Source organism: Rattus norvegicus, chromosome 6 (assembly GCF_021556685.1).
Source record: "Rattus norvegicus strain SHRSP/BbbUtx chromosome 6, alternate assembly SHRSP_T2T, whole genome shotgun sequence".
NCBI lineage: Eukaryota > Metazoa > Chordata > Mammalia > Rodentia > Muridae > Rattus > Rattus norvegicus.
In genome coordinates this window covers 102,875,489-102,947,577 of record NC_141539.1, presented here as the reverse complement: position 1 = coordinate 102,947,577, position 72,089 = coordinate 102,875,489, and the positions used below count along the sequence as shown (strand labels likewise).

At 42.1% G+C, this 72,089-nt stretch overlaps 1 long non-coding RNA gene across 1 annotated transcript; it reads right to left on the bottom strand.

The window, feature by feature from the left end:
- Positions 1-34,380: 34,380 nt before the first annotated feature.
- LOC148005331 (uncharacterized) lies at positions 34,381-43,978 on the bottom strand. Its single transcript, XR_015623489.1, has 3 exons — positions 43,889-43,978; positions 37,647-37,764; positions 34,381-35,593 (listed from the first exon to the last, which is right to left on the bottom strand). It is a non-coding gene; the product is annotated as an uncharacterized LOC148005331 (long non-coding RNA).
- Positions 43,979-72,089: the final 28,111 nt, after the last annotated feature.

Below are 72,089 nucleotides of genomic sequence, written 5' to 3'. Positions count from 1 at the left end.
GATTGCAAATAAAGCAAGCCTGGTAAGTAATGTATACTCTCTCACCACATGCTGCCCTCTGCTGTGCGCATGTGACTAGATCCTCCCAGGCCTGTGGACCTCCGTGCCTCCGGAACTGTGAGTCAACACACCACTGCTTACAGTTTACTTGAACTGCGGTGCTACAGCAGCACAGAACAGACTAAGACACCCGCGAAGGAATTTTCTGGTTTGAAAAGTTAAGATTAAGGAAGAAAACCCTATTTATAGTGAGACTTCTTTTTTCTGGAACAAAAAATGAAGGAAAATAATGCAAAAAAACCTTCAGCACAGACATTGTTATCTCTTCTTTTTTTTTTTTATTAACTTGAGTATTTCTTATATACATTTCGACTGTTATTCCCTTTCCCGGTTTCCGGGCAAACATCCCCCTCCCCCCTCCCCTTCCTTATGGGTATTCCCCTCCCAACCCTCTCCCCATTGCCGCCCTCCCCCCAACAGTCTAGTTCACTGGGGGTTCAGTCTTAGCAGGACCCAGGGCTTCCACTTCCACTGGTGCTCTTACTAGGATATGCTACCTATGAGGTCAGAGTCCAGGGTCAGTCCATGTATAGTCTTTAGGTAGTGGCTTAGTCCCTGGAAGCTCTGGTTGCTTGGCATTGTTGTCCATATGGGGTCTCGAGCCCCTTCAAGCTCTTCCAGTTCTTTCTCTGATTCCTTCAACGGGGGTTCTATTCTCAGTTCAGTGGTTTGCTGCTGGCATTCGCCTCTGTATTTACTGTATTCTGGCTGTGTCTCTCAGGAGCGATCTACATCTGGCTCCTGTCGGCCTGCACTTCTTTGCTTCATCCATCTTGTCTAATTGGGTGGCTGTATATGTATGGGCCGCATGTGGAGCAGGCTCTGAATGGGTGCTACTTCAGTCTTTGTTTTAATCTTTGCCTCTCTCTTCCCTGCCAAGGGTATTCTTGTTCCCCTTTTAAAGAAGGCATGAAACATTCACATTTTGATCATCCGTTTTGAGTTTCATTTGTTCTAGGCATCTAGGGTAATTCAAGCATTTGGGCTAATAGCCACTTATCAATGAGTGCATACCATGTATGTCTTTCTGTGATTGGGTTAGCTCACTCAGAATGATATTTTCCAGTTCCAACCATTTGCCTACGAATTTCATAAAGTCGTTGTTTTTGATAGCTGAGTAATACTCCATTGTGTAGATGTACCACATTTTCTGTATCCATTCCTCTGTTGAAGGGCATCTGGGTTCTTTCCAGCTTCTGGCTATTATAAATAAGGCTGCTATGAACATAGAGGAGCACGTGTCTTTTTTATATGTTGGGGCATCTTTTGGGTATATGCCCAAGAGAGGTATAGCTGGATCCTCAGGCAGTTCAATGTCCAATTTTCTGAGGAACCTCCAGACTGATTTCCAGAATGGTTGTACCAGTCTGCAATCCCACCAACAATGGAGGAGTGTTCCTCTTTCTCCGCATCCTCGCCAGCATCTGCTGTCACCTGAGTTTTTGATCTTAGCCATTCTCACTGGTGTGAGGTGAAATCTCAGGGTTGTTTTGATTTGCATTTCCCTTATGCCTAAAGATGTTGAACATTTCTTTAGGTGTTTCTCAGCCATTCGGCATTCCTCAGCTGTGAATTCTTTGTTTAGCTCTGAACCCCATCTTTTAATAGGGTTATTTGTCTCCCTGCGGTCTAACTTCTTGAGTTCTTTGTATATTTTGGATATAAGGCCTCTATCTGTTGTAGGATTGGTAAAGATCTTTTCCCAATCTGTTGGTTGCCGTTTTGTCCTAACCACAGTGTCCTTTGCCTTACAGAAGCTTTGCAGTTTTATGAGATCCCATTTGTTGAATCTTGATCTTAGAGCATAAGCCATTGGTGTTTTGTTCAGGAAATTTTTTCCAGTGCCCATGTGTTCCAGATGCTTCCCTAGTTTTTCTTCTATTAGTTTGAGTGTGTCTGGTTTGATGTGGAGGTCCTTGATCCGCTTGGACTTAAGCTTTGTACAGGGTGATAAGCATGGATCAATCTGCATTCTTCTACATATTGACCTCCAGTTGAACCAGCACCATTTGCTGAAAATGCTATCTTTTTTCCATTGGATGGTTTTGGCTCCTTTGTCAAAAATCAAGTGACCATAGGTGTGTGGGTTCATTTCTGGGTCTTCAATTCTATTCCATTGGTCTATCTGTCTATCTCTGTACCAATACCATGCAGTTTTTATCACTATTGCTCTGTAATACTGCTTGAGTTCAGGGATAGTGATTCCCCCTGAAGTCCTTTTATTGTTGAGGATAGCTTTAGCTATCCTGGGTTTTTTGTTATTCCAGATGAACTTGCAAATTGTTCTGTCTAACTCTTTGAAGAATTGGATTGGTATTTTGATGGGGATTGCATTGAATCTGTAGATCGCTTTTGGTAAAATGGCCATTTTTACTATATTAATCCTGCCAATCCATGAGCATGGGAGATTTTCCATCTTCTGAGGTCTTCTTCAATTTCTTTCTTCAGTGTCTTGAAGTTCTTATTGTACAGATCTTTTACTTGCTTGGTTAAAGTCACACCGAGGTACTTTATATTATTTGGGTCTATTATGAAGGGTGTCGTTTCCCTAATTTCTCTCTCGGCTTGTTTCTCTTTTGTATAGAGGAAGGCAACTGATTTATTTGAGTTAATTTTATACCCAGCCACTTTGCTGAAGTTGTTTATCAGCTTTAGTAGTTCTCTGGTGGAACTTTTGGGATCACTTAAATATACTATCATATCATCTGCAAATAGTGATATTTTGACTTCTTCTTTTCCGATCTGTATGCCCTTGACCTCCTTTTGTTGTCTGATTGCTCTGGCTAGAACTTCAAGAACTATATTGAATAAGTAGGGAGAGAGTGGGCAGCCTTGTCTCGTCCCGGATTTTAGTGGGATTGCTTCAAGTTTCTCTCCATTTAGTTTAATGTTAGCAACTGGTTTGCTGTATATGGCTTTTACTATGTTTAGGTATGGGCCTTGAATTCCTATTCTTTCCAGGACTTTTATCATGAAGAGGTGTTGAATTTTGTCAAATGCTTTCTCAGCATCTAATGAAATGATCATGTGGTTTTGTTCTTTCAGTTTGTTAATATAATGGATCACGTTGATGGTTTTCCGTATATTAAACCATCCCTGCATGCCTGGGATGAAGCCTACTTGTTCACGGTGGATGATTGTTTTGTTGTGCTCTTGGATTCGGTTTGCCAGAATTTTATTGAGCATTTTTGCATCGACATTCATAAGGGAAATTGGTCTGAAGTTCTCTTTCTTTGTTGGGTCTTTGTGTGGTTTAGGTATAAGAGTAATTGTGGCTTCATAGAAGGAATTCGGTAGTGATCCATCTGTTTCAATTTTGTGGAATATTTTGGATAATATTGGTATGAGGTCTTCTATGAAGGTCTGATAGAATTCTGCACTAAACCTGTCTGGACCTGGGCTCTTTTTGGTTGGGAGACCTTTAATGACTGCTTCTATTTCCTTAGGAGTTATGGGGTTGTTTAACTGGTTTATCTGTTCCTGATTTAACTTTGGTACCTGGTATCTGTCTAGGAAATTGTCCATTTCCTGCAGATTTCAAGTTTTGTTGAATATAGGCTTTTATAGTAAGATCTGATGATTTTTTGAATTTCCTCTGAATCTGTAGTTATGTCTCCCTTTTCATTTCTGATTTTGTTAATTTGGACACACTCTCTGTGTCCTCTCGTTACTCTGGCTAAGGATTTATCTATCTTGTTGATTTTCTCAAAGAACCAACTTTTGGTTCTGTTGATTCTTTCTATGGTCCTTTTTGTTTCTACTTGGTTAATTTCAGCTCTGAGTTTGATTATTTCCTGCCTCCTACTCCTCCTGGGCGTATTTGCTTCTTTTTGTTCTAGAGCTTTTAGGTGTGCTGTCAAGCTGCTGACATATGCTCTTTCCTGTTTCTTTCTGCAGGCACTCAGAGCTATGAATTTTCCTCTTAGCACAGCTTTCATTGTGTCCCATAAGTTTGGGTATGTTGTACCTTCATTTTCATTAAATTCTAAAAAGTCTTTAATTTCTTTCTTTATTTCTTCCTTTACCAGGTTATCATTGAGTAGAGCATTGTTCAATTTCCACGTATATGTGGGCATTCTTCCCTTATTGTCATTGAAGACCAGTTTTAGGCCGTGGTGGTCCGATAGCACGCATGGGATTATTTCTATCTTTCTGTACCTGTTGAGGCCCGTTATTTGACCAATTATATGGTCAATTTTGGAGAAAGTACCATGAGGAGCTGAGAAGAAGGTATATCCTTTTGCTTTAGGATAGAATGTTCTATAAATATCCGTTAAGTCCATTTGGCTCATGACTTCTCTTAGTCTGTCTACGTCTCTGTTTAATTTCTGTTTCCATGATCTGTCCATTGATGAGAGTGGGGTGTTGAAATCTCTTACTATTATTGTGTGAGGTGCAATGTGTGTTTTGAGCTTTAGTAAGGTTTCTTTTACGTATGTAGGTGCCCTTGTATTTGGGGCATAGCTATTTAGGATTGAGAGTTCATCTTGGTGGATTTTTCCTTTGATGAATATGAAGTGTCCTTCCTTATCTTTTTTGATGACTTTTAGTTGAAAATTGATTTTATCTGATATTAGAATGGCTACTCCAGCTTGCTTCTTCCGACCATTTGCTTGGAAAGTTGTTTTCCAGCCTTTCACTCTGAGGTAGTGTCTGTCTTTGTCTCTGAGGTGTGTTTCCTCTAGGCAGCAGAATGCAGGGTCCTCGTTGCGTATCCAGTTTGTTAATCTATGTCTTTTTATTGGGGAGTTGAGGCCATTGATGTTGAGAGATATTAAGGAATAGTGATTATTGCTTCCTGTTGTATTCATCTTTGGATGTGAGGTTATGTTTTTGTGCTTTTCTTCTCTTTGTTTTGTTGCCAAGACGATTAGTTTCTTGCTTCTTCTAGGGTATAGCTTGCCTCCTTATGTTGGGCTTTACCATTTATTACCCTTTGTAGTGCTGGATTTGTTGAAAGATATTGTGTAAATTTGGTTTTGTCATGGAATATCTTGGTTTCTCCATGTACGTTAATTGAGAGTTTTGCAGGATACAGTAACCTGGGCTGGCATTTGTGTTCTCTTAGGGTCTGTATGACATCAGTCCAGGATCTTCTGGCCTTCATACTTTCTGGCGAAAAGTCTGGTGTGATTCAGATAGGTCTGCCTTTATATGTTACTTGACCTTTTTCCCTTACTGCTTTTAATATTCTTTCTTTATTTTGTGCGTTTGGTGTTTTTACTAATTATGTGACGGGAGGTGTTTCTTTTCTGGTCCAATCTATTTGGACTTCTGTAGGCTTCTTGTATGCCTGTGGGTATCTCTTTTTTTAGGTTAGGGAAGTTTTCTTCTATGATTTTGTTGAAGATATTTTCTGGTCCTTTGAGCTGGGAGTCTTCACTCTCTTCTATACCTATTATCCTTAGGTTTGATCTTCTCATTGAGTCCTGGATTTCCTGTATGTTTTGGACCAGTAGCTTTTTCTGCTTTACATTATCTTTGACAGTTGAGTCAATGATTTCTATGGAATCTTCTGCTCCTGAGATTCTCTCTTCCATGTCCTGTATTCTTTTGGTGAAGCTTGTATCTACATCTCCTTGTCTCTACTTTTGGTTTTCTATATCCAGGGTCATTTCCATGTGTTCTTTCTTGATTGCTTCTATTTCCATTTTTAATTCCTTCAACTGTTTGTGTTTTCCTGGAATTCTTTCAGGAATTTTTGTGACTCCTCTGTATGAGCTTCTACTTGTTTATTTATGATTTCCTGGAATTCTTTCAGGGATTTTTGTGTCTCCTCTCTATGGGCTTCTACTTGTTTAATTATATTTTCCTGGACTTATTTCAGGGATTTTTGTGATTCCTCTCTGTAGGCTTCTACTTGTTCTCTAAAGGAGTTCTTCACGTCTTTCTTGAAGTCCTCCAGCATCATGATCAAATATGATTTTGAAACTAGATCTTGCTTTTCTGGTGTGTTTGGATATTCCATGTTTGTTTTGGTGGGAGAATTGGGCTCCGATGGTGCCATGTAGTCTTGGTTTCTGTTGCTTGGGTTCCTGCGCTTGCCTCTCGCCATCAGATTATCTCTAGTGTTACTTTGTTCTGCTATTTCTGACAGTGGCTAGACTGCCCTATAAGCCTGTGTGTCAGGAGTGCTGTAGACCTGTTTTCCTGTTTTCTTTCAGCCTGTTATGGCGACAGAGTGTTCTGCTTTCGGGCGTGTAGTTTTTCCTCTCTACAGGTCTTCAGCTGTTCCTGTGGGCCTGTGTCTTGAGTTCACCAGACAGGTCACTTGCAGCAGAAAAGTTGGTCTTACCTGTGGTCCCGAGGCTCAAGTTCGCTCGCAGGGTGCTGCCCAAGAGCTCTCCTCGGCGGCAGCAACCAGGAAGATCTGTGCCGCCATTTCCGGGAGCTTCAGTGCACCAGGGTTCCAGATGGCGTTTGGTGTTTTCCTCTGGCATCTGAGATGTGTGTGCAGAGTGCAGTCTCTTCTGGTTTCCCAGGCGTGTCTGCCTCTCTGAGGGTTTAGCTCTCCCTCCCACAGGATTTGGGTGCAGAGAACTGTTTATCCGGTCTGTTTCCTTCAGGTTCCGGCGGTGTCTCAGACACAGTGGTCCTGCCGCTCCTGGGCCCTCCCCCACGGGAACCCAGAGGCCTTATATAGTTTCCTCTTGGGCCAGGGATGTTGGCAGGGGTGGCAGTGTTGGTGGTCTCTTCCGCTCTGCAGCCTCAGGAGTGCCCACCTGACCAGGCGGTGGGGTCTCTCTCCCACGGTGTCTGGGAGCAGAGAGCTGCTGCGGGCTGGGATCCGCGGGTGTGGCTTGTTATCTCTTCTTAATGAATGTGAATAACAGATGCTCTTAGGAATGACCGAAATCCTTGTCTACAGGCACTGTCAGCAAGCTAAAATGTTAATTTAAGGCATCTCTAACGGTACTTAGAAATAAAACAGGAAACCACTGCCTCGTCATTGTGCCCACAAGGTAACTAAAGCAGGCTAAAAGCCCAGCACCTCTGCCTTCCTTCTGTGTCCATCTTCTTTACTTTGGGTCCGTTATTTGCTTGACTCTGCTCATAGGTGCATTGGTCACTCAGGCAGTGTTGATCTGGGAACTAGTGGTGCCCAACCTATCTCAACTCCCTTCAAAGCTGAAGGCACCAAGAGACGAGGAACTGGACACCTCACTGTCAGCTTTCACAAAATCCCACTCTGGACCTTCAAAGGGCAACATAGTCAACGACCGTTGTTGTAAACTTTCAGTCCCCTTGAACCCCAGGAACAGCAATACTTTGCAGACCACCCTCTCCCAAGCAGGAACAATCATCTTCTGAGAACCAGCTTACATCCTGCAATAACAGCTTTGTAGAACCGGAACTGAGGTAATGGTCAACCAGACCAAGCTGGAGCAAGACGGTTTAATCATGGATTCCTCTTGCCCTATCCCAGATTTCCTCTATCCGATGCTAAAGTCATGTCAATGACCCTGATGATGGACTTGAGATCTCAAGACCCTTTATCTGTTCCTTTTTTAAGGTGGTGACACTGGTCAAATCTCTTTCCCTGCCTTTCGCTATTACTCAGCTCTGAGATTGGTCTACTGGAATGGGTCACAGTAGTCTGATGGGCATTTGCCCTAAAACCCAGCATTATATCTAATAGGCTCCTTACTCTGAATACTAAGAATGAGACATATGGTTTTAAATAATATCATTTTTCCCATTATTCTCCACCTAAACAACCATGAAACAAGTACTTAAGACATATTTGTTTCCTCAGAACCCATGTAAGTTAGGTGGGAGTGACAGCCTATCTTTAATTTCAGGACTCAGAAGACAGAAACAGGGAAATCGCAGGAAGAAGTGGACTAGTCAGAGCAACTAGATTAGTGAAATCAGTGAGCTCTGGGTTTGATTGAGAGTCCCTGCCTTAGTGAGAGCTATCAAAGAAGACTCCCAATGTCAACTTTGGACTTCCATGTGCATGTGCACCTGCATTCTCATATGTGAACATATCTCATACCTATATGTGAGGTCTCCACATGCATGTCCACTTACGTATACTTTGGCAGGCATGCATGCATGCATAGATGAAAAAGATGAAGAAAGGAAATGTGCGAGGATGGCTGTTTCTGTTTCTGGTTGCCACAGTCCTGTGTCCTGGAATCAGAATGCAGTGCAGTGATGGTAGTAATCTGCTGCTGCTGCTGCTGCTGCTGCTGCTGCTGCTGCTGCTGCTGCCGCCACTGCTGTTAGCTTAGTTGTTAGGAAGAGATAAACAAAGTGGGAAATACAGCCATTTTCTCGGGTCAGCTCTCTGTAGTTAGTAAAAATGCCTCCTGTGTTGACAATACTTTTTCTTGTCAGTGTTTGGAAGCTGTAGGTGTAAGTGTCTTAGATAAGCTTTAGGGGGGATTGCATAGGATGCTATTCAAAGTCCATCTCTTTTACATAGGAAAGAATGTACTACCCAGTATAGAGTTTTGACTATGAAAGATCCTGGCACTATAGAGCTCAACATGCTCACAGTCCAGTGTGCAGGAGAAGGTGGGGCAGGTAGGTGGTCTTAGGTTAGTGGAAACCCTTGGCATCACTAGGGGATGAAGGAAAGGTGAACAGCACCAGCTCTCATACTGGGATGCAGACTGGGCAGGGCAAAGGGACTAAGGAAGGCTGATAATCAGCCTAAGCTCCAGGCTCAAGTATTGGCTTACATCAGGGACATTGTTGATACTTGGTTCCCCAGAGGAAGTAACTTTTATAAATCTGTGAGCTCCTACAGACTGTGAGAGGGAACTGTGTTGTATGTTCGTGTACTTGAACACACACATACGATTATGCATATTTGTATGTGTATATTAAGATATGGGTGGTGAATACAGGTAAAGGTGAGTTCTTGCAGCTAGCGGTTACCTTCTGATGTATTGGGAAGGCTGGTCTCACTCAGTTGCCTTAGCTGGGCAGAGCTACATAGAGTTGAATGTTACTCGTAACCACATGGTTTCTGCTCATTTCTACGTCCACACTTGCCTTTATGTTCCTTCGATCTCCCCACCCCCTCCTGCCACCATGCTGGCACATAGCATGTAATGTACAAATTTGTAGTTATAACTGGCTAAATAACAAGGTCAAGTGTATAAAGGGAATTTCTTTTGTTTAAAAAGTGTGGTTGTCTTGGAAGACGACCAGTAAAGGAGTGGTGATTATGTTTATCTTCTGTTACTGCTGTTTTGATTCAACAAATGTAATCCTGGGTTGTCAGTGCTCCTTAAATGCACAAGATGTGTCTTACAATTTGCTGTACGAAGACAAGAATAGTTTATCTAAAGAGAAATGAGTTTCTTCTGATGATAATGTGACTTCAAGGCAACAGAACTTGAAAGGGAACCTGGGAAAGGTCTTGGGGCTATTACAGTGATGGTTATCACAGGTAGATTTCTCAAGTCAGCAGGAGCCAAAGCAAAGTGACTGATCCTGGCACAGGGTAGAATCCTTCTCGGAACCAGTGAATGGCAGAGAGCTATTCTATCTTATCTATCACGCTACAGTGAACGCTTGTTTATATACACGTGCAAGACACGGTTGATTGAACAATGCTAGATTGGTGTTTGGTTAAACACCATGACCAAAAGTAGCTAGGCACTTGAATTACTGAGTCTGAAAATCCAGGGAAGATAACTGGACGAGGTTTATTGGAGCAGACCAGAATTGCAGCTAAGCTGCTCTTCCAGGTCCTTGTCAAGTCTTGGATACAGGAGTTCTGGATTCATTTAGGGAAGAAGCACCCAAACCTCTGTGTGTTCTTAACTTGTCTTTCAGATAAGGACTGTCATGATCAGAGACAGCCAACAGGGAGCATGAGATGGGCAGGCTCCTTCTGTATAGTGTGGGCCAGAAGCCACTTCTCTGAGGGCTGTGGCAAGAGATTGGGAGATGGTGGAGGGAGCCGCCCATGACTGACACTCCGATTATCACCATGAACGTTCCCTCTTCGGAGGCTAGAGAAGCATCATGAAAGAACGGTTAAAACACAAGATGTGCACTCTGGACATTAACACATGGTGACAAGAGTTAACACTTTGTGTCTCAATTAGAGCCTCATTTTTTTTTTTGGACTCCAGCTGCTCCAGCTGCTGGCTGTGCTGTCATTAGCTAGGGGCTGACAGGGCCCCAGAGCTGAACTTATTAAGAATAAATGAACCTTGGATTCAGACCCCTTAGGGGGTTGGTTTTCCAAAGGCAGGAACAAATGAAATCTCAGCCTCCAGACTTTGCATTGTTATACTGTCTGGGTTATATTGGTCTCCAGAGAATCTATTTGTGCATTTCTAAGCTGTTTTGTCTTCTTTCCTTCTTTCCTTCTTTCCTTCTTTCCTTCCTTCCTTCCTGCCTTCCTTCCTTCCTTCCTCCCTCCCTCCCTTCCTCCCTTCCTCCCTTCCTTCCTCCCTTTCTTCCTTCCTTCCTTCCTTCCTTCCTTCCTAAGTAGGGCTTCAACTCTAAATAATCCCACTTACCCCTTTAAAAGGAAGAATGGAAGTGTATTTGTTCTCTGAGCTCTTGGTCTTGGCTGCTGATGTGACTGTGTGGCCGCAGCTTTTTGTTCTAGTTAGCGTTTGTTGAATCCAAAGCACTGATAGACTGGGAAGTTGTTGCTAGTTTTCCCACAGCGCATCAGCAAAGTGGAAGGCTAAATTCCAATTGCTGGGCTTTATTACCTTTGAAGATGGAGTCAGAAAACAGCACAGCTGGGTCCTTATCCTAAGCAAAGTCTGCAGAGAGAGTAGGGAGAGGAATCAACTTTGGGCGGCTAACTAGGGATAATTCTATCTGGAGGTAATTGTGGAGAAATGAAACTTGAACCTCCTTGAGGCTGATTTTTGTAAGTAACTATACTTTATAGACTACATATCAGGGTTCACCACTTCCCAGTCAGGTGTTGTCTAAGATACAAACAGAGAAAAAAACGTAAAAAGAGTGACTGGGGGCTGAGGAAATGGCTCAGTTGGCAAAGTGCTTGCTACACTGAGTTTCTAGCCCTAGCAACACACAAAAAACTTGGGTGTGGCCATGAGTATCTGTAATCCCAGTGCTGGGGATCTGGAGGTAAGAGGATCCTGAAGGCTTGCTGCCAGCTAGTCTGGCTGAATAGGGAGTGTCAGGTTCAGTGAGAGACCCCATTTTAAAAAACAAGGTGAAGGCAACCAAGGAAAACAATTGATGGCCACATCAGGCCTCTATGCACATGGATTATGTATATGTACCCACATGCCCATATATACACATGCATATACATGAAAACACATATGAATGTATAACACACATACACACATGCACGCACACACACTCACCCACATGCACACACACGCACACACACACTCACCCACATGCACACACATGCACACACATGCACACACACTTACCCACATGCACACACACACACGAACACACTCACCCACATGCACATACATGCACACACATGCACACACACGCTCACCCACATGCACACACATGCACACACACACACTCATCCACATGCACACACATGCACACACACACACTCACCCACATGCACACACGTGCACACACACTCACCCACATGCACACACACGCACACACATGCACACACGCGCACACACACACGCACACATGCACACTCACCCACATGCACACACATGCACACACACACACACTCACCCACATGCACACACACGCACACACACTCACCCACATGCACACACATGCACACACATGCACACACATGCACACACGCGCACACACACACGCACACATGCACACACACACTCACCCACATGCACACACACGCACACACATGCACACACACACACACGCACACATGCACACACACACTCACCCACATGCACACACACGCACACACACTCACCCACATGCACACACATGCACACACGCACACACACTCACCCACATGCACACACAGAGAAGAACCACTGCTAGATATAGGCAGAGAGGGGCTGGGAAGAGGAGAGCATATCACAGATGCAGGGGAGTCATAGCGAGCTTTATCCCCAGTGCAGTGCAGCAGGCACAGGGGGCCAGCAAACTTCTCTACGTTGGGGTCTTTGTTGAACCTTTCGATAATTGTAATGTAATCACATATTCATACACAGCCCCACTACTAGAATGGATGTTTACATCCGAAAAGATACCCATTACAGCAGGACACCACTTCCCTGGGGAGTGCATGGCCACACGCTCACAGTTCTTTCTGTGCGTGCCCTTGCACAAGATGGTAATTTACCAAAAGAGTGTAATTATGCCATTGAAAAGTGTTTAAATTGGATCATCAGGGAAATGCTGTTGAGCCTCTCAAAATAGGCCAGGTGTGAGCATAAAGTAATGAGAATGATATTTACATTTTTATACAGAGGTACAAAACGAAAACAAGAATTCTGAACTCTGACTTCCCTCCCTCCCCAGCTTAACAGAGTAATTGAAGGCACAGCCCCAGATACTTACCTTACAGGCCTACAGGGTCGTTTTCTCCCTTTCGATTTATAATCCCTCTACAAGGTTTGTAAAATTTAACACACAAACACACACACACAATTTAATACACACATATATATAATTTAATACACACACATATATAATACACACACATATATATAATTTAATACATATACACATACACAAATATATAATTTAATACACATGCACATATATATACAATTTAATACACACACATATATATTTTAATATACACACATGCACATGTATATATAATTTAATGCACACATATATGTAATTTAATACACACACATATATAATTTAACACACACACACACACACACACACACACACAACTGGTGCATAGTGATTATTGACATTTCTGAGTTTAATATGAGGTTTGGTACAGGAATCCACGGTTTAATGGCCAAATAAGGCCAATGAGCAAATCTTATCTTAAATATGCATCATTTGTTTGAGATACAAATATTCAGAAACCCCTCTTCTTTGTGCTGTGAGATGTACAGTACCTCGCTGAGGATTCTAGTAGCCCTACTATGTGAAAAGATGTCCGACTGTAAATGGTGGACCCATTCATTGGTCAGCGACCCCTCATTCCCTTCCTCTCTTTTCCCCAGAATCTGGTAGTCATTCATTCACTCTGCATTTCTAGGAAACAACTACTTAGGGCCTCGTGTGTGGGTGGGGTTGTCTGCCGCTTGTTTTTATGCACTTAGCATATTTTTCCTACCATTATGATTTCCAATCCTAACAATGATGCCGCGAATGCAGTATTTCATTACTTTCATGGCTGGAGAGCATTCCACTGTGTACACGCATGTTTTATTTATCCACCCTTTGGTGGATTCTTAGGTTGATTTTATATCTTGTCTATTGTCAACAGTGTCAAAATAAACACAGAAGTACAGCTATCCCTTCAGCATATCGACTGTGCATGCCCCAGTTGTGAGGTGGCTGGATCTTAACTAGTTTTATTTTTAATTTTTTTGAGAGACTCTCATACTGTTTTTCATGATGGTTTTTAACATATATTTATAAATAGCATATACATGATTTATTTTTAATATATTCTCACCAATACTCTATCTTTCATTCTTGGGGGAGGGGTGATAGTAACTGTCTTAACGGAGGGAAATATTATCTAGTCATGATTTTGTATTTCTTTCATGCTTAGTTGTACTTTATTAATTACTTTATGAATATCCGTGTAGTTTCTTTTGAGAAATGTCTGTTCAGGTCTTCTGCGTGCTTTTAAATGTTTAAATGATCGAGCTTGAGTGCCTACGTATTTTGGTATCATGTATTTTTGTATTATGGCTGAATGTGAAGTATTTACCAACAAGGTCTATGTGTTGAGGCTTGTCCCCCCGCTGTCCATTATTGTGCCATTATTGAAAACTGATTGGATTTTGAGTGTGGTGATGTCACCACTGGTGAGCTCACAGTTGAGTGGATGTTAGGGCCTAGTTGGAAGGAATGGTCCAATAGGGTGCACTTTGAAGGGTGGGTCTTGTCCTAGACATCCGCCTCTCTCTCACTTCACTTTCTCGCTGCCATGAGGTGAGCAGTCTCCTCATCCGCACACCCACGATCTTCTTCCCTACCTCAGGTCCAAAGTAGCAAGCCTTTGAATTACTGACTGAAGTCTTTGAAATTGAACTAAAAGACTTTCTCCTTTCAGTTGCCTTTCTTAGGGCATGAATCTCCCATCCCATCCTGTCCTTTCCTTTGTTGTGTAAAGAACTTTTGCTTATGTAATCCCATTTGTCTGTATTTGATTTGCTCACCCATACTTTTGAGGTTTTATCAAAAAAAAAAATAAAATACGAACAACAACAAGAACAACAAAACCCACAAAGCAATAACACCAGCAGCAAACAGACAAACAAAAACCCCTCGCATACACCAATGCTACACGGATGAGATATATATTTGTCTAGTAGTCTCATAGTTTGAGCCTTGTACTTAAATCCTTTGCGTGCTTTGAGTTATTTTTTTGTATTTGATGAAAGAGACGGGTCTAATTTTATTCTTTTGCATGTGGGTGTCTAATTTTCCCAACACTACTGACTGCAGAAGCTGCTGTTTATGCTTTTTGTCACTAGAGAAAAAAATGTCTCTTCTAACCTGGGGTTTGGTGGTGATCAGAGCAGCAGTTTCCTTCTTGGGTCCTCTCAAGGTGCACAGACACCTTCAGAATCACCCCAGTTCCTGAGCTGCAATGCAGGTGCACAAGCACAGCCCATTGTACCCGTCTTGGCTTTCATACTTTCTACATATGTTCCCAGGAAAGGGAGAATCAGATCACCGACTCCTATTATTTTTCAAGAAATTTAATGTCAGGGCTGGAGAGATGGGCCAGTGGATAAGAGGGTTTATTCTTACCAAAGACCAGGGTTCTGTTATTAGCACCATGTCAAATGGTTCACAGACACCTGAACTTCAGCACTAGAGGTTCCAAGGCCTTTGTGACCACCTGTGCCCAAGTGCACAAACCTTCACACAAACACACACATATGCATAAATACAAAAAAATGTAAAAGTCTTATCTCCCTTTAAAAATAGTGCATCCTTCCCTCCATGCTGCTCTGGTTTCCAGACAGGGAGTTACAGAGTTTTTCACTCTTCTGAGTTTCTTAGTAGAACTTTAAAGACCTCGACATTGACGTGGGCTTTTGCAACATCAGCATTTCTGTCCTGTAAGCTACACACACATTTCAAAAACTGCCATTTCTCTTCAAGCTTGTCACCTTAGGACGTCATGAACCTAGTCCAACAATGATGACATTGTTCAAAGATGACATTGTTCAAAATATCCTCACTTCTGAAATTGTTCCCCAAAACTGGTTGATAAATCACATAGGAAACAGTCTTTCTGACTGAATGTCTTAAAACAGCGCACAGTCTCACCTGGAATTTTTCCATCCCCACCCTGATGGGGGATCAGTATTGCATAGCTGGTTCATCTACATCCAATTTTTGTCTTTAAAATATTTCTCAAAATCAAACCCACCTTCAAAGGATTACTAGCCCACCACTCATGCAATGCTGGAGAGAAATGCCATAGGCTCTGAAATCAATCCCTCAAATAAAGCTCCATGAATTTTTTAATGGCAACAGCATTGGACTTGTATAGAAAGTTCCAAGGAGACCTCACTGGAATGAATAACACTTATTCAGATGTGCAACTTCTGATAAGCTGGTTAAAAGGAGTCTCATTGGACTGGGAAATTGGGATCAGTTAGTTTTCAAAGGCCACCTCCCTGAATCTGGGCTATGAGATAAATGGGTCCTATCCCTACTGGATGGCCATGCTTTTCTGTCTCTTCATGTTTAAAATGAAAGGTTTAGCTTAGACGATCTCTAAGGATGGTGTTTGAGCTTTGGTATGCTATGATTCACTCATCAAACATTTATTGGACAACTACTGTGTTGCACACTGTTTTAGAAAGTAATAGTGGGATTTCTGTTCTGCAAGGCTAGCTGGGTATGTCAGTGACATGTAATGATACATATACCATTAATATAATCATATGGTGTATCTCATACATTATACAACATAACAGCACCACTGCTGTGTAAACTGCTATCTGCTCTCCAAATGTTTTTTCTTGCTGGGGCTCACAAGTTAGCTTTCTTTATCTTGAACTCCTCTGCATTAACTAGGTATTGCCAAATGGCTTGAATCTGCTTGGTCACATAGGAACAGAAGCATTACCTGTCACTTTTAGGCATGATTTTGAAGCCCTGTCCTATGTAAACTTTGCCCCACTCTTTCCAACTGGTTGCAAAGAGAAAATGGGTCTAGAGTAATTTAGGGCCTCAAGGCTGGAAGAACCCTGAACAGTCGTGAGGAACACGGGTCCACACCATGCATCAGGTCAAGCTGCAACTTGCCATAAGGGAGAAATGGAACATCGAATGTTCATCCACCCCAGTTCGGGTATTCCTTATCACAATGACTGAAAGGCTGTAGCTAGTTCATTTTTCCTATTAAAGAAGATACTTTAGGTCTCCGGGTAGCAATAGGAGTCAACCTTCTTGGCATAGGAAGCCAATATAAATGTGGCCCAAATGGGTGGAAGGCTAAGCAAGCCCTAGGAGGAGAAGTCAGTGTCCTCGTACAAAGGAGGAATGCTTTGGGAAGGACAGGGGCAGTCCACTGAGGAGCAGATAACTCTCCACTCCACAGGATATCTACTCTTCATTTTTTAATTTCATGGCAGTGTGTGTGGAAGTGTGTGATCCAACACCTTTAGAAAAAACAGGCTAGCAATGACAAAAACGATCCTATCTCCAGCGCCAGAGGACAGCATAGATTCATTTGACTGTCAGTCAAAGGAGAAGTCTGAGTAACTGGTCTGAAGGTTATCTGAAATGATTGTCTCTCATCCTGAAGGCTCAGAACCTCACATGGAGCTGACTAGTGTTTAGAGTGCCATTTGTTAAGAGTTAAGGGTTAGCCAGTAGTTTTAAAGATAAAATCTAAAGCGACACCCAGATTAGAAACCAATTTTGGGGGTACTTTTAGCACATTTGTAGGAAGAAAGGTACTAATTCAAATTAGTGCAGTGGCAGTGGGGTAATACTGCTTTTCCGAGTCCTTGTATTAATCTCTGAAATTTGCAAGTCTGTTAAATGATAGCAGGGATTTTAGAGATGTGACGAAGTTAACATCCCAGCATGAGAAGACTATCTGATACTATATGGAAGAGCACAATGTAATCATGAGGAACCTAATGAAGAGGAGGGGCATAGACATGTGAGAGTAGGTGAGCGAGAGGCAATACCAGAGGCAGAGGAGAGAGAGGAAGGCGAATGCACCAAAATGTGGTCAAATCTGTAAATAACCAAACAAACACTTTCCTGATTTATACAAGAAAATTGCAGAAAAAAAAATGAATGTTTCGACACCCGCGGATCCCGGCCCGCAGCAGCTCTCTGCTCCCAGACCCGGTGAGAGAGAGACCCAACCGCCTGGTCAGGTGGGCACTCCTGAGGCTGCAGATCGGAAGAGACCACCAACACTGCTCACCCCTGCCCACATCCCTGGCCCAAGAGGAAACTGTATAAGGCCTCTGGGCTCCCGTGGGGGAGGGCCCAGGAGCGGCAGGACACCTGCCTGAGACACCACCAGAACCTGAAAGAAACAGACCGGATAAACAGTTCTCTGCACCCAAATCCCGTGGGAGGGAGAGCTAAACATTCAGAGAGGCAGACAAGCCTGGGAAACCAGAAGAGACTGCTCCCTGCACACACATCTCGGACGCCAGAGGAAAAAGCCAAAGACCATCTGTAACCCTGGTGCAATGAAGCTCCCGGAAGGGGTGGCACAGGTCTTCCAGGTTGCTGCCGCTGCAGAGAGCCCCTGGGCAGCACCCCACGAGCGAACCTGAGCCTCGGGACCACAGGTAAGACCAAATTTTCTGCTGCAAGAAAGCTGCCTGGTGAGCTTGGGACACACGGAAGCAGAATTTCTCTAGGACCGGGCACGTTCTGTGTTTACCGGAAGTCCCACACCCACGGATCCCGGCCCGCAGCAGCTCTCTGCTCCCAGACCCGGTGAGAGAGAGACCCAACCGCCTGGTCAGGTGGGCACTCCTGAGGCTGCAGAGCAGAAGAGACCACCAACACTGCTCACCTCTGCCCACATCCCTGGCCCAAGAGGAAACTGTATAAGGCCTCTGGGCTCCCGTGGGGGAGGGCCCAGGAGCGGCAGGACACCTGCCTGAGCCCCTGGGCAGCACCCCACGAGCGAACCTGAGCCTCGGGACCACAGGTAAGACCAAATTCTCTACTGCAAGAAAGCTGCCTGGTGAACTCAAGACACAGGCCCACAGGAACAGCTGAAGACCTGTAGAGAGGAAAAACTACACGCTCGAAAGCAGAACACACTGTCCCCATAACTGACTGAAAGAGAGGAAAACAGGTCTACAGCACTCCTGACACACAGGCTTATAGGACAGTCTAGCCACTGTCAGAAATAGCAGAACAAAGTAACACTAGAGATAATCTGATGGCGAGAGGCAAGCGCAGGAACCCAAGCAACAGAAACCAAGACTACATGCCATCATCGGAGCCCAATTCTCCCACCAAAACAAACATGGAATATCCAAACACACCAGAAAAGCAAGATCTAGTTTCAAAATCATATTTGATCATGATGCTGGAGGACTTCAAGAAAGACATGAACACACTTAGGGAAACACAGGAAAACATTAATAAACAAGTAGAAGCCTACAGAGAGGAATCGCAAAAATCCCTGAAAGAATTCCAGGAAAACACAATCAAACAGTTGAAGGAATTAAAAATGGAAATAGAAGCAATCAAGAAAGAACACATGGAAACAACCCTGGATATAGAAAACCAAAAGAAGAGACAAGGAGCTGTAGATACAAGCTTCACCAACAGAATACAAGAGATGGAAGAGAGAATCTCAGGAGCAGAAGATTCCATAGAAATCATTGACTCAACTGTCAAAGATAATGTAAAGCGGAAAAAGCTACTGGTCCAAAACATACAGGAAATCCAGGACTCAATGAGAAGATCAAACCTAAGGATAATAGGTATAGAAGAGAGTGAAGACTCCCAGCTCAAAGGACCAGAAAATATCTTCAACAAAATCATAGAAGAAAACTTCCCTAACCTAAAAAAAGAGATACCCATAGACATACAAGAAGCCTACAGAACTCCAAATAGATTGGACCAGAAAAGAAACACCTCCCGTCACATAATTGTCAAAACACCAAACGCACAAAATAAAGAAAGAATATTAAAAGCAGTAAGGGAAAAAGGTCAAGTAACATATAAAGGGAGACCTATCAGAATCACACCAGACTTCTCGCCAGAAACTATGAAGGCCAGAAGATCCTGGACTGATGTCATACAGACCCTAAGACGACACAAATGCCAGCCCAGGTTACTGTATCCAGCAAAACTCTCAATTAACATTGATGGAGAAACCAAGATATTCCATGACAAAACCAAATTTACACAATATCTTTCAACAAATCCAGCACTAAAAAGGATAATAAATGGTAAAGCCCAACATAAGGAGGCAAGCTATACCCTAGAAGAAGCAAGAAACTAATCGTCTTGGCAACAAAACAAAGAGAAGAAAAGCACAAAAACATAACCTCACATCCAAATATGAATACAACAGGAAGCAATAATCACTATTCCTTAATATCTCTCAACATCAATGGCCTCAACTCCCCAATAAAAAGACATAGATTAACAAACTGGATACGCAACGAGGACCCTGCATTCTGCTGCCTAGAGGAAACACACCTCAGAGACAAAGACAGACACTACCTCAGAGTGAAAGGCTGGAAAACAACTTTCCAAGCAAATGGTCAGAAGAAGCAAGCGGGAGTAGCCATTCTAATATCAAATAAAATCAATTTCCAACTAAAAGTCATCAAAAAAGATAAGGAAGGACACTTCATATTCATCAAAGGAAAAATCCACCAAGATGAACTCTCAATCCTAAATAGCTATGCCCCAAATACAAGGGCACCTACATACGTAAAAGAAACCTTACTAAAGCTCAAAACACACATTGCACCTCACACAATAATAGTAGGAGATTTCAACACCCCACTCTCATCAATGGACAGATCATGGAAACAGAAATTAAACAGTGATGTCGACAGACTAAGAGAAGTCATGAGCCAAATGGACTTAACGGATATTTATAGAACATTCTATCCTAAAGCAAAAGGATATACCTTCTTCTCAGCTCCTCATGGTACTTTCTCCAAAATTGACCATATAATTGGTCAAAAAACGGGCCTCAACAGGTACGGAAAGATAGAAATAATCCCATGCGTGCTATCGGACCACCACGGCCTAAAACTGGTCTTCAATAACAATAAGGGAAGAATGCCCACATATACGTGGAAATTGAACAATGCTCTACTCAATGATAACCTGGTCAAGGAAGAAATAAAGAAAGAAATTAAAAACTTTTTAGAATTTAATGAAAATGAAGATACAACATACCCAAACTTATGGGACACAATGAAAGCTGTGCTAAGAGGAAAACTCATAGCGCTGAGTGCCTGCAGAAAGAAACAGGAAAGAGCATATGTCAGCAGCTTGACAGCACACCTAAAAGCTCTAGAACAAAAAGAAGCAAATACACCCAGAAGGAGTAGAAGGCAGGAAATAATCAAACTCAGAGCTGAAATCAACGAAGTAGAAACAAAAAGGACCATAGAAAGAATCAACAGAACCAAAAGTTGGTTCTTTGAGAAAATCAACAAGATAGATAAACCCTTAGCCAGAGTAACGAGAGGACACAGAGAGTGTGTCCAAATTAACAAAATCAGAAATGAAAAGGGAGACATAACTACAGATTCAGAGGAAATTCAAAAAATCATCAGATCTTACTATAAAAACCTATATTCAACAAAATTTGAAAATCTTCAGGAAATGGACAATTTCCTAGACAGATACCAGGTATCGAAGTTAAATCAGGAACAGATAAACCAGTTAAACAACCCCATAACTCGTAAGGAAATAGAAGCAGTCATTAAAGGTCTCCCAACCAAAAAGAGCCCAGGTCCAGACGGGTTTAGTGCAGAATTCTATCAAACCTTCATAGAAGACCTCATACCAATATTATCCAAACTATTCCACAAAATTGAAACAGATGGAGCCCTACCGAATTCCTTCTATGAAGCCACAATTACTCTTATACCTAAACCACACAAAGACACAACAAAGAAAGAGAACTTCAGACCAATTTCCCTTATGAATATCGACGCAAAAATACTCAATAAAATTCTGGCAAACCGAATTCAAGAGCACATCAAAACAATCATCCACCATGATCAAGTAGGCTTCATCCCAGGCATGCAGGGATGGTTTAATATACGGAAAACCATCAACGTGATCCATTATATAAACAAACTGAAAGAACAGAACCACATGATCATTTCATTAGATGCTGAGAAAGCATTTGACAAAATTCAACACCCCTTCATGATAAAAGTCCTGGAAAGAATAGGAATTCAAGGCCCATACCTAAACATAGTAAAAGCCATATACAGCAAACCAGTTGCTAACATTAAACTAAATGGAGAGAAACTTGAAGCAATCCCACTAAAATCAGGGACTAGACAAGGCTGCCCACTCTCTCCCTACTTATTCAATATAGTTCTTGAAGTTCTAGCCAGAGCAATCAGACAACAAAAGGAGATCAAAGGGATACAGATCGGAAAAGAAGAGGTCAAAATATCACTATTTGCAGATGACATGATAGTATATTTAAGTGATCCCAAAAGTTCCACCAGTGAACTACTAAAGCTGATAAACAACTTCAGCAAAGTGGCTGGGTATAAAATTAACTCAAATAAATCAGTTGCCTTCCTCTATACAAAAGAGAAACAAGCCGAGAGAGAAATTAGGGAAACGACACCCTTCATAATAGACCCAAATAATATAAAGTACCTCGGTGTGACTTTAACCAAGCAAGTAAAAGATCTGTACAATAAGAACTTCAAGACACTGAAGAAAGAAATTGAAGAAGACCTCAGAAGATGGAAAGATCTCCCATGCTCATGGATTGGCAGGATTAATATAGTAAAAATGGCCATTTTACCAAAAGCAATCTACAGATTCAATGCAATCCCCATCAAAATACCAATCCAATTCTTCAAAGAGTTAGACAGAACAATTTGCAAATTCATCTGGAATAACAAAAAACCCAGGATAGCTAAAGCTATCCTCAACAATAAAAGGACTTCAGGGGGAATCACTATCCCTGAACTCAAGCAGTATTACAGAGCAATAGTGATAAAAACTGCATGGTATTGGTACAGAGACAGACAGATAGACCAATGGAATAGAATTGAAGACCCAGAAATGAACCCACACACCTATGGTCACTTGATTTTTGACAAAGGAGCCAAAACCATCCAATGGAAAAAAGATAGCATTTTCAGCAAATGGTGCTGGTTCAACTGGAGGGCAACAGGTAGAAGAATGCAGATCGATCCATGCTTATCACCCTGTACAAAGCTTAAGTCCAAGTGGATCAAGGACCTCCACATCAAACCAGACACACTCAAACTAATAGAAGAAAAACTAGGGAAGCATCTGGAACACATGGGCACTGGAAAAAATTTCCTGAACAAAGCACCAATGGCTTATGCTCTAAGATCAAGAATCGAGAAATGGGATCTCATAAAACTGCAAAGCTTCTGTAAGGCAAAGGACACTGTGGTTAGGACAAAACGGCAACCAACAGATTGGGAAAAGATCTTTACCAATCCTACAACAGATAGAGGCCTTATATCCAAAATATACAAAGAACTCAAGAAGTTAGACCGCAGGGAAACAAATAACCCTATTAAAAAATGGGGTTCAGAGCTAAACAAAGAATTCACAGCTGAGGAATGCCGAATGGCTCAGAAACACCTAAAGAAATGTTCAACATCTTTAGTCATAAGGGAAATGCAAATCAAAACAACCCTGAGATTTCACCTCACACCAGTGCGATTGGCTAAGATCAAAAACTCAGGTGACAGCAGATGCTGGCGAGGATGTGGAGAAAGAGGAACACTCCTCCATTGTTGGTGGGATTGCAGACTGGTACAACCATTCTGTAAATCAGTCTGGAGGTTCCTCAGAAAATTGGACATTGAACTGCCTGAGGATCCAGCTATACCTCTCTTGGGCATATACCCAAAAGATGCCTCAACATATAAAAGAGACACGTGCTCCACTATGTTCATCGCAGCCTTATTTATAGTAGCCAGAAAATGGAAAGAACCCAGATGCCCTTCAACAGAGGAATAGATACAGAAAATGTGGTACATCTACACAATGGAATATTACTCAGCTATCAAAAACAATGACTTTATGAAATTCGTAGGCAAATGGTTGGAACTGGAAAATATCATCCTGAGTGAGCTAACCCAATCACAGAAAGACATACATGGTATGCACTCATTGATAAGTGGCTATTCGCCCAAATGCTTGAATTACCCTAGATGCCTAGAACAAACGAAACTCAAGACGGATGATCAAAATGTGAATGCTTCACTCCTTCTTTAAATGAGGAAAAAGAATACCCTTGGCAGGGAAGGGAGAGGCAAAGATTAAAACAGAGACTGAAGGAACACCCATTCAGAGCCTGCCCCACATTTGGCCCATACATATACAGCCACCCAATTAGACAAGATGGATGAGGCAAAGAAGTGCAGACCGACAGGAGCCGGATGTAGATCGCTCCTGAGAGACACAGCCAGAATACAGCAAATACAGAGGCGAATGCCAGCAGCAAACCACTGAACTGAGAATAGGTCCCCTATTGAAGGAATCAGAGAAAGAACTGGAAGAGCTTGAAGGGGCTCGAGACCCCATATGGACAACAATGCCAAGCAACCAGAGCTTCCAGGGACTAAGCCACTACCTAAAGACTATACATGGACTGACCCTGGACTCTGACCCCATAGGTAGCAATGAGTATCCTAGTAAGAGCACCAGTGGAAGGGGAAGCCCTGGGTCCTGCTAAGACTGAACCCCCAGTGAACTAGTCTATGGGGGGAGGGCGGCAATGGGGGGAGGGTTGGGAAGGGAACACCCATAAGGAAGGGGAGCGGGGAGGGGGATGTTTGCCCGGAAACCGGGAAAGGGAATAACACTCGAAATGTATATAAGAAATACTCAAGTTAATAAAAAAAATGAATGTTTCAATAATCAATACTGGTATGATTATATTATCCACATGTAAAATATGAATATTTGCCTCTAATGTACTTATATGCAAGAGCCCAGGCGGATTATAGTTTTCAGTATGAAGGGCAAACCAACAAGGTCTTTAAGAATGCACACAGGAAAACATTTTCATGACCTTGAAGCAGACAAGCGTTTATCAAAAACTAAACTATGAAGAAGGATAATAAACCGGAGAAGAGAAAACGGAGAACTCTGGTCATTGTAAATCTTCAATAATAGTGAGACAGTATCTATAGGATGGGAACTTTTTTATGGCACTCATATCTAAAATATGGAGAGAGAGTTGGGATGTGGCTCAGGGGTAGTGCACTTGTTGTATATGAAGGGGACCCTATTTCATCTTTAGGACCCCAAAAAGCAAACAAAATAAAATATAGGGTAAATTCCGGCAAAATAGTAAACAGAGACAGAAAATCGAATAGAAATGGGGAAAAACTGAATGGATAGTTAGTAAAAAAAAATAAATCCAAATTTCTAATAAGTATACAAAAAGATACTTAAATTAACAATAGTGATTTTCTTTTATAGTGAAAAGTGTTTGACATCCCGGGCCTCATGTTCCTAGATGAGAACAAATTCAAGATGCCCTTAAACCAGAGTTTAACTTCATTAGAAACGCACAAACAACAACAAACCCCTCACACAATGAGATCCCACAGATCCCAAGAGAGTGGGAGGGAAAGGGGCTGAGAATACAAAGTCTGTAAGAGTGTGCAATAGTGTCAACGCCCACATACTGCCCATCTGGCTGGTGGGTGTGCAAACTGATAAGGTTTGGCAGCACTTGCTGAAGTCGAAGATTTGCACACTCTATGATTTATTATTTCCACTTTAGAAGTGTGGATATTGTGCATCAAAATATGCAAGTGAGGATATCAAATGTCACAGCAACGTTGTAATACTCCAAATTAGACGCATCCATTGTGTTCGTGTAGAGTAGGTGTGTGTAGGGATGTGATGGCATGTAAGTATGGTAGAATCCCACTGGGCCATGAAAATGGAAGACCTGTAATTTCGACTCACAAGTATATTGTTGAGCAAAAGAAACCAGAAACAAAGAGTGTGTGACATATGAATCTATTTAGTGAAGGTAAAAACACAACTAGTTCATGGTGATGTTATTTGGGGTAATAGCTTAATTTTGGGAAAGAGAGTCATGAGAAAGAGGGCTGCTTCTACTTCTGTGTCCTGGGGTCAGCACCCAAGTATGTGCCCCTTGTGAAAATCCAGAGCTATACCCTGTAAGATTTGTGTAACTGTTGTGTGAACATTACAGTTCCAACCGAAATGCTGGAAACATCCATGAGAATTCTTGTATACAGAATAATCACCACAGGGATATGTGTTGCATTATAAATGCTTAAAATAATTTATGAAGAAAGCTGTTGTGTCAGGGGAGCACATTACTGGAACACCAGCACAGTGAGCTTAGAGGCTCAATTTTATTTTATGAGCCCACTTTTATCAAATGCTGATTGCTGATCATGAAGCTGCTTTGATTGTTACTGGAATTGAAGGAAATTGTGTTTGGGAGGCTCCCCTTGGTGGTTCATTTAGAGCTCTGTTTTTTTCTGTGTCCTTGGCCAGGTGCCACTTACTGCTGTAACTTAGACTTGTTGAGTCTATTTACCTAACATGCAGGACAGGGGTAATAATAATGATTGCTTCGATGACTTTGAGAATCAATGAAAAAATATGTGTAAAGGGCTCTGCACAGTCCCTGGCACTCAGTAAGGGCTCAGTGAATATCTATCACTGCTGTTTTCTGACCTGTTGTCAAGGTGTATAATCCAGTTGTGTCTGTGATATGTGGTAAGGGGAGGAGGATGTTACCAGGATAACTCCAGTGCACACTCAAGTTAATTCCTTAAGCAGAGAGGTTGTGAGTTGTATTAATCAGGGTTCTCTAGAGTAACAGAACTTATAGAATGAATATCTCTCTCTCTATATATATATGTATATATATATATGATTTATTATATATAATTATCTGCATTTAAATTATATATTATATTATTTTATATATAATATTTTATATTATAATTATGTTTTATATATACAAATATGTAGGATTTATTGGAATGACTTACAGGCTAATGGTCCAACTAATCAAACAATGACTGGTTATGAATGAAAAGTCCAAGGATCCAGAAGTTACTTGGTCCAGAAGGCTGGATGTCTCAGTCATCAATAGACACTGGAATCCCAGGAACATAGGCTCTAATGCCAGTGAAGGAACAGACCTGCTAGCAAGTGGAGAGCAAGTAGGCAAAGAACAAAACTTCCTTTTTCCATGTCCTTATATAGGCTTCCAGCAGAAGGTGTGGCACAGATTAGAGGTCTTTCTTCCCACCTCAAGATCCAGATAAAAGGTGTGAGTCTTCCAGCCTCCAAGGTCAGGACTAGAAGTGAATCCACCCATTTTAAACCAAGCAAAGACTGTCTCACAGGTGGATTGTAGCTCATTCAAGATGTAGTCAAGTTGACAACCAAGAATAGCCATCAGAGATGAGATTAATAGACACTATTTATACTAGTAGTTTTTATTTTCTAATCTGACTGAGGAGTCTTAAACACCAAAGCCAGAGAGCTCAAGGACACTGCTGAATAAGATGTCAATTTAACATGGCTGGGAACCAGAAGTATAGTGTTGTGTCTATGTGCTGGTCCAAAAAATAAACAGCTCCTCAAAAGATAATTATGAAGTTACAGAAAATTTCCAAGACCTGGGATCAGAGCTATACTAAAGTATACATGTGTGAATGCAAACTGTTTGTAATGTACAATAAAAGATCAAATACGTGTATTTATAAAGTATAAAAATCTGCTCTTAAAACCAGATAGATTTTTGGGGTTACCCAGGAACTTCATATCGCTATGCCCCAGAGTGGTCAGCTTGTCTAAATGCCTCTGTAAACTCGGCTCTGCAGCTGGCCTCTTGCACCTCACCATGCCACCCCAGAGATTCACCAGCAGCCGCCTCATAAGCCAGAAGTCATTACAGGATGCTTTGCAGGATGCCCAGAGGCCAGCTGTGCATTTGTTTCCTGTAACTCACAGAAGACGAATGGAAATCACCACAGGTGAAGTCTCCAACACAGAAAATTCTTCACTCCTGCAGGCCTGGTGGGAAGGGGTTGGGGAGAGGGGGATAGACAGGAGGGGGATGTAGACTGAGGAGGATAGAGAGGAGGGGATGTAGACTGAGGAGGGAGGCAGGATTCCTGAAGTTTTAGGTCAAGGTCCTCTAAGCTGTCCACCACTGCCTTTGATTCTCTCTCCATATCTTACATGTTACAGGAGCAGGAGACAAATATTAAAAAGGTTCAAGGAACAAACAATAAAACAAGTCAACAGAACCTTAGTACACAATGACTTCCCCAGTGAGGGATGGGTTTTTCTAACTCTCCCAAGCAGCCCCATGAGGCTTGTTTAGGTGAGAGAGGAGTGTCTTTCTCATCCTCATCAGCATGAGCTGCAAGACTTTGAAACATGTGTCTTAAAGCACAGTTATACGAAGTTTAACTTCTTGAGTTCGTTGTATATTTTCGATGTTAGCCCTCTATTGGATGTAGGATTGGTAAAGATCTTTTCCCAATCTGTAAGTTGCCATTTTGTCCTATTGACAGTGTCCTTTGCCTTATAGAAGCTTTACAATTTTATGAGGTCCTATTTGTCGATTCTTGATCTTAGAGCATAAGCTGTTGGTGTTCTGTTCAGGAAATTTTCCCCTGTGCCATGTGTTCAGGGGTCTTTCCACTTTCTCTTCTATTAGATTCAGTGTCTGGTTTGATGTGGAGGTCCTTGATCCACTTGGACTTGAACTTTGCACAAGGAGATAAAACTGGATCAATTTGCATTCTTCTACATGCTGACCAACAGCTGTCTGGATGCTGTCTTTTTTTCACTGGATAGTTTTGGCTTCTTTGTCAAAGATCAAGTGACCGTAAGTAGGTGTGTGGATTTATTTCTGGGTCTTCAATTCTATTCTATTGATTTACCTGTCTGTCTCTGTACCCACACCATGTGGTTTTTATCACTATTGTTCTGTAGTACAACTTGAGGTCAGGGATGGTGATTCCCCCAGAAGTTCTTTTATTTTGGGGAATAGTTTTTACTATCCTGAATTTTTTGTTATTCCAGATGAATTTGAGAATTGCCTTCTATCTCTGTGAAGAATCGAGACTCCAGAGAACCAAATAATCTTATTTTAAAATTGGGGAACGGAGCTAAACAAGGAATTCTCAACTGGGGAATCTTGAATGGCCAAGAAGCACCTAAAGAAACATTCAACATACTTAGTCATTAGGAAAATGCAAGTCAAAACGACACTGAGATTCCACCTCACACCAATCAGAATGGCCAAGATCAAAAACAGAGGTGACAGCAGATGCTGATGAGGATGTAGAGAAAGAGGAACACTCTTCCATTGCTGGTGGGATTGCAAGCTGGTACAACCACTGTGGAAATCAATCTGGAGGTTCCTCAAAAAATTGGAACAACATATATGTTCCAACATATAACAAGGATGCATGCTCCACTATATTCATAGCAGCCTTATTTATAATAGCCAGAAGCTGGAAACAACCCAGAAGTCCATCAACAGAAGAATTGATATAGAAAATGTGGTACAATTACACACTCAGCTATAAAAAACAATGAGTTCATGAAATTTACAAGCAAATGGATGAAACTAGAAAATATCATCCTGAGTGAGGTAACCCAGACACGAAAGGACACACATGGTGTGTACTTACTGATAAGCGGATATTAGCCCAAAACCTTGGAATACTCACAATACAACCCACAGACCATATGAAGCTTAATAAGAGGGAGGACCAAGGTGTAGATGCTTCAATCCTACTTAGAAGGGGGAACAAAATAATCATGGGAGGTAGAGGGAGGGAGGGACCTTGGAGGGAGAGAGGAGGGAGAGGGAAAGGGGGGGCAGGATCAGGTATGGGAAGAGACAGGCGAGCAGTCCAGAGGGTCAGGAAAATGAATAGAAATACGTAGCAGTGGAGGGTGGAAACGCAGGGTAAGGGGGACGGGGGGAACCACTAGAAAGTCCCAGATGCCAGGGAAGTGAGATTTACATGGCCCAGAGGGAATGATGTTAGCCGAAATACCCAACAAGGGGAGAGAGAACCTGTAGAGAGGTTAGGCATGGCCCCTGGTTGAGAGATGGGGCTACCCACCCATCTCAAAATTTTAACCCAGAATTGCTCCTGTCTAAAAGAAAGGCATGGACAAAAAAATGAGCAGAAACTGAAGTAAAGGCCATCCAGAGACTGCCCCACCTGGGGATCCATGCCATATGCAACCACCAAACCCAGACACTATTGCAGATGCCAAGAAATGCTTGCTGACAGGAGCCTGGTATAGCTCTCCCCTGAGAGGCTCTGCCAACACATGGCTGACTAATACAGATGCAGATATTTACAGCCAACCATCAGACTGCGCTTGAGGAAGAGTTAGGAGAAGGACTAAAAGAGGTTAAGGGAATTGCCACCCAATAGGAAGAACAATATCAACTAACTGGACCTACCAGAGCTCTCAGGGACCACGGGTGATGGGATGGGAAGTTTTCAGAGGGGAGACAGGGAAGGGAGACAGCGTTTGAAATACAAATAAATAAAATAACCAAAATAAAAAAGGAGCAGGGTTTTAATTTTTCTTCATTGATAAACACCCATTGAACATACAGACAAAGTAAGTTCTGAAAACCTCTTGTCCCTGTCGCCTCCCACTTGGTACATTTTGATTGCTTCAGGTTGTTTTCACATAAAATTAGAAAGGCAGCAAAAATTGATGGCCTCTTAGAAGGACGGCTTCTTGGGGCACACGGAGGTGTAGTGAGACAGCCTGACAGCGGTCTTCAAGGCTTTCCCTGGGCCTAGCTCTTCTGCTCTCTAGAGGAGCTCAGCCATGCCTCTCTTCCACCCCCACTGTCTGCAGTACACTTTCCTGCTCAACAGCTAAACCCAGAGGTCTCTGGAGAACTTAAAACACATATAGACTCAAATTCTTCACTTGCCTAAACCTTGACTCTCTTTCAGTCTTTCCTACGAGAGAGTCTCTTTATCCAGTAGTTAAATCTCAATCCTGGGAGTCCATTTCCATCTCTCCTTTCCCTCTCATCACCATCTTGCCCTGTTTCCCATCCATCCATCCATCCATCCATCCATCCACCCACCCATCCATCCATCCATCCATCCACCCATCCATCCATCCATCCATCTATCCATCATCCATCTACCCCAAGCTTATGTGAACTCCCACAGACCTTTCAAAGCCACCCTGTGCTACCTGGATATGATGGATCAGCCTGACTCCATCTTAAGATTAAAAGTTATCTTGTTATCAGGTCAAAATAACTTCATTCCAGTTTTCTGTAAAACTTCAGTTTGACTAGGTCTTGACCCATTTTCTGGAATGTGGCATGTTCCACACCCTATATTCCCTGACCTCCCCTCTGATAATCAGAACATTTGTTCTGCAAATAATTTTGAAATGTTCTGCCAAGTTCCTATGTAACCCAAAACCCCTGGGAACCCCCTAGCCTTATAGGTGTGTGTGTGTGTGTGTGTGTGTGTGTATTTGTTTTTGCTATATAAGCCCCACTATTTCCCATGTTGAATGCTATTTTCTTAGGGAGATAACCCTGTCTGACAAAAAAAAATAAAGCTTGCTTAGTTTTACCAAAATAATTCTTTGAAAAGTATTATTATAGCAGTTTCCAAATGATGATCCTTTCATAAATTTTAAAATGTCATCCCTTGTTCTGCCTCAGGACCTTTGCACATTATATCTTTTGAAATATTTGGACTAAATGCTCTCTCCTTCACAGCTACTTAATGGTCTGCATCAGAGCAGACTTTCGTGTCTTCCTCTGCCCTTACTGCATTCCTGTTGAGATGTTTCTGTGACATCATATAGTACTCAATGACACTCAACATTCCGTGTTTATTTGGGTTATTATTTGGTGTCCGTCTCCTTCGTGAGCATTAGGTGCAACGAGTGTTTTTGATGCATTTCAAATGTCTGCCTAACACGAGGCCTGGTACACTCCAGCTTTTAGTTCCACGGAATTGATTGAAGGGATGCATGGATGATCCCCATGGGATTTTTGTGAGGATTAAAGAAAATAAGATGCATAAAATTCCTAAGACGGAGGAGAGTCTTAATAAATATTAGTGACTTCTTCCTGCATCTACCTGGGACTAGGCTTTCTACGGTAGGTAAAATGTTTGTAGTGAGCACAGATTTGTCTCTGGAAACAACCTATGCCCTGAAGACTGATCTCCATTTGAACTTTAATGGCACTTCTATGCAAACAAATTTCCAAAGTACTCTAACTACAGCATAAACTATATTCCTTGATTTATCTGTTGATTTATCTGTGTGTTGAGATGAGCTTCTGTTAACCTGGTTTTAGAAATTAAACCCCTTGCTTCCAGCAGTTATTAATGAGTGTTCTGCAGACACTGACCCCCAGGGACTTCTCTCAGGTCTCCTAACTTGGCCATTAACCATGCTGCCACACGGTTGCTGGCATAGCTATCTTCTGCAGGCAACTTTCTCTGATGTCTCCTAGGGGAAGAGCAACATTGATCATGCTCATATATCTCAAGATAAGTGAGGGCTTCTGACACAAGATGCCAGAGCTGGGTTCATTCAAAGATTCCCCCATCATGAGACCCAGAGAAAGTGCCAGGGCAAAGATGAGAAGGAACAAGTTGGTTACAGAAAATACTCTGGGGAGAGAGTATTTCAATTCCCAGAAGAAGGCAAATTAAAACCAGTTGAATGAGTGAAACAGGGGGAACCAGGGTGCGCCCTGCAGGGAGTTGAGGCTTCCTGGGTAAGGTAAGAGGTTCTGACCTCTGGGCCTCTGGGTCTAGCAGGTGGTGGCAGCCGAGTGCTGGGAAAGGAAGAGTTGCTTGAACGGAGTGGCACAGGTCGGTGTGTTCTTCCCCTCCTTGGCCTCCACTTACAGAACAACTAGTGGCCTGGGTTTGCTGCTAGACCAGAATCTAAGACCAACCAGCAACAGCAACAAAACACCATAGGTGCTTCCTTCCCTAGGAAAGGGATAGGTGCTTAGAAAGCAGCACGTTCTCGGCAGTATGGCTGCCCCAGAGGATGCTGTGTTTTCCTGTAGCATTAGATTGTTTCTCAATGACCTCCCCAAACAAAAAGCTGTCATCAGATATATCCCTTCCAGACACACGGAGCTTACAGTTCTGTAGGAAGAAGACCAGTGTGTCTCTCTGGAGGAAGCAGAGATATTTAAGAGCACAAAAGATGAGCTTAAAAACCCTTCAGCTATAGCGAGAATGAAGGGTATAGATAGATATAATAAAGGATCATCGGGTCATTATCTGTTGCCACAAAAAATATTTTGCTAAAATTTTAAAAATCAATATCAAGTGCAAAATCAAGGCACTCCGACAAAATAGAGAAAATGATAAATTTAAAAATAGCAAAAGACCAATGTAGTGCTCAACACACCACCAATAGATTTATGCTGTATGGTATAGATTGTGTGTGTGTGTAAAATTTCCAAGAGTCAATAAAAGCCACAGATCTTCAATCTGATGGGGTTGGTCAAATACTGCACTATACAAAAGGGAAAAAAAATCTATGCTTAAGGATAACTTCATCAGATTTTGAGGTGCCAAAATAAACAGGAGAAACTCAAAATTTCAATAGTAAAACAAACTAGCAAATCAAGTAGCCTGCATTCTATCTAACGAAGAGTCAGCTGACGTCAGCATTGCTGGATTCTAGAAGCTATGGAGCACTGCTGTAAAGTTCTAAGGGAAATTGTGTTGACCTGGATTCCAGTTGACCTAGAATTCTGTATCCTGCCAAACTGTCAATCAAGTAGGAGGATAAAATATATTTTTAGACCTAAAGGGACTCAGAATACTTGCCTGGGAGAACAAGAAAATAATTTTAGCCAAGTGGGGAGGGAAAAAAGCCGTCAGCAAAGGAACACTGTGTCTTAGGCAATGAGCGGTGAAGAACAGCTCCAGCGTGGTGGGTATGTCCTGCCAGGAGAAGTTAGTCCACAGGGAGAGAGATCAAGGTCACCTCTGAGTCAAAATGGAGATTCCATGAGATTTCTATCAGTAGGAGGTTGAAAGATATCAGAGGTAATTTGGCGGTATATTAGTTTTTCTTTCACCCCCACCCCTCTACCCCAAGCCAAAGGTTAGAGAGATAGCTCAGCAATTAAGATCACTCCCTGCTCTTGCAGAGGACCTGGTTGAATTCCCAGCATCCAATGGTGGTTCCCCACTGTCTGTAACTCCAGATCCAGGGGAATCCAGTGCCCCTTTCTGGCCTCTGTGAGGGTATCAGGCATAGACGTGTTCCACATTCATATAGGCAGGCAAACACTCAGACACATGAAAGTAAATAAACCCTTGAAAAAATATAAAAGCAGTTAAAAATATCTTGAAAAGCCAAACAGCATGAGGTTGTGAGTGATATGACCGGAGCAGTGTTGGGATACAAAGACGCAGAAGCTATCTGAGCTAGATCTCGGTAATGTTCTTCTCCGAATGCCCTACCCAAGGGTTATGGCATTTTACCTTGAGAGAGGGGAAAGCCATTGCGTGATATCATTTAGGTATTTGACGAATAGTATCCACATAGCAGCTTAACTCAAAAGGCACTTAGGTTTAACTTAGAATGTGTCAGAGGCTTAAGGTTGTAGATCGTAAATATCAATATTCCCAGCTCAAGTAAAATGTTCTCAGTAAGGTACAGAAGTATGACGACACGAAGGAGCCAAGGACGGTAAGATCCCAAACTTCTGATGGGAGATGTTTGTTAGAGATGAACGCTAAATGTTGATGAAATGGAAATAGCACTTTATGTCCATTATTTAAACTGCTCTGACAGCTGCGGTACTGTGAATAGCTGGGTGTTATTATTTATTCCTGATGGGAAACAGAAGGTACTGGAAGAAGACTGCTGTCATTTATTCAGCTCATCACTAAGCAATAAATAATCATGCTCATTTCTAAGAATATTGACTAGGGAATATTTTTAAATTAATGAGCGCAGACATAGCATGCCTTTCAATTATTAAACATTTACTCTAAAGGGGACAGCCTTCCAGGGCACCGACTTTAATGCTTTCAGTGCTTGAGGCCCAAATACAGCGAAGGGTACAAACATTTCAGATTTCCAACTGCCCTGATTATCTTTGGTAATCATCAAACTGCTGGAGAAACGTCCTGCTAAAAGCCGAAGAGGGCCAATTTCCAGACACACCACTGAGTACAAGTGCGCTCACTCTGTCAGCTGGTTTGATTACAGTAGCCTCCTCTGCCTAACTCAAGTGGTTGTGGGCTGGAGGCAGCAGTCACCCTCTGAAGGCAAGGAAGCCACAAAGGCATTGGCTAGGCCTTTGCTGAGAAAGACTGCTCTTTCAGCCCAACCGTCTCTCAATGCTGCTTGCTGGGGAACACATCTTATCCGTGTCTCACACAGCACATCATTGAGCCATGTATGTGCTCTGCATTCTGACCTCCAAGACGGTGAGGCTTAACGAGTGCCAAATATTGTTCTTCTCGGGCAGGTTTCCTTCTGGAGCATCCAAGAAACCTGAGCCCCTTGTTATAAAGGAAAGAGATGTTTCTATTCGAGGAGAATGCCGCTGTGCTCTTTGGTGGACCTTGAGAAGTTGTCAGGCCTGTCTGATATACTTAAGTGGGAGGCCCTGTCTTAGCTTTTTTTTTTCCTGTTGCTTGGATGAAACAGCCCAGAAAAAGCAACTCCATCATGGCTGGAAGTGGAAGTCACAAAGGCAGGAGCTTCAGGGAGCTAGTGATGTAGTATCCACAGTAAAGAAACAGCAACGGATGCTTCCTAGGGTTAGTTCATTCTCTCCATCTTAGGCTGCCCAGGACGCTGTTACGTAGCCAGGGTGAGCCTTCCCACAACCATCTGTGCAATCAAGATAATTCTCAGAGGCCCATCGTCCAGGACATTATAGATTCTGTCAAGTTGACAGTTGACACTAGCCATCCTATCTTCTACCCCACATCCAAGTCCTCTTTACTGCTCCAAGATACTTCCCATGGTGTAGTGGAAGAGGGTGAAAGAACTAGAGTTTCCTTCTGTCTTAACACAGAAGAAAGCTTTTATAAAGCACGCACGCGTGCACGCATGCACCTCATCAGTTTCTCACATATGAAGGGCTTTCTGTTCAACTTCCAATGATCTGTGATAATTTTACAGAGGAAGGCTCTTCTTGTTAAAACTCCAAGATCTCCCAGTTTGCCTAGAAAAGGAAAGGAAAAATCTTGGGCCACTGGTCCATGACGATGTCCCCACTAAGAGTTAGACATCAGAAGAGATGCACAGAGAAGAGAGTTCACCGTGCCATTCACTCTGCTTGTAGGCCTGAGGTAGGCCTTTTCACATCACGGCAACTGCGTGCTATTCTGTTTCTGTTTTTCAGACTGATCTGCCCCCCTCTCTCTAATTCCAATTCAGATTTCTAAGAAAGTTTCACAATGCACAATTGTTTGGCAGAGTGTTGATGCCATGTGACATCACAAGCCACCCATCACTGCTCAGTCTAAAGATCGGTTAAGTGTTCTGGCTGGTTTTGTGTCAACTTGACACACACTGGAGTTATCACAGAAAGGAACATCCCTAGAGGAAAAGCCTCCATGAGATCCAGCTGTATGGCATTTTCTCAATTAGTGATCAAGTGGGGAGGACCCAGCCCATGGTGGATGGTGCCATCCCTGGGCTGGTGGTCTTCAGTTCTACAAGAAAGCAAGCTGAGCAAGCCAGGGGAAGCAAGCCAGTAAGTAACATCCCTCTACGGCCTCTTCATCAGCTCCTGCTTCCTGACCTGCTTGAATTCCAGTCCTGACTTCCTTTGGTGATAAATAATGTGGAAATGTAAGCTGAATAAACCCTTTCCTCCCCAACTTGTTTCTTGGTCATGATGTTTGTGCAGGAATAGAAATCCTGACTAAGACAGTAAAGTATACATCAGACACCTCTTTCTGATGATCCAACTGCTTTAAAATACGGAATTTCCCATCAGACAGACTTTAGGCATGACTTCTGTCATTGAAACCAATGCAAGGTTTACTGAATACCTCAGTAAGGCTCCAAGATCAGAGCGATTGATTAGCTATGCATAAAAGAGTTTTCAAATAACTTAGTGATATCTATATCATCTATATCTGTATTATCTCTATCTATCTATATCTATATCATTATCTATCTATATCATCTATCTTTCTCTACATATATATGTATGTATATGTATAGATATATATCAGTATATCTACATGTGTGTGGCCTGTGCACACATGTATGCTCATATGGGCTAAGTCTGCCTCTATGACCATGCTTCTTTTCTTAGAATTGGGCATATATGATATTGGTGGAGTGTACATGGATCATAAAGCAGCATGCTAAGTATAATTAATCTGGTGGAATTTCTGGCATTTTCCTCGATTGAATCCCAAAGCAAAGAGGAGCAATGTAGCTCAGATGCACATTAAATAAATTCTACAAATAGAGTCAAGGAAATGCGGATTCAGACCCATTAACTTTAGGGAGACCCTAGGTAAGGCCTTTTCTCTTCAATTATCTGCTTTTAGGGGAAGTGGAAACCTGCAAATGTCTCTTTATGTCTCTTGATTGTGCTCAATTGCTGTTTACCTTGTGTCTAACTGGAACTCTGTACAAGGCACAGAGTAACCCCGGACTCTGGGGTACGATTTCTTTTTGGATTGTTTCCCTTTCAGGCCTTCCAATCTGTCACCTGGAGTTGAGAGCTGTCTTCCTTTCCTTCTTCTGTATTTCTCTGTTACTGATGCCAAGAGTCTAGAAATTCTAGACCTCATCAGAAAACGTTGGTTTGCGTTTGTAGAGTTTCTAAAATATCTGTGTAGGGTTGACTCATTTTTAAGACTCCTACTTGCCACAGGGGGTAGAGGTATATATATATATATATACACACACATTTAATGGCCTTTGGGAAGATGGAGGAAGACAGGGCAGAAGTCTCCTTCATTCACTCAAGCACTTCAAGTTCAGGGTACCCAGGACTTCCCTATGCATTACATCACCTGAACACACAAAGCACCATTGCAGAATGGTTGGGCCCTCATCTCACAAGTGTGAAAAGTGGGATCAGAGAGGTAGAAGACTTAATTCAGGGCTCTAGAACAGAGCTGAAACCCGAAACCAGTTTTCTTTTCATTTCCAGTTTCTTCTCCATGGGACAATGAGTCCACAGTCATGATAAGTGTGAGCGCATCTATCCATATGGAAGCAATGAGAAAAGTATCAACCACGTTCCTTACCTTCAGAGTCCACACAGCTCAGCTGGGTGTCCATACTATAGGAAGCTATGGTAAGCAGAATCTCAATCCTTGACCTCAGGAGTCTGCAGTATGAAGAAGTCAGTCATCCCTTCATTCCCTTGTAAGAATCAGAGGAAAGCAAGAACCTTCTCATCTTTGTTCAACATCTTTAAATCAGACACAAAGTGTGGTTAAAAAACCCCTTTCAAGTCTTAAAGTCGACTGAGGCTTGTTTTCCACTGGCAGTGGTGCTTCTCCATGGTTTTCCTTCATTTCTTGATGCTAACCAGGCGTCTGCAGCTTACTCTCCCTTGGTTAACACAGAAGATACTGGAAGGTAGTTTGAGACTCACACTGTTGCACAGACACTATTATTTCTTCCTCAGTTTCCAGCAGGTTTGATTTAAATGGGGTATAAAGGAAGGATTGGGTCTGGGAATAGGTGGTGAGAGGCAGGAGAGGAAAACAATGGGCTGACTGTAGCATCTTTCCTTGACTTGTTCTGTGAACTGGCCTTGAACTCCCATAATGGATAAAATCGCCCATGGGGGGTGTGTGCAGCCAAAGGCTCACAGGAGGTTCATGAATACCGAGGCTCTGTGTAGTACAGGGAGTGCTTAGTTGCTAATAATAGAAGGTCCTCAACTGGGCATTAAGGCACTCTCCCTGACTGCACTCCATGCTGCTCCCAGCACTCGGCAGGGCAGGCTGGACGATCAAATCTTGACCCAAATATTGTGGTGAAAACAGGCTCTGTCAGCCACAAGGAGGAATGCAGCATGGTTGCAGTTACAGGTAGGTAGGGACAAGAGTCAAATGTTCCACAGCTCACACACCCCACCAGAAAGCAGCACTGATCATTGTCAGCCTGGATGGAAACCTAGGAATCATTGTCACATGGTCCAGGTGATATTTGAAGTATAATACTATATAGACATTATCTGTCTGACTCTTTCTTTCTTTTTTCTTTCTTTTTTCTTTCCTTCTGTCTATCTATCTATCTATCTATCTATCTATCTATCTATCTATCTATCTATCTATCTACCTATCCATATATCTATCTGTATTATCTATGTACATACATATCTATGTACCTACATACTTACATATTGCTGTACTGGGGATCAAAGCCTGGCCCTTGATCACATTCGTCTATAGCTGAACCTCTACATAAGAAGCAGGGTATGTGTTCTTTCTGGCTCCTGGCTTTCTCTTCTGCTTATTATCTAGATTAGAAGACAGCCACCCTGTTTCTCTCTATTATCTTCACCAGTAGTCTTGAAATTGTAGGCTTGCCTCTCTCATTAGGAGACATTGGCCCATGATTCCCAAAGGGAGCACCCTGTCCCTAACTTGCACTCTACCAATAGTCTGTCTCAGTTCATAGACTCTTTGGGTACTAGTACTATAGTAGTTTAAAAATTGGGTAGAACATCCTGTTTATATCAGAATTTTCTTTCTAGTTTTACCTATTCTCTTTTGAGAACCCCAAGCCCACTTTCTATACTTTTCTCTTGTCTTTGCTGTGTACAAAGCAATGCATTCTAGTTCTGATGGTTCTTACCAGGCTTGACTTACTCTGGTCATCTCTAGATGTTCTGAACAGGTTATCACATCACACCCCACGTCATTTCTCTGAAACCATTCTTAGAGATTAAACCTCCAACTCTGACCCTCCTGAAGGATGACCCAAGGCAACATCATCACGCTGAAGTATTATCTTCTTTCTTTCCTTCACCAAAGTAAACCCTAAGACACCAAGACATCAGTGAGGTGAGGAAGGTATTTTTCTTTGTAAATGTCTCTGTGTTACTGGTGATCACTGCTGTCTCTACAGGACTACACTGCCTCTCCTGAGGCATCCTCCAGCCTACAGGTTTTATGAGCATAGACTCTGACCCCACTTCTGTGCCCCATGCTCCCATGCCCCTGGATCTATCCCCATATTTTGCTCTCGAAGGAATTTTCATTCTTTGCTAGGTGGTTCCCCTCGACATCAGGCACATACTACAACATTGCCCAGTTTATACAGATTACCCTCTCTTAACCCCAACTTTCCCTTTCATTATAACCTCTATTCGCTGCCTTTTTTTGCAATACAACTACTGAGAAAGAAATCTATACTCGCTGTCCTGACTTCTGTTTCATTTCCTCTGGAGATCACCCAAACAGGCTTTTATCTTCCGACTCCAGCCTTCTGTAGATCACCAGAGACCCAGTGTTAAGTCTTCGCCCTGCTCCTCTCAGTTGACCTCCTAACAGGATTTGACAGTTCACTCACTCCCTGCCTGTTACAGCCTTTCTTCCTTGGCCTCTGGGACACTGCTCTTCTAGGTTCTTTTCTGTTCACTTCATAGGAAATCTACCATCGTATATGTTAGGTAATACAGAAATACTTTCTATCTCTATGAGCTCCAGACGGGTACTTCCAGCTGCCCACACATCATCACCATCTCACTTTCTCCTGCACCTGTGTCTAATCCATCTGTAAATCCTTTTGGTTATTATTTTCAAAATATGGTATTTAAAGGCCAGGCATGGTGGTGTGTGCCTTTAATCCCAGCACTCAGGAAGCAGGTAGATCTTTTTGTGAATTTGTGGTATATCACAGGAAAAGAAAAGAAAGGGATGTGTTCCCATAATGACAGCTTCCACTTTTGAGTATTTTTATCTTATTTTAAGAGAAGGCTCCTCTCCATAGCCAGACGAACGTGGAACTCAGCACATAGTCCAAGTCTAGTCAGGCCTTGAATTCCCCAGGGCTGAGATGACTGGTGTATGCTACCACGCCCAACACTGAGTACTTTAAAGATTACCTTTACTGCATAAAATAGGTATAATCTTTAATTTTCAATACTTTTGGAAAGTAAAATAGGTCATAAGAATGTTCCATGCCAATGGCCAATCCTTACAATTTTTATTGACTTGGTAGTATTCATTTGAAAGGATTTACCTTAATTTACTTAAATATTCTCTTATTATTACTTTAAACTTGCTTGACATTTCATTATTACAGGTAATTCCTCATATACATCATTTCCCCACTGAATGATCACCCCAGAATATAGTCTCGGAAATATTACTTTAAGGTCAAAGATTATGAGTATTTTAATGAATATTGATACTGCTGAATTACTTTCCAGACGAACTTTCAAAATAGTTCATATTGCCAGCTAGCACGGGAGGGTAGGTCCATTCAGTCAGTCCTTCAGCAAATATTTAATGTGTACCTCTTATGCCCCAGCAGCGTCTCTGCTGCTGGAGAATGTGATACCAGGTGAGGAAGACAAAAAAGCAAAAATCAGTTATAATTGGTGGGCCTCGAAAGTTCCTCAGGAGACCAGGTCCGTGCAGCAGATTAGCCGTAAGATGTGCTGTGGCTGAGTTTAGTAGGCAGAAACATCTGCCAATGGCTTCCACATGGTGGTTACACAGACAATGATATTTTAGAAAGATCAATTTGTCCATCAGTTATCAGAGAGGAGTCAAAACCAAAGGCTCTATGACTTGCATGAGACTGGGCCCCTCAATATTTCATCGTGAATGGGACCGGCTTATGTAAGGGGCCCACCCTTAGGTAAGGAGCTATTAACAGGTAATGGCTCCTGGTGAAGGAAGTGCCATTTTTCTTCAGTGATGATGTCACTGGTAACTCACCCTGGCTTAAATAAATAAACGCCCACTTACACCCAACTCTGATCCAACCCAGTCTTTTTTGTAAGATTGCTTACAAAAATAAAAAATAAAAAAAGAATGGTTGGGATGGACAAGGGTTCTAGAGTGGGTTAGAGTGGGAGAAGCATGGGGTTGATATGATCAAAATGTATCACATACAAGGTATAAAATTGCCGAAGAGTAATTAAAATTGTTTTAAAGTGAGGATTCCTAAAGTAATGAACCAGAGGAAGAGCAGGCAGGGGTGTGAGGTGAGGAGAGCGGCGGGGGGGGGGGGGAGCATAACTGACTGTAATGCCATTTACAAGTTAGGAGAAAAATTTAATCTTCAAAAAAAAGTCATAGTACAAACAGGAAGTATAATCAGACCATTAGGATTGACAATTCCACACTGCAGATGGCTGATAGACTTTGGAGTCTAATTGTGACACCCGCCAGTCCTGGTCTATGTCATATACAACCTGATGGTTATATAATCATGTGGCCCAATTAGTATAGCTGTGGGACTCTTAATGTCTACATTCCTAATTTTCTGTCTACTTAGAAATATGCCCTAAATGCTACTTGAAGGTAGCCTTTCGCATCCTGTGTATGTAGCGATTTTCCCAGGCTGCTGACGGCCTTGCGTCATAATAGGTTCTGACCGACTAATACATTTGCTCTTACAATACCATCACAATTTACTGCTGCAAATGAGTGTAAGCAGCATCGAAATGCTCCCCCACAGCTCTTACCAGCTCTCTTCATAAAGCAAGGAGGCCGTAAATCAGGCAGATGTTAAACATCCACGATGAAACTGTATCTCTGGTTTGGGCCCAAAGTCTCTGAGCTGGCACGGATTTAAGAGTAGGACTAGTTTAATTGTGTCTTCCTTCTATTGCATATGGGGCAGCACTAACCGAGAATTATAGACTGGGGGGCCCGAAACCCCACAACACTAATGAACCGTAATGTTTTAACAGAGTTGAGGGAACAGAAGAAGCATCATTTAGGGAAATGGCTTGTTTTCAGTAATGCTTTAAGCCGCCGTGTGGTCTGCTTCTTTGCATGTGAGTTGGGGGTTGAGGTCTATATGGAGTTGCCACGGCTGCCCTGGGTCTGCAGGGGTAGTGTATGTCAGTGCTGAGAGCCTTTCAAACTAGTGGAACGGGTTTGTTGAATATTCAGGAGACTTTGATTTGACTTAAATAATTTAACATGTTGTAAAACCAGGGGCAAGCCCAGAGAGATTAAAATCTACGTAAGAGAAACATCATGGTCCAGATGTTTTCTCTTAGCTGTCCATCAGTTTCCAACTATTTATGATTTCTCTGTTTTTACAGAGTTTTTTTCCCTTTGTAATCCATACATCCCACACTTATTTTCTCCTGTGGGTGGCTCTTAGAGCACCAAGGACTTACTGTTTCCCAAGTCTGCCTTGGTGACTTCTGCATAGTGTTTCTACAAGCTTATCCCTACCTTACCAGCAACAAAAGAAAGCAGGCTCGTTATGGAATATTATCCATGGTCACAAACTGGCAGTGGCTTTGTTAGATATCAGAATGTAAATCTAATACTCTATCAGACATCTAAAATGTTACAAAGTAGTGTAAGCCCAGCGTATTTCTCTCCGCAATTTTGTGACATTAATGTTTTCTTAAGTCTAGCAAATTGTTACAGGATCTTGTCCCAAGAGTGGCGAATGCCTAGCTGGGCCCCAACCTATGGCTCTTCTGGACCCAGAGATCTGGCTGCCAGTTTGCAGAAAGCAGACAAATCCCCTCTGCTACAGGCTTAGACTTTGAGAGGCTTTGCTGCTGAGCCTGGGTCCTGTCCTGGAGCTGAAAAACATTACTAACCACGTCCCTATCTGGCAGATGAATCTTCCTGTCATCATACCTGTCATGGGCTGCATCTCACATGCCCTCGGCTGTCCTCTGAAGAAGAATTGCCTCTCCAGATGACTGGTAGGCCTGAATCACTACTGCATACATCACCCAGGCAAATCAGACTGAGCCAGGAGTGAGTGCACACCCTGAGGAGAGATCTCTTCAGATGAAATGTGTAAGGTCTTGTGGTAGTTCCAGTGCTAACCGTGGCGGCCTCACTAACAATGGGCCTGATGACTCAGTGGGGAAAGAGAGAGCTTGTGAGAGGGGTTGAGAGTCTGCCCGTCACAAGGAAAGATGGTTCTTATCATCTCATAGGAACTTTTGAAAGCCCCCAAACTTAGGGGAAATAGTAAAATGAGAGTTCACACACCATCTAAATCAGATTCAACAACTATTAAGTTTGCTTCATTTATTCCTAAAAGCCCGCCTCAGGGGTCATTCTACTGTTCTAGACACTGCGGATACTAATGATGCCCACTAAAGCAGAGACCCCAGTGATCCAATATCAAAACAGGATAAGAAAAACTCCATCAACTAAAAAGAAATTTCCAAATAACCATATTTTTTAACTCGCTATTCTTGGCCAGTTTTTACAAGGCATCATAAAGAATTTCTCTTTTTATAATTTTTTCTCTTTTTATAATCTTTCATTCATTTTTTCCTCATATATTATAAATATTCACCCACCACTCTTACCTTCTCAACCACTATGCTTGTCTGTCTTTCAAACCATGTTCTGAGCCCTCTCGTCCTTCCAGCCTTCGTCGTTCTCTAGATTCTAGCTACAGAAGGCCAGAGGGCAAGAGCAGGCAGAAGCTGATCAGACAGACAAAGCCAGATCCCTCTTTAGCAAGCAGGGAGAGCAAACAGGCTGGAAATATACAATTATGATCTTGATTTCATTACACAGAGATGAATAAGCCATCTGTGATGATGGACACTTTGGTCCTCAGAGATGTGTATATCATAACCATTTTATGTTTATTTTTGTTGTAGGCAACTTTCATCTTGTGGATGGCAATGCCAACGTTATAATGAGCCAGGGAAGCTTGCTTACTGGAAGAGGGGTTGAGGGCAGCTTGTGTTAGGGGAACTGTCTCTGCCAAGAAACTAGGACTGTCTGTGCTTAGCATTCACACTCCAGAATGATTTTGGCTGGCATTTTGGGGTGGTGTTTTGGGGTTGGCTCTCTTAAGGGTAGGAGAATATGCAAGCAGCTGGAACAGGGCCCACAGGTTGCTCTGGCTCCTAGGCTGTCCTTGTTGCTGGGAGCCTGTGCCTGCTACACACTCATGCCTTACCCCTTCATCATACCCGATTCCCAGCTCTGTTTAGTCATTGACTTTGTCTGTGGTTGAGCTTCTCGCTCCAATTGCTCCAGGGCCTTTGAGGAATCCTTTTTCCACCCTCCATTATTTAGAGAATACATTATTAATTTCTGTAATCAGACTCACATAGATAAGATTTCACACATTTAATACAGTTCATTACCCCTGTACAAGTGAAAGAATTTAAGTTTAACATTTTTAGACCAATGTGGCTGTTAATTTCTGTTCAATGCCAACCCAGCATGATGTACTGGGATATTTTTTACAGTTGATAGCATAGCTGAAGTTTCTAAAAATCGTGTGTGTGTGTGTGTGTGTGTGTGTGTGTGTGTGTGTGTGTGTGTGTACATTTTAATCCAAGGATCTTAACAGCATGCGCTGTTTACTCCTTAACATCCAATCCCACTGCAGCTCTGATCCTGCACTTGGAATGATCCTGACTCCCTGGGAACCCCTGCCTTCTGCTTTTGGCATCACTGTGTAGAACCAGAGAACACTTAGCTGTAGGTGGCAAGACGATCGAGTGCACACTAAGGAGAAGGATCAAACGGACCAAGTTGGTCTCAAGAGAGTGTATTGGTGAGAACTGTATAGAGTGTGGGATTTTAGCCTTGGTGACCACTGAGTTGCTTAAGGAAATTTAAAATGGGGAAACATTTTAAATGATTTGGGCCCTGTATTGGCTCCATGGAAATTATTGGAATCGAAGCCTGGGAAGACCAGCCTTCACGGTGATGCCCAGTGGTTCTTCCGACAAGTGTAGATGGCCCTAGTGACTTGCTTCTGATGGATTAAGTAAGATGGTAGTGACAGTTATGATTGAAAGCGAGGCCATTAGAGACAGAGTGAACTGCTTTGGGAAGATCCAAATGCGTTGCTGTAACCCAGCAGAGAAGCCCACACAGTGAAGACTCCGTGTATCCCAGTGTGAATGAAACTGGAAATATGGCCTCCTAGCCCAGTGAGGCCTCAGATGACTGCAGTACAGGAGACATTGGATAACTGCAGTGGAGAGTCCAGTGGATACCTCTGTACCTGTTCCTGTCAGGTACAACACTTGCCAATATCACAGTGCCCTCCGAGGGCCCTGTAGTTAACAGCCCCCATTTTACAAATAAAGAAACTAAGGCTTAGCAAAGCAAAATAACCAAAATTAGGAAGACATCAGACCTCATCTCATTTAGAAGCCCATTTCCTCCACCGCCTCTTTCACAGCCTTCTGGATCCCACGAGCAAGAACTTGGACTGCAGAGAACGCTGCGCCTTCTGCAAAGCCAGGAGCTGTAATTCGCCTGCGTGTCAATTTGTATCTGGATTTGCCTTCTGCTCCAGTGGCTGCTAAGTACTTGCCAGAAGGAGTGCTGATTACATGCTCACCAGGGATGTTATGCGCAACACCATCTAGCACTCCATAAACTTTGTGGGAGAGGCCTGAGGCGAGAGCGGTTTGGGAGAAAAGCAGCCAAGTCAGGCTGTGCAATCCTGCTGGTATGACACAGAAGGGCCTCACTCCCCAACCCCTGAGAAGATTGGGATCTGGTGGTCACCCCACCTCTGGCTACTGTATATCACCACTATGATGGTTAAATGATTAAACTCAAAATATCTTCTGATTTCCCCCAGAATGGTCTAGGGTGTACTAGGCTCCAAGCCACCACATACATAGCGTCTAGATGCGTGTCTCTGAGCCCAGGGATTCTAGACAGCTAGATATATAAAGATGATGGCTTGAGAACACACTGAGAAAGTGTATCTGTGCAATAGCTCTCCTTCATTTGGAACCTTACAGGAGTGTTTGTTTAAGACAGGGTCTCTCCACGCAGTCCAGGCTGGCCTTAAACTGAGGTAATCCATCTTTTTCCCAAAGTATTAAGATTTCAAGTGTGCACCACAGTGCTAAGCACCCCCACTATTGTTAGGATTAGGGATTGGAATGTCTATAGCTCAATGGTAAAGTACCTGCCTAGCATATGCAAGGCCTTGGGTTTGATCCCCAGCACAACCAAAAAAGCAAACAATTAAAAAGTGAAATATTATCACCCAGGCTGCCTAGTGTTTCATCAGGCTTCAGCTACAAAAGCCATTCCTAAAAGAAACACATTATCATAATTGAATAATCTTTAATTACTGATTCCAAAATGAAAAACAGCAAAACAAAACCCAAACCCGGCTCTTAATTTATGTTTCATGAGGATTACTTAAAGTTAATATCTCGTGGAAATAGTTCAGTAAATTTAATTACTCCGCAGTGGTGTTCCATAAATCTGGAAGCAAGTAGTTAAGTCAATTAGCGGTTCCAGTCCAGCTCGCAGCGTTACCTTCACTGGCGGATCTTTAGTGACCCCAAGCTGTTTGGTCTTAGCGCTCGAGCACGTGAGTGGAGCTGTTTTGAAAGGCAGTGGTAGCCAGAGGCAAGTCCTTCGGTGACCATCCATCACTGTGGGACGGAGGGTAATGACGCACAGCACACCCAAGCAACCCAGGGCACAGGCTTGTAAGAAGTGGAAATCAATGAGGTGAGAGTAATACGCTCGTGAGGTCAAGACTGTGCTCACTCCCGGCTCCCACTTTGCCTCTGCCGCTCAAGTCTCTATACCGTTTAAAGTGTTTGTAATGATGCTAAGGGCATGCCACGTACGAGGGATAAGAATTAACGTAGAAAAGCATAAAGAACAAAATTCAAATGGCCTGTACTTCTATAACATATAGATGATCACTTTTCAACATTTTCGTATTTTCTAGTCTTTCATGGTAAATGCATCTTAACAAGCTGCCTTTTTTGTTGTTCTTGTTATCTAGTCTGAAGTGAGACCTTTTCTTGTAGCCTTGGCTGGCCTTCTGCTAGCCTGGTCTTTCTGCCTCCTGGTCCTTCTGCCTCAGCCTCAGCACTGGAATTACAGGTATGTATACCACTGTCTCCGCTCATTTTGAAAATGTCTTTCTAACACTGAGGATTGAACCCAGGCCTGCGCTTGCTAGAGAAGCATCTATATGTAGCCGGTTTTGGATTTTGTTTTGACGCAGGGAGGGTCTCACTGGCTTGGGCTAGCCTTGAAATCACTTACTAGTCTGTGCAGCCCTTGAACTTGAGTTCCTTTTTTTTCTTTCAGCCTCCAACTAGCTAGGACCACAGAGAGTATTTTGTTGCAAGGTGTAACCACAAGCCCATTAATTAGTTTTCTATTATTAGACACACAGATGGTTTTGTCGTTGTTTTGTTTTGCTTTTACTATAAATACGATTGACAGATTTTGTTCTACACATATTGTTATCTTTCCCACCGCTGGTTTTCATACGGTGGATTCTAAGAAGCGGAGTTTCTGAGTCAAAGAACTGTATGTTTTTAGATTGTTTCGGGGAGGCTGTAAAATAGCCAAGCTTCTAGGTGCAGGGCTTGCCTTTTGGACAGGGAAGATTACATACTACATTGAGAGGCCGTGCTAAGAGGATGGATTGGGGTTCCCATCCACCTTTCATTTCCCTGGCTTGGGTTTCTCCCTGCAAGTCTAACTTCCCAGAGAGGTGGGATTTCTCTTTTCTTTTTTTTTTCCTATTTCTTTTTTATTCCCTCTATCTTTATTAACTTGGGTATTTCTTATTTACATTTCAAATGTTATTCCCTTTCCCGGTTTCCAGGCCAACATCCCTTCCCCCTCCCCTTCTATATGGGTGTTCCCCTCCCCATCCTCCCCCCATTACCGCCCTCCCCCTAACAATCCCGTTCACTGGGGGTTCAGTCTTAGCAGGACCCAGGGCTTCCCCTTCCACTGGTGCCCTTACTAGGATATTCATTGCTACCTATGAGGTCAGAGTCCAGGGTCAGTCCATGTATAGTCTTTGGGTAGTGGCTTAGTCCCTGGAAGCTCTGGTTGCTTGGCATTGTTGTACATATGGGGTCTCGAGCCCCTTCAAGCTCTTCCAGTTCTTTCTCTGACTCCTTCAACGGGGGCCCCGTTCTCAGTTCAGTGCTGCTGGCATTCACCTATGTATTTGTTATATTCTGGCTGTGTCTCTCAGGAGAGATCTACATCCAGTTCCTGTCTGCCTACACTTCTTTGCTTCATCCATCTTATCTAGTTTGGTGGCTATATATGTATGGGCCACATGTGGGGCAGGCTCTGAATGGGTGTTCCTTCAGCCTCTTTTCTAAACTTTGCCTCCCTATTCCCTCCCAAGGGTATTCTTGTTCCCCTTTTAAAGAAGGAATAAAGCATTCACATTTTGGTCATCCTTCTTGAGTTTCATGAGTTCTGTGCATCTAGGGTAATTCAAGCATTTGGGCTAATAGCCACTTATCAATGAATGCACACCATGTGTGTTTTTCTGTGATCGGGTTACCTCACTCAGGATGATATTTTCCAGCTCCATCCATTTGCCTATGAATTTCATACAGTTGTTTTTGATAGCTGAGTAGTATTCCATTGTGTAGATGTACCACATTTTCTGTATCCATTCCTCTGTTGAAGGGCATCTGGGTTCTTTCCAGCTTCTGACCATTATAAATAAGGCTGCTACAAACATAAAGGAGCATGTGTCTTTGTTATATATTGGGACATCTTTTGGGTTCTCAGGTAGTTCAATGTCCAATTTTCTGAGGAACCTCCAGACTGATTCCCAGAATAGTTGTACCAGACTGCAATTGAGGTGAGATTTCTTTCTTCTTTGCCACAAAACTTGTCTAAGCTGTCACAGCCTAGTATTCAAGTGCAGGCACCCAGGTTAGAGAGTTGGATCAAATGGCCAAAAGGGATTCATCTTTCCATTTTGCCTGCATATATCTGGTTTTGTTTTGTTTTGTTTTGTTTTTGTAGTTTGTACATAGGTACTATAAATGCTAGCTGATTAACTTTTAAAAACTGACAGTTAGTAAAAAGATTAACCCTGGATGTCTTTCTCAGAGTCTTGGTTTGCTCAAAGCTTCCCTTATAACAGCCTCCACCATTGTTCTGTATCTTTTTACCAAAAATGTCTTCCAGTAGTTTGTCTATTTTGCAAAGGTCTCCAGGTTGGTCTCTCAGTCAGAGCTGTCACTATGGGTGGGTGTTAACCACATGCCTTAGCAGCACCACTCAGACTCCACCACCCACTTGGGCAGAGTCAATTATGCTGTAATACACCTTGTAATTCTGGCCCTTTCTAATACCCAAGATCTAATTTTGATAGTAATAGTTTTTAAAGGAAGGTCACTTAAATTATATAACCTTTAGACTTCGTAAAACATTAAATTGTCCTTTTGGAGGAGTTGGCGCTCTCCATGCCTCCCAGTCCTGAATTCTACTGAGCTTCTGGTAGAACAAACAGAGGCTTTTGGAAGTTGGCAATACAAGAAATGGAGTTTAAAGAATATTGTCTTATGCTAGTCAGACGTTTTAGTACCTGTCTTTATGTTCTTCATATTTTAGCCTCAAAATTAATCTGTGTCTACCAAAGTTATAAACAGAAGTATGTACATAATTTTAAAGCATATATTTATAACTTTGGGCTCTTTTGTTCCCTGACTGTCAGCTTGATTCTAGCAATCCAGAGTCTCACATTCCTATTCATCCACGTCATCCTTTTGCCAGGATCCTCAGTCCCTCTCTGGTTAACAAAGTCGTCAATGCCTGCTGATTACATTCCTGCTGACTTTCAGTCTCTTGGCAACCACAGATACCCCCGGGGTTACTTAAATACATGCACATTGCTAGACTGATTTTTTTCTGAGACATCTGTTCACATTTCAGTGGTGCTAAAGGCTCTAACTCTGCTTTGTAACTATAACCAGGGATGTTGAATCTAAAGGTATTTTAATCAAACTGTCTAGTGTTGCATGCTGTCTTTAGCTCTCTCCAGTTTGGATAAATTCCTCAAATTTTCCGAAGGTTCCATTTGCAAAATGAGGCTAATATCAGTGCTTTAGCTCACCGAGTTTCCTTAAAAGGTAATAACACATATAACATATTTAGAGCTGGATTTTTAACTTACATACTTATTCTCATTAATTATACAATAGTTTTGAAGGAGAAAATAGACCTCCAACATAAGATGAGATCTGTTTTATCGTTTCTACATTTCTGATACTAAGAACAGTGTCTGGCATTTAGATGCTCAATGGCTATTGGTGCTTAACTGAGTGAAAGAATCAAGTGCACATCTCTAGAACTTTCTGCCTTTGAGTTCAAGGGCCCCAAAGAAATTGAGGTTTGGCTCAAGAGATGGGAGCAGCAGATGGCGGGTGCAGTGGTTTATGATTTAATCAGGGATTATGAAAACGTCCAAGTAGAGAAAATCAATAACTAAGGATTTGCTTCAGGGAATTTAGCTGTTTCCAGCAGACCCAGAAAACAACTACTGATCTGTCCATGGTGTCAAGTCAACTGGCACAGTCACGTACTGAAGCCAGATAGACAGGGAAGGCAGGAAGGAGTGGGGGAAGAGAGAATGGTCATCCGGGTGATGCTATGTGAAAATTAGCAGTGGAGGACCTGTCTAAACCTTGAACCCACAGACCCTGGTCTACAGATTCAGTGAATAGAGATAGGAGCTCCCTTAAAATATATTAAAGATAGGGAGGATTATCTAACTGTGTATTTGTATTATTCTGAGGATCTTGGTATTTGGACAATTCTCAAAATGTTCCAGGACCCCCAAAGTCTCAAGAATGAGGTAAAGGAAGGTGGTGGAAGCGTCCGAGTGACAGCTACGATGCCTATGGAAAGGGAAGCAGTGGTATTCAACGTGAGCCTCCTCATTCTGCCTCTGAGGCAGGAGGAACACTCTCTGCCCTCTCTCCAAGGCTGCGCTTTGGATGCTTAGCAAGCATTAGCTAATCTTTCCTTCTTGGACCATCAACTTGCTGTTCAGCCTTGGCATGGGCTCTTTCCAGAGTAGGAGGTGTGCTCTAAGGACACACACACACACACACACACACACACAAATACACACACACACACATACATACACACACAGGCACACACACACAAATACACACACACATACATACACACACAGGCACACACACACATACACACACAGGCACACACACAAATACACACACATACACACACACAGGCACACACACACACACAGGCACACACACAAATATACACACACACATACACACACACAGGCACACACACAAATATACACACACACATACACACACACAGGCACACACACACAAATACACACACACATACACACACACAGGCACACACACACAAATACACACACATACACACACACAGGCACACACACATACACACACAGGCACACACACACACAGGCACACACACACATACATACACACACAGGCACACACACATACATACACACACAGGCACACACACACACACACACACACACACACACACACACGACAAGCATCAGGACAGGAGCAAAGGGGTGGACAGCATCCCTGTTTTTCTGGTCAGCAGTATTGAAACCACACCTCCCCCCCCCTTTTTTTTAAAGTGGTTTCACCACAGGAGAACTGGGAGGAAGAGTTCCTGAGTAAAGACACAGAATCTCAGAAAGAAGTTATCAAGATGAATAGCTCCTGACTTTGTTGTAAGAATCGTAAACTCTCTCCTAAACCATCAGGAGAAACTCGAGTGATCCTGACTTTGCCACCTGGTTTTGTTGGAGGTGAAATGCTCACTTTAGGGCCAGCAGATAGCATTCAGCAGATATAAAAAAGCTATAAACTGGGTATTTGTATAGAATATGCTTCTACAGGTCCAGTTTAAACTGGATTTAGGGTCCTTTATATCTGGCAGGCTTGTGCTATTTATTGGTATTGTCTTAAAATCTCTGAGGATTGTTCACGTATTGGTCAGACTGGAGCTCAGAAGTTGGCCAAGGGGGGTCTGGATGCCACGACCTGTCACCTTCTACCATGTGGAGGCTTCCTTTGAGACTGAAAAATGAAAAAAATGTTCTCTTTATTTATTTTTGAACAAAGGTTTTGCTATTTGTGGAAGTCAGTCTCTAGGGTGCTGGGATTACAGACACGTGCCATTATGCCTGGTTCTTACTTGGTTTTGAGAGCTTTGAAATACTTTTTTTGAAATAAGTGGCTTTTTATTACAACTTTTTTGAAGCTAATTACTATTATTTATTTTTGTTGGGCTGGGGATTGAACATGTGGCAACTCAAACGCAAGGCAAGTGTTCTGAATACACACTCCAACACAAAAACTGTTTTTCAAAGAGGGAACTTCAAGGTGTGAGTAAGTGCTCATGTAACAACATCAGGACCACACTGACTTCCAACTTCTCATCCTCCAGGCAGACGCTCTATTTATTTAAGAAATTCTATATAATATGACCTGCCTATGTATGAATAAAAAGCCACATGTCACGTGCTCTGGTGACAATGATTTTTTAACATTGTGAGAATGAATACAGGGGAATGAGTGTTTTATAGATCAGCACACAGCTATTTTGTAGCAAAAGCGTAAATTTGACAGTATCAGTTTTTGCTCATTTTTTTTTTCTTGAGAATCTCACACATGCTGATATATGATCAGCATGATGTATCCTGAGTAAAGACACAGAATTTGAGGGAAGCCCAATTTTGCAATTGTGACTTCTGCAATAGCAAAACCTTTGATCAAAAATAAACAAAGAGAACATTTGTTCATTTTTCAGTTTCAAAGGAAGCCTCCGCGTCATAGAAGGTGACAGTTCATGCAGTCCAGACACCCTTGGCCAATTGCAGGGATTGGTCTGACCAATACAGGAACAACCTTCAGAGATTTTTAAGACAATACCAATAAATAACACAAACCAAGTCCACCTCTCATTCCCTCTTCACCAACTCCTTTCCCCTCATCACGATTCTCTCCCAATTCTACATGTTCTTTTAAAAACCCATTGCCCAGTCAGAGCAGCCAGCATGTATATGAGTATAGGCCATCTTACTGGCTCATTGGTGGCCCCTCAGGGGTCACACCCTTGGGGAAAACTGTCTCCTCCTCTCCCATCAGCCTTCAGATGTCAAAACTCAACTAGCGGTGGGACATCTTGACCGCCTCCCCACTCCATGCTCAAATTTTGCCTGTTTGGTTTTGCCTATGTCTTGTGCAGTTGTCAACTACTATGAGTTCATGTGTGCGACTTCAGTGTTGTGTCTGGAAGACAGTGTTTTGTGATAGTTACTCACTGCCTCTGACTTTTCAATCTTCCTGTCCCTTACTCTGAAAGCATCCTTTTACATTATCACCACCCTTCATTTTTTCCAGCACCCCCAGATAAGATTGCCAAGTAGAAAACTGTCATTTAATGTCCCAACAACCTAATTTGAACTCTGTGACTGGACTATCCATGAAACTAGTCAATACCTTACTCTCCACTCTGAGAGATGATGTCTCCTCACTGATGCCGTAAGGCCAGGGATTGACCTGCCTTTGAGGTCCTGCTCTTTTGTCCACTCATCCTGCAGGCAGATCCCAAACTGCCCTTTCCCATGCCACAAAGGCTAAAGGAGCAGAGAGCAGAAGCAGGGATCGGGAAAAGGGAACACTCTTGCTTGGAGTAGTTGTGATGAGTAGACAGACACACTCATCTGTAGACCTCACACACACAATGGCGCTGTCTTCTACTTCTTATGTAGCCCTGGGCCGTGTGTTATGGTGAATCTGGCATATGCCTGCACCTCTGCACATAAGAATGCTTACACATCTGCACATAAGAACTGTTTAGGTCTATACCAATTCCTAACTCTAAGTTCAGGGACTTCAGACTGGTAGCTGGAAATTACCCATGGCAGGAATATTTATACATAGGAAGTTAGTTCAAGTTCATGCACATAAATAGTAAATTATATTTATGACACATGCATGAATGTCTGTGTGTGTGTGTGTGTGTGTGTGTGTGTGTGTGTTCAAGTTTTCTTTTTCCTAGAGAGCTATGCTGTTACAGCACAACCTTTCTAAGCATACCACTGGATCCAGTCTGCCCCAGGTTTATGCCGCAGCTGACTTCTTGCTTTTGCATGCACTTTTAGGTAGAATTTAACCAATTCTGCTCTCTTTCTACTCCTGTGTCTCCAGAAACCCTCTGTCCTAACAAACTTGGAGATAGATACAGGTGGTAGCAAGCAGTTTTTCCAACGAGCCACTTCATGGCAACCTCACTGACTAAGTGGCAAAGAATAGTATCGATTGTTTTCTTTTTAAACTCTTCGTCGAGGCTGTCTCTCACAGGTTTTATTATTTTATGCATGTGAGGCTAATTTACTGCTTCTTCTTCATCATCATCTATTTGTCACTGTGAACTGAGTTATTTTCCTGGCCTTTTAAGTGCCAGGAAAGGAAGTGCCGTTCCATGCCATGAGCACTTAGCTCTGTGATACCCAGTCCGGTAGCTGCTGACCTTCTGTGGATGAATTTATTTTTTTGTCTTTGCTTTTGATTTTTTTTAAATTTTGAACTTTTGAGATTATTTAAAAATGAATGTATTAAGTTTTTTTTTTTTACAATAGACTGGGTGAGGAGTATTTTAAAGAAACATGAGCAACTTACCAGTGCTACACTGCTGAAAAAAGCCCCCCAATAACTCTTAATTAACTATAGACCTAGAGGGAAGGCTAAGGCCTCCAGTTCCTCCACCCTCCATGACAGAACGTTGGTGGGCCCACTTTTGTATAACTCTTGCCTATGTAATCACAGCTGCTGATAGTTCAAGAATGAAATAGCCATGGCACGCAGTGCCCAGCGCCAGCTTCCACATGCCCTTTCCCTTCCGCCCGTTCCTGTATCGTTTCCGTTCCCTCTTCCTCCATGTTCTCTGAGCTAGGGAGGGAGTGCGGTTAATATTCCATTTATGCCAGAACATCCAAAGGTTTCTTATTCTCAGCTTTTGGCCAGTTATGAGTCTCTACAGCAATGGTTTCTTACTGCAGAAAGCAACTTCTCTGACCAGAGCAGACAGCAGCACCAATCCAAAGAATTTACACTTAAAGTAAATGCAATTCAATACCACAGTTGTTCTCTCATGTGCCAAGTGGTGAACAGTTGTATGTACACAATGGCTTCTCTCTTGTTTCCCCAACATATTATTTTTTATTAATTACTCAGGAATTTCTTACAATGCCCCCTCACATTCACATTCACTTTCTGTTCCTCCCAGGTCCCCTCTTCCAGCACTGCACCTCTTTTCCCACACAAAAAAAATCACTAAGTCCAATTTGTGTTGCCCACATACTCACTGGGGAATGGTCAAACTCCCAGTGGCCAGCCTCTTAAAGATAACTGATTCCCTTCCCTACTCAATCTCCCTGCCACCCCCAACACACACACACACACACACACACACACACACACACACACACACACACACCACCAGAAGCCACCAACTGTCAAGAGCCATGTTCCAGCATCCTTATCACAATTTTAGAGTTCTCTTCAATGACTTCCTGTCTAGACTGTTTCTTGTTTGGAGGGCATCACAGAAGTCTTCTATGCCTCTCCCTCTTAACTGTGTGTCTTTAATCATCAATGCCATGGTAAAAGTAACTTCCTTGACCTTTATAGTCAGTGGTAGCACAGACCATGGACTTCTACATGGTTTGTGGATAGAGCATGGACCATGGCATCACCGTCTGTAGCTCTGCCGTTCTCCCCCTACTTACCCGGCTCTCTCTACCATCTTTCCTTCCAATTTCATGAGTCAGTCCCCTTTTTTCAAGTATCGTCGTGTGGCACTGATCTCCTCTAGTTTTTCTGGGGACACTGTGGGCTCTGCAGACTTATCTGCTGCCGTCCCCCCTTGGAGCCTCTATGGTCTCTCAGGCTCCTTGGAGGTACTCTGTGGTGATGGGCACCGGCTTCAATCATAGCCATGCTTCAGATTTTCTTTCTCAATGGTGATGACTTGTTCCTGGATCTGGTTCTGCAACACCGGATCCTCTCCCTGCTCTAAGAGCCTATAGATTGAATAAATGTTGGAGGTGGATCAACTCAAATTGTTGGATCTGAACCCAGATGGCAGCCAAATTGGTCAGCCCGTGCATTGTTGGTCTCAGCTAGGGATGGGAGGTTTTGTATGTTTATTCCTGGCCATGTCACTTGCTTGTAAAATGCCTGTCTGACAGTGTCAACCTTATCCTTCAACTTCTTCTAGTCTGCCTGGAGGAGGAATCTAGGGTGTGAGTCTCAGAAGACACTCAGAGGTACTGGCCAAAGACAATCAAAGGTTGATAATTTCAATAGACCCAATGTTTCATGAGACTGTCTTTCTGCAGAAACAATGTTCTTTCTATATGAGAATTTTCGGGGTAATTATGTGACTTGAGAGTCTTGACTTAACCCATCTTTACCAGTTCATCATAAACTAGCGAGTGGATTCTTGCAGTATAGGCTGTGGATTTTTCTCTAATCCTGAATCGGGAGGGGGCATTTGTGTTTCAGTGTGTGGAGATGAGGTTGTTAAGCTGGATCTGATCACTAGTTTTCAGATGTAAGCGATGGGCTGTGCTTGGGTAATATCTCAGAGCCATCACCATTGAAGTTGCCGTGCAGCAGTTTGAGGCCCCTGTAGATAGAGATCTTGAGTAAAATATGGCTTTGGTCTTGGAAGTGGCCTTCTGAGGGTGTCAAGTCCAGAGCTTGAGGGGCCTGTGTGAGCTGTGAGAAATCTTTATAGCCCCGAGCAGAGACAGCAGTGAGGCAGTTCTGCTGAAGTATGTAGGCTTAATGGTCTCTATATTGTCATCCTGAGTTATGAGGCTAGCCCAAGGCTGATGCAAAGCCTGACGGAGAAATACAAGACCCCAAAGGTAAGTCAGAGAGCCCACCCTAGGCATGAGAGCGCTGGGCGTGGCCTGAGCCAACCCTGGGCCTGGCCTGAGAAGCACTGTTTCTCCTGAAACACACAAGAGGTTTTTTTTTTTTTGTTTTTTTTTTTTAAAGAGAAATCATTCAATCACCAAGAACAAGAAGAAAATGGCCTAAGGACTTAGAGGTCGGTGGGTGAATGGATTTCTTTTCAAGATGCAAATGTGGAATGATTGATAGGATATGAAAGTAGCTTCATCTCTCCACATTGATGATTTGGAAATGCAACATTCTCCTGCTTTTTGTTTTTTGTTTTTTCAGGGGAGGGGGCAGGGCAGAAAGATAATGTGACTATTCTTAGAGAAGTCCAAAAAGATTGCCCCAGAGAAGTTTTTGGTTTTGTGGTGTTTTGAACAAAACTTTAAACTTTTGATTGATTTTTATTTTGTGTGTATGAGTGTTTGTCATAATGCATGCCTGGCACCTGAGAAGGTCTTCTGAGGGCTTTGGAATGACGGGTGGTTGTGAGCCACCACATGAGTACTAGGAACTAGGTCTTCTGCAAGGGCAACACATGCTTGGTTTTTGCTTTTTTTTTAAATTTTGGGTTTTTTTGTTGTTTTCTAATATTTAGATAGTTATTTCATGTAAGTACACTGTCGCCGTCTTCAGACACACAGAAGAGGACATCAGATGCCCATTACAGATGGTTGTGAGACACCATGTAGTTGCTGGGAATTGAACTCAGGACCTCTGGAAGAGCAGTCAGTGCTCTTAACCGCTGAGTTGCTCCACCCCCAGTTGCTTGCTTAGTTTCTATAGGAGAACATGTGACTATTTACCTGGAGGACGTTTGGGATACATACCTTAGCCACATGCTTTTGGATTCCTGCTTAACCTGGGGTAGTCAGACCACAGTTGATGTGATGCCTCTCTCCATAGATTCCAAATAAATGCCTGGATGTGAACTCAGAAGACCTGATTTTGTTAAAAGGACATTCTTGTCACTGGTCTCTGATCCCTGAGTCTATTGCCCTGATCCCTTTAGGGGTCTGTCATCAACTCTTCTCTTTTCCATTGGGAATGAAAAACAAAAACAAAACATCAAAAACAAAACAAAAAAACCCAAACCAACTTAGCCCATGATACAGTGCTTTTTTCTGCTGGAATTTTTAATATGTAATACAGAGTCCAAAGTTAATTTTCAATATCTGGATGTCTAGGTTCCAGATCCTCTTGTCCACTTCTCATCTGGTACTAAATGAAGAACATTTACTATGGACATAAACAGAAGCTTACTTTCCTCTTGCTAATAATTTGGAAATACTAAGCAAAATGACCCTACTTCAAATGTTACCTTGATCCTTAGTTACAAATATTTCATAGATATTTATACAATTCATCTGTGAAAAATGTAAAAATTCATGAGGCTTGACTAATTTAACTAGTTTAAACTTCAGATAGATAAAATAGGAGCATATGAAGAATAAATATAAAATAGTAGCATATAAAACATCCATTGTGTGTCAAATGACTTGTAGATATTGTTTAAATCTTCAAAATTGTTCCATAAAAGTATCATTTCCTGATTTCAATAGATGAGAACCCCAAGTATTAAAGATGGTGCAGAACCCTCCAAAATCCACTTGGCACCAGTACCTGTCTCCCAAGTCAGATCCCTTTCTTCTAATGCATCTTCTTTCATCATCTAAGCAAAGATTAGAATAATCTTCATGCATTCTGAAGATGGAGAGTGTTCTGTGGTGTGAGGTAGTCAGGGAAGACGTTGAGCAGAGGTGAGCTGATTTGCTACAAGGGCCAGAAGTGAGGAGTGCTGCTCAGGAAAGGAAGGAGAAATCAGCTCATGCATAGGACAAGTAGTTTGAGCCCAGCATCCTCTGGTGAGCTGGAGGCAAGCACTGTAGGAGGCAGCCATGAGAGACAGTCGTGTCTTAGCTCAGCTAAAGTGAGACTGGGACATTCTGGAAATAGGAAACCCTTCTATGTCATTGCCAGGGTCGGTCACTTTTCAGTGTCCACATCTGCTTCTGGAAGAGTCAGGTCCCTGCTTTCTGTGGATTGCTTGCAGGCGGGCTAGGAAAAGAAATTTGGGTTGTCAAACTGTTGTCAGCTCACTGTTTCATAATGCAAGTCTCAAGAATTGCCTTAGAAATCGACAAGTCTTAGGAGTTTTGGAGTTTGGAGTTCCCTTAAAATTCTTCAGGCTTTGGGTCCATTTGTACACATCTGGTCCAGTCAAACTCTTAATTGCACACTACTATTTAGAGTCTAAAAACTGCTGTTTCCCACCCAAGAACTTGGGCTTTGGTATCTCTCAGGTTGTGAGTTTAATAGTTTGAGTCACCTCAGAATATTAAGTTACTCATCAGACACCTCAAGAAGTAGGCAATATTATCATCCTGATTTCACAAATGCTGCAACTGATAACAGCTAGAACACACGTAGAAGGGTGCAGAAGGCTAGAGATGTCGCTTAGGTGGCAGAAACTTGCCTTGTGTGTTTGAGGCCCTGCATTTCTGGCATTGCCCACAAACAACCTTGGATTTCAAGCATGTTGATGTTTATCTATATTCCCAGAACTCAAGTTGGAGATCAGGAGTTCAAGGTCAACATGAATTACATAGTGAACCTAAGGTCAGCCTAGGCTATGAGACCCTCCCTAAAAAATGCAGCAGAGATCTTTAAGGTTCTTTGTCCTTTGCAGGTTGAATCAAAAATATAAGTTCAAGTTCTTCAGGCTCTCTCCAAGTACATGTTATTTAATCTAGATCTATCTTTCTCAGCAAACCATGTCCCTGCAGAGAGTCTTTTATGGCTTTTCTCTGCCCTTGATTTGAGAAACAACAGAAGTTGAACTTCTTGGCTTTGGGCCTTCTGTCTCCTGGATCTCCCCTTTAGAAGTGGTCAGCAGTGTGCAAATCTTACAGAGTGCACCTGATCCCCTGTGCCTGTCAGAACCACAGGGGATAAATTCCCTCTAGGCCCAGCAATAATCAGTTCACACCTTGGAGCGTGAAATTTGATTAGCTCTTTTATCTCAGCTGCATCACTCGGACTGTTATTATGAATCATAAAATGTACTAAGCCCCCCCCCATTGTGGCCCACTGTTTTGTCAGTGTGACCCTGATGTAGGACTGAGTGACCTCCAGGGAACAAAAGGCCCAAGGCTGACTTCCTACCCTGTGAGGAGCTTTGCTCTTTTTCTATCTTTTCGCGCACACAGTCCAAGGCAATGCTTCCAGAGAAGGGAGCTCATTTCTCAAGGAAATTTGAGATAGGTTTGTGCACCCTTGGTAGACTGTTTATATGGAGGAGGGAGATGATACTGTCATATATATATACATATATATATATATATATATGTATATATATATGACATGCCTTGTACTTACAATGCAAATTCTGCCTCAAATTATAAAAAAAGAACCCTACTTAAGTTCTAAAATGAGTTGAGAGACTGCTTCTGAAATGTAGTCTATGTGATTTCCCAAACTGCTTTGCAAATAAGAGTCTAAGGAGCTGTTAGAAACACACCTCACACTTTACCAGTCAGCTACTCTTCATGTATGAATCCGTATTTCTGGATTTAGCTCTGGAATCTATCCACACTTACCATCTAGATCAATGTCTAAAAACCACTGGTATGTCTCCATCTGAACATCCCGTATGTGTCCTGCATATGAGGGCTGGGGTAGTCTGGTTTAAAGATGCGCATTCAATGAACAGGGACCTTCTCAAGCTTGAATAGGGGGGTGGTATTTTAGAGGGAGAGAATCTCTTGGGAACATCTAGGGACAAAGACTTGAATTTTCAATTGAGACCCAGGACAGAGATTGTCCTCTAACTCTTCAAAGACAATGGATTCCTACTTGGCCTCTCTATGCGTCTTACTCTCTGCCTGTGTACAACCTAATTTATTCCAATTTAGTGCCCATCACAATGAATGTGTCAGTGTTTTATGACGGAAATTCTAGAGTGACAGTCATTTGCTTGCTCGTGGTCTTCCCCCACCCACCCAAATCTCAAGCTCACGCAGTGAAACTTAACTGAAGCCAAGGACACAAGGTCCATTAAGCTTCTACATTTCTGTCCTCCAAGTCTTTGAAGATTTTCTCCAGTAACGTGTGGAAATAAATAAGCACATAGGCAACGTGTTCCTTATACCAGAAAAGTCTGCCAGAGCATCTTAGCAACAGACCAAGTCCTATATGGACCAGCTGCAGTTCCGTTGGTGCTTTCCAAATGTTCCTGCCTTGACACCTGGTGCAAGGAAGATGAAGGGCGAGCTAGGCTTCTTACTCACTGATTGTTTATTGATTCATTAATCTAGCCTTTATTGGCATATATCATACACCAACTGATTTGGAAACCTCAGCACTGTTTAGAGACTTGGAATACTTTTTGTAGGTAAAAGAAACTAAGACAATGTTTTTCAGTGGCTTGGATGGTAGGGGAGAGGTTAGAAGAGGATTGACAATAAGCAATAAGCCAAAAAGAAAAACAATAAATGATAAAAATGAGCTTGGCGTTCACTGTGCTGGAACACGGTTGCTTCGTTCAGGGGAAGTTTTATGAGGACGGAGGATGCTGAGAATGCCAGGCAGGCGTGTCACGGTTCTAAGTGGACTGGCGGCGTTCTTTCACCAAGAGCTGGTGTCGGAGCAGAGGCTGGAGGAGACGGCAGTGCACTGGGCAGAGAAGACAGCCTGTGGAAAGCCCTAGCTGTGAGAACGACACTGAGATGGATGAGTTAGGAAGACAGCAGAAGCTGTAGAGAGGTCCCAGGGCTGTAACCATGGTAAAGACTTCGGCCATCATAATGAATGAGCTAGGAGTCACTGACAAGGGTCAAGCAGAAGCATGAAAGGATCTGAGGAACTTTCATTAATTTTCGTTTACTCTAAACTTTGCATTACTGTAATTTGAAACTAAAAAAAAAAACAACAGAATGAGTAAAAACCACCACCACCACCAAATATTCTCATGTTCTATCCCGATTTTCTCATTATCACTCCATTAATTTTTTATAAATATGCATCCTATCTACTTCCTGTCTTTCCTGAATTATAGAGAGAATATAATATGATTAGTAAGCATTTGGGGTGCATGCTTTTTCCATTTTCAAAAAGGCAGATTGTGTTTGTTTTCATATGCATTAGCCTTGTGACCATCATCCAGATTAAGATGTGAGCTATTGACCTTGTCATTTCCCAATCTATAACCTCACACCACTATCCAAAGTAACTACTATTCTGGCATTGAATCGCTGATTAATTTTGTCTGTTCTTTAAGTTATTCTAAAAGGATTAATGTGTGGGCTTCTGAGCCTGGCTATTTCAGCTCATCATCTGTCTGCATGATTTATTGATGTGGTTATATGGGAGAAATCTTATCTTACTGTATTTTAGTCTTTTATCACTTCTCCACTCCCCTGATTAGAGTTGAATTGTTTCTAAAGTCTGTCTACCGTAGACACCCCTGCCAGTGTCTTTTGGTAGATATCCTACTCATTCCTCTAGGATGAACATGGTGTATTTCATCCAAGTGCAAGGGAAGGTACAACACATGGCTCAGTGTGTATGATAGTGTGCCTGAGCTGTTTTTACACACTCCTGCAATGCATGAAGGCTGCAATCACTCCATGTTATCATACATACTTAATATGAACAGTTTTATATCTTCAGCCCTTTTGATGAGTACAGGAACGTGTGCTCCAGTGAGGTTTACTAACCGTTTGAATTAATCTCTCTCTCTCTCTCTCTCTCTCTCTCTCTCTCTCTCTCTCTCTCTCTCTCTCTCTGTGTGTGTGTGTGTGTGTGTGTGTGTGTGTGTGTGTGTGTGTGTGTGTGTGTGTGTAATGCTCATTTAAGTATTTTTTTCTTATTTAAACATGTCTGTAACTCTGGTCTGTTTTCTCAATGTCCTGAATGAATTGTTAAAGCATTTTAAAGCTAATAAATCTTTGTCAAATATTTGTGTTGTGGATATTTCTTATAGTTATATCGTATTTTTAGCCTTTTTAAAAAGCTTTACTGCAATCTGTTTGGTGTGTGTGTGTGTGTATGTGGAAATCAAAGGATAACATTTAGAAGTTGATTGTTTCTTTTCGCCATTTAGGTTCCAGGGATTGAACTCTGGTCATCAGACTTATCAACAAGTGCCTTTTCTTGCTGAGCCATGTTGCCTGCCTTGCTGGCATGAAAATTTTTTCTTCATCGCTGAATTCTGTTTTTTCTCTCTTTCCCTCCCTCTGCCTTCCCTCCACACATGTGTAGAGCTGTTCTGGGCTCTCAGTTCTGCTTTACTGACCCACTTGTCTGCAGGTACAACCATGTCATACTACCCTAACCGCTGCAGCAGCTGTATATTTTCCAGAAATTTGGTACCATGAAATTCTCCAACTCGGTTATTCTTCGATGCTGTTTTGATTATGCAAAATTCTTTATATATTTATAAATTTTAGAACCATCTTGTCAATTGCTAAAAACAATTATTTCTTTGATTTTGATGAGGAGTGAACTAAACCTACAGTTCAATTTAATAAAAATTAACATTTAGTATTGAATCTTCTATCAGTGTCTGTATTTCTCCACTTATTTTGGGTCTTTAATCTCTCCCAGCAATTTACAGATTTTCGTGTAGAAGACATTCTTAGATTTTATTAGACTTTTGATGATTTTATGTTATTGTAAATTAGAACTTTTTCATTTAACTTGAATTTTTTAAGATGGGGTCTCAAATAGCCCAGGCTAACCTTGAACTCATTGTGTAGGTGAAAATGACCTTGAACTTTGGATCCTCCTAGCAGCACATCCTGTGGATAGGATAGGCATAGTCCACCATGCCCGGATTACAAGGAATTGGAGCTCAAGCCTAGGCCTGTGTGTATGAGAAGCCCTCTACCAACTAATTTACACTAGTAGTTCCTTAATTTGAGATTGTTATATGTATATAGAAACAGAAAAATAATTATATTCATGTAGTATCCAGAATCCTTGCTCAGTTAACCTGTTCTCCTTTGGGGGAGAATTCAACATATGTTATTACAGAAATTGTGAGTGAATGTGCTTTACATATTTCTTCCTAATCTTTAAACTTTGTTTCTTGTTATCTTGTTGGACCTCTAGTACTATATTCAAAAGAAGCATGATAAGGAGTGTTATTATCTTGCTCCTGACTTAAGCTAGGGGAGAAAGAATCCAGTAGTTTACAGTTGAACATCATGATATGCGCTCTTTATGTTTCTTTGCTTTTGTAGATAATGTGTTTTTCTCTTTTTTTAAAAAAATTCATATTTTATTCGTTTACATTTCAAAGGATATCCCCCCTTCCCTGTTACCCCTCCACAACCCCCCATCCCATCTCCTCTCCCCTTCCCCCATTGCCTCTAGGAGGATGCTCCTCCACCCATTCACCCACTCCTGCCTCACTGTTCTAGCATCCCCCTATGCTGAGGCATCACACCTCCACAGGACCAAGGACCTCCCCTCCCATTGATGCCTTTCAAATATAGTTTTAATGCCCTTCTTTTTTATCTTACTAAAAACGGTTTTAAATTTTTAACCAAGTATCAGTTTTCATTTAATTTTATTGGACGAATTTTTATCATTTATTGAGATTATGTGGTCTTTATCTTTATTCTGTTAGTATAATGCATTACATTAACAAAATTTCAGATATTAAATCATCTTGTCATGTTTTTAAAAGGGCTTCTCTGGGAAATAAATTAGAAAGGCCACAGACAGAACAACAAAGGGAGAGAAAGAAAGAGAGAGAGAGAGAGAGAGAGAGAGAGAGAGAGAGAGAGAGACGTTGGCAGGTTACCATGTCTATCCAAGAGAGAGAGAACAGCAGTTTAGACCAATGTGAAGGTAGTAAAATGAGCAGACAAATTATGGTTATATTTTGAAACATAGAATTTCCAGACATATGGTGCGTAGGGAATGTGAGAAAAACACTGGAGTCAATAATGAATTCAAAGTTTTTGACTTGGGCAACTGGAAAGATAAAGTTGTCATCAACAGAGTTAGGCACAGATGCCCTTGAAACATCTGGAAATTAGGAAGTAGGTTTTGGACATGTTAGAGAGCATTTTGTAATAGGCAGTGGACAACTAATTGGATCTACAGCCAGGGAGGGAGCTCTGGGCTGCAGACACAGTACTGGATGAGATTATCAAGGGAATGAGTCCAGATAAAGGGACTGGGTAGTCAAGAACAATGAGCATTTAGAGAAGACAGAGAAAGCAGACCAGCCTGGGAGCCAATGGAGGATTACAAATGGGGCAGAAATGCACAACTGGTCTCACCAAATGCTGCTGGCAGTTGAAGGTAGGTAGACCTAACATTTGATCATTGGTCTTAGGAACAGACGTAATGATCAAAAGCAATGAGAGCAATTTGGGGGCAGAGATTGACAACTATCTAAAGTACTTTCTAAGAGTTTGGTAGAAAACGGATCCAGAATGAGGGAGAAAGTGAAGTATAAATGACATTGTAGACTTAAAAGATGAGAGAAATAATGTTTGCACACTCACAGGAGTGATCCAAGGAAAAGGCCAACAATGAAAAAGAAAGGGAATTGCTAGTGCAAACATTTGGGCAAGTGAAAGGCTTGGAACTTGGACATTAAGTGAAGGCATTGGTTCTAAAAAGGAAATGAATAAAGTATGAGCAGAGAAAGCGATGCCTTAGGACCGAGTGTCTTTATGGCGGTGAGAGCTAAGCACCTATACTCAGATGACCCTGGCATTGGCTGTAGCTCAGCAAGGCTCGTCTTATTCTGAGCAGTCAATCATCTCTCAATGGCTGTTGCTGCCTCTTTCAAGCTTGCTTCCTCTCACTGGTCTCTCTGTTCCTCATCAAACTAGAGCATGATGGGAATTGGACAAAGAACCCAAGAAGATATTTGTCTCCAGACGCTAGGGTGTGTAGGCACTAGAAACTCATTAACTGAAAATGATAGCATTGTCAGATCAGAGAAGGGAGCAAGGACCCAAGGACACTGCCTTGACCTCAGGTATACTATGGCTTTACCGTACAACACACACACACACACACAAAAAATCATCTACCAAGTCCGCCAGCTTGTTCTTTATAAGTGAACTCCAGGCATGGACACTTTAATCTCAGTGACTTCTCAGATTTTTATGTAAATGAGGGCTAAAAATAGAAACACAGATTGGTCTTCTTAAATCTTCCCAGTTCTTATGTACTCAGTGTGTATAGGATCCTAATATGAAATGCTTTATTAAGTGTGTGATGGTGTGGGGCTGAGGTAGTTATAAGGATCTTTGACAAGGATGTCTGGACCACTTACATCACCCTCTTTTCAGGACACTACTGATGAATGGCCACTAAAGCTTTTCCCACGAGTGTTCTAACTGAGCAGCCCACGTCTGCGTAGGCTCACTGATCTTCCTTTACTCCTGTTAATTAAATTAAGTATGTGTTGGCCAAGTTGTGCTGGCCAAGTTGTCCAGGAGTTTAGAAATGATCTAACTCATCAAATTCTGGAATTTTAAATTAATAACCCAGATGAAAGTGTTTTGTTGGACAGGAATTGATGAGGCTTGTAAAACTCACCATAGGAGGGGCTCAGTGCTCCTTAACACCCCATGCACATGCTCTGAATAAACCACGAATCTAATCTGTCAATGGAATTCAATTGATTTTTCTCTAAGTGAACTTGTCAATCTACTCCTTTCTGTATTCCAAGGGTATTAACATAGTGTAACATAAATTATAAGACTGCAATGCTCTAATGCTTCTCGGGGATGTCTATAGGCAAGGTATGTATTAAACTGGCTTTAGGCACTATTTGTATTCCACTCCATAGTATCTTCCTGGTTCTGCTATTTGGTATTTAGCCTTGAATTATTCAGATATTTGTACTCTTGGTGGATGTAACGGGTAAGGAAGAGCGGGGCTCTAACTATCCAGAGGCCATAGCAACCATCATTGGTTAGGAATCCTGCTTCGTACTACTGAGTCCAGAACTGGATTCTACTGGTTTAGTCCTAGAAATTTCACCACAGTGCAAGGTCAGGTCACCATGATAGCCATTTATTGTCAATTCCCTGGATGCAGGATTCAGACAGGAGGTCACCACCTCTGTCTTGTGTCTCATCCTAGAAAGAGGGACTGGGATGTGGTATAACTCTCCTGTCTTCCCATCACTTCCAAATGCATCTGCATAACATGACAGCCAACGGTTGAGGAGAGACCAGTGAGGACTCAAATTCAGTTTTTCCACTTACCCTATCACATTGGGAACATTTTGTTCTTTATAGACTTTAATGTCCTCATCAGTTTTTTAAAAAAGCAGTAATAATATGTTCTTCACAGTCTTAAATGAAATTGGGCAAAGAAGTTGGCACATGGTTCAGGCTAAATAAATGTCCGTGTCCTTTTCTCTGAGAAATTGCAATCACCCAAGATAATATACCTAAATGGGATCTTACAGCTCAATTTCTAGCTCTCTTGGATACTGTGAGCATGCAGGGCTGTTTTGTCTAGTGCTGGCTGATGCCGTGATGAAGCACAGAGCACATCTGCCTGACCATAAAGGCTGACCCTGATCCATCCCTATGTCTCTGTGGTGTATGATTTGATGCCTCCCATGGAAGACTCTTAGTGAGTATTTGTGAAATGAGTAATTCAGAGTCACCCAGATTTGAAAGTATAGACTCTGTGATGTTGCAGTGTTTTAATCTGAACTCACTTGTCCATACACAGTCCAGTAGAGAAATAGTCTCTGGGAGTTGAAAACAATACTTTACATGGGAGTGATTATTAGAATAGGTTCACAAGCAGAAGCAGAAACAGTCCCCTCCATAATTCTAAGAGGCTGTCTACAACAACATCTCAGTTCTAGAACATGGAAAGACTAGACCAGGGTTTTCTATACAGAACAGGGAAATTGAACCTTGGCCCAGGCCTCATGGATAGGCAAAATTTTATTATATTTTTTTGTATGTTGCTGTGAGTGCCCACTGAGTGTTTTTCTGGAAATCTTGAAGAACTAGTAGTTTTCCACTGGGGTGTTTTATCCACCAGGGGACATTTGGCAACACAGAGAGATAATTTTGATTGCACTGTTGTACGGTAAAATGTTTATGGCACCTAGTGGGTCTGGGATGATTCCTTACCCTTTGAACACCCGATGAATACAAAAATGCAGAGTACCACAGCAAGGAGTCATCAAGCCAAAAGCTTCACAGTAGAGGGTGGGGGGAATGTGACTGGAGAGATGGCTCAGTGGTTAAGGACACTTGCTGCTATTGTATAGAACCTGGGTTCAGTTCCCAGCATCCATGTGGTGACTCACAGCTGTCCATAACTCCAATTTCAAGGGTTTGAAGACTCCTTTCTGGCCTCCATGGGCACTAGGTATACATGTAATGCATACAAAACACTCAGACACTTACACACACATAAAATAAAATGTTTAAAATGTTCAGTGCCAAAGCTGAGGCACATGGCAAGGGACCAAAATGTTAGTAGGCTGATAGAAGTGCTTAATCTCTTTCTGGCATCCAGTGAAGTTTAGTTAACAGCAATCCATTGTCTAATTTTTATTTTTTTAAAAGATAACTATTATCATATATCAGTTACACTGAAAACGTGGGTGAAGAAGACCTGAGACTGTGCAGGGGATCCATGGAGACAGTTTCTAAGGAGGCAGCACATGACTGAGATTTAAAGAGAAGGGGGACCAGCAGGGCATCTCTGGAAAAGAAGACAGTAGATATGAGAGTGATGAGACCTGAGAAGGCTGTGTGTTTGTGATATAAACATAGTTTCTAGTTATCCATGTCTGATGGATAGACAAGCAAAAGAGAACATAGGGCAGGTCAGTAGGGACAGATCACAGGCTCTGGTCAGGAACTTAGGGTATACCCTATAGGGTGTGTGAGCACTGGAGTGTTCTAGTTGGAAGTAAGATGTGATGCAGTTTTCTAGTAGTATTAGTAGCAGTGGGAGGAGAGACGATAAAGGGAGGAAGGAAACAGATAGCTCGGTGAGGAGGACACAAGGAACAGCCAAGGCAAGAAGAGAGACAATCAAAGAAGAGTCTAGAAGGCAGAACCAGGATGTGTCTGTGCCTGATCTCATGAGAGAGAAGGAACCCTACAAGACTTCCAAAGGTAAATAGAAGTAGACAACGACATTCTAACATGGGAACAGCTCAGGAAGTGGCTGGTTTTACAAGGAAGGATATGTGAAGTCACTCGTAAGGTGATTGCTCCAGTGAGATAGGTGTGTCAATCACAGGCAAAGGCACATTTACTGAGAGAAGTGTGGAAGAATATGAAGTGGCTCAGCTTCAGGAAGATTCACAGGAAAACTAAAGAGAAGAAAATGAGAACAAAAGATGCTATTCAAAGACCAGAAAGTGGTCCCCAGTGCCAACACCACAGAGACGTGGAGTACTAGGAAACCCAACAGGTTCTCATCTGTCAGCAGATGATATTGCTAACGTTGGCGACAGTAGCCACATTGTGCTTAGTGCCGAGTTTAAGTAAAGACAATGGAAAAATCTAAGGAGAAATTATTTTTTGGAATGATTTTATTTCAAAGCTATCTGTAAATGCAAGGGGACCAACAGGGACACTTCTGAAACTGCTGAGAACAGGGTCTCAACAAGTAGGAAACTCTTGGTAGACAGTTTCAAAATTGAACATCTATTCCATTCATAAAATGAACAATCTTATAAGCAATTTTATAAAAGAAAGGAATATGCTAGAAGTTGTTTACATATTCATGAGCTCTAACCACAAGAGCACCCTATTATAGGACGTACAATGTCTAAGAACTTACTTGGGTTATTAGATGTCCTCAGAATATGGTTCATGTCTTTTTTTACATAAAATTTTCAATAAATGTATTTTTCAGTAGAACTATAGTTTATGGACACCTGGCATCAAAATCTCCATATTTCAAACCAGAAGCCCTTCTAGAATCAGATCCTCACACACATTATACATTGTTTTAAGATTCATAGATTCACATAAATTTGCTTCTGTTGGTACGTGACAGTAGGCTCATATTTTGCATGATACCTTCAGAATTCTCTTCAATCTTGAATCCCCATAAAAATCCCAAAGGTAGTATTCTCTTTAAACCCAGAGCATGTGTTTTTTTTTTTTCTTGTGGGGGGAAACAGCTGAAATTGCTTTTTTTAAAAAAATGTAGTAGGATGAATAAATAAAGAAATTTTGAAAAGGAAAAAAAATGCAAGTAGGAGCTTGGAATGCAACTAGATAGTAGATAGCGTGGTTTACACGTGTAAGGCTCTGGCACCCCAAACCAGAACAATATAAAAGAAAGGCAATAGCAGACTGGCAGAGAGACTAGTAAGCAAGCCTCACACTTGGAGTCTCCTTCAGTGAGCTTTATTCAACAGTGTGGTTCCATAATCAATACAGTCAACCACTCTTCACTGAGACACCTCCATGAAGAAGGACTGTTTTTACGTTAACGTTTGAAGAATGACTGGGGTGTTGCTGGAACAAGACACCACCCAAGTGATGGGAGCAGCCCGGAAGTCGGGAATCCTAGAGTCTGAGACACAAGAAAGATACTGAAGGATAGAGGTATAAAATGTAGCATTTATGAAGGAGGATTTTTGAAGAGAGGTGATGGAAGGTCAGAGTAGGAAAAGGAATTAAGATCAGAGTTTTGAAAATCAGATTATGGTTTGGGAATTGAGGGAACCAGAGCTATGCAATTATATTAGTAGGAAGGGAATTAGTTTTGTTTTGTTTTGAACTATTTTTCCTTTTCTCAGTCTGATTGTGAGATCTGAGTTCCCACAGTTTGATGAAGCAGTAACTAAACTTAGTATAGCAGCATTATCTTGGACCCCCAGCATATAAATAATGATGCTGGGGCTTTTTAATATTTCTATGCAGACCTTTGGCTTGGGCAGTCTTCCATCTACTCTAAAGCTAACATGACCAACTAGCCTGCATCCTACCCTGTGGCTAGCTCTACCTCTCTGTTCTGGTCTCATCCATTTGTTTACCTCCATGCCCAACAGTCAAAATAACAGACATTTTGGTATCTAGAATTATTGATCATTACTTGTGCAATTACAGTCATTAGGGTTAATATCAGCAGTAGTTCTAATCCACTCATCCATGGGTGCTGATTGAGCTTTTAAAGGTCTAAGAACCTTTTTAAACTCTGAATTTGCATTTTTTGAAAGCTCAACTTTCAATTAGTACTTGTTTCACATCTGGATCTGATATTGCCCTGTATGTGGCAGATGTTAGTCTAGGTAGGAAGTGAGTAAAACTCTCTCTGGGGCTTTGCATAATCTTTTTGAGTGACGTAGATCTTTCCCTTGTTTCTCTGCCTTGAACTCACCATGCTGGAGACTGCTCTCCAATCGCCCCCACCCTCTGCCCCACACATCCTTTTCTTTTATGCTTGACATACTTTGAGTTGTATATTAGTCATGTTGACTTAAGAACACGTCATGGATGTTACACTTTTCTCTGCATTCATAATTGTCATTGATGGGACCTTCCGTAGTGTCAGCTTAAGTTTAATCTAGATGGTATCTTTATAGGTGTAATACCTTTTTAGCATCGAGTAACACCATAGTTCCAGGTCACAAATTTGTGTACCCCAAAGAAACCAGAAAATAATTGTCTGTGGGGCTGGGAAGGGGGCTCAGCAATTAAGAGCACATTGTTCTTGCAGAGGACTATGGTTGGTATCCTAGCACTCACATGGTGATTCACAACCATCTCTAACTCCAGGTCCAGGGGATGTGACACAC